We start from the raw sequence: 50,846 nt of genomic DNA, 5'->3' as shown, positions 1-50,846 counted from the left end.
TGGATAAAATGCCCATGGTGAAACATGAGGATCCGAGTTCAGATCTCCAGTGTCCATGTGAAGTGTCAGCTGTGGAGGTGCACACCTGTAACCACAGTGCTAGACAGAGCAGATAGACAGATCCTGGAGGCTTGGCCAGATAGCCTAGCCAAATGGCAAGCTCCAGGTTCAAATGAGACTTTGTCTTTTCTTTTCTTTCTCTTTTTCTTTTCTTTCCTTCTTTCCTTTCTTCCATTTGTGTCCTAGAGCTCAGTCTGTAGACCAAGCTGGCCTAGAACTCAAAGATCAAAGAAGATCCACCTGCCTCCACCCCGAGTGCTGGGAGTAAAGGTGTGCAGGACCACTGTCCTTCTGACACCTGGTCTTTAAAAACAAAGGGGGGAGGGCTGGAGAGATGACTCAGTGGTTAAGAGCACTGCTTGCTCTTCCAAAGGTCCTGAGTTCAATTCCCAGCAGCCACATGGTGGCTCACAACCATCTGTAATGAGATTTGGTGCCCTCTTCTGGCCTGCAGGAATACATGCAGAATACTAAGAATGCTGTATACATAATAAATAAATAAATCTTTAAAAACAAAGGGGGGGAACAATAGGGAGAACAATACAGGACACCCAACATCAATCTCTGGCCTCTACATATGAATGTATACACAGGCACAGGTACCTCCTCACAACATACACATGTACATACATACATATACCAGACACACACACTCACAAAGAAAAATACAACAAAATATGTCAAGGAGAGTATTTTATGCTGTGCAGATCATACCTTATCAGATCAGATTGGCACTTCGGTTTTTTGTTTTGTTTTTTTTTTTTTCTTTTTGGTTTTTCAAGACAGAGTTTCTCTGTTTAGCAGTCCTGGCTATCCTGGAACTCACTTTATAGACCAAGCTGGCCTTGAACTCACTGATATCCACCTGCCTTTTTCTCCCAAGTGCTGGAATTAAAGGTGTGTGCCAGTACCACCCAGCCACTTCCCTTCTTTTGGTAGTATATTTTTTAAAAGCACAGTGGCATTTTTTTAAATGCATTATGCTCACTTAAGATGGAACAGTTCAAAATTACACTCAATAAACTACTTTTCCTATAGAAAAGAATTGAGCCCTATTTCAACTGCAAATGTTGAAATAATGTGTATCTTAAATTTAAGTGACCCAAGATTTAAAGATTTTATTTTTTTCCAGGCAGTGGTAGCACACACCTTCAATCCCAGCACTCAGGAGGCAGAAGCAAGTGGGTCTCTGTGAGTTCGAGGCCAGCCTGGTCTTCAGAGTGAGTTCCAGGACAGGCTCCAAAGCTATAGAGAAACCCTGTCTCGAAGAAACAAAAATTAAAACAAAATTATTTTGTATTTGTGTATGTTTGGAGGCCACATTTGTGCAGGTGCTTGCAGAGCCCAGAAGAGGGCATCAGATACCACAGAGGTGGAGTCAGGTGACTGTGAATTTGAGAACCACAAACTCAGATCTTCTGGGAGAGAAGCAAAGGGCTGTTACCCACTAGTGGCTCTTAACCACTGAGCCCTCTCTCAAGTCCCACGCTTTTTTTTTTTTAAGATTTATTTATTTAGCTGAGTGGTAGTGGTAATCCCAGCACTGCAGAAGCAGAGGCAGGTGGATCTTTGAGTTCCAGGTCAGTCTGGTCTATAGGATTCTAGAATAGTCAGCCTACACAGAGAAATCCTGCCTCAAAAAAAAAAAAGAAGAAGAAGAAGAAGAAAGAAAAAGAAATATAAAAATCTAATTTATAAAAGTGGGCAAGACAGCTCAATGGGTAAAGGTGCTAGCTTCTAACATAAGGTCTTGAGTTGGATCCTCCAGTCCTAACATGGTGGAAGAAAACAGACTGGCGAAAGTTGTCCTCTGACCTCTACACATGCTCCATGGTGCCCTCCCCATCCCACATAACAAACTAATTTTCAAAATGATTTATCATTTATGTTTATGTCTGTGTGCTTGCGTAAGTTCATATACACCATGTGTGTGTAAGGGTCCAAAAAAGACAGGTGTCAGATCCCCCCAAACTAGAGTTATAGGTAGTTATGAACTGCTCTGGGAACCAAACCCAGGTTCTCTGCAAAGACAGCATTGAGCCATTTTTCCTGGCCCCTAGATTTAACTTTTTTCTTCTTCTTTTTGTTTTTGTTATTTATTTATTTATTTTGAGACAATGTTTCACTGTGTAGCTTTGGAGCTAGTCCTGGAACTCACTCAGTACACCAGTCTGGCCTTGAACTCACAGAGATTTGCTTGCCTCTACTTCCCCAAGTGCTGGGATTAAAGGTGTGCCACCACCAGCTGAATGAACATTTTTAAAGCAAGTTAGTGGGTGAGCTGAGTGGACATTAACAGTCACTGTCATGAGATGACACCATCTTAGCTGATAAACAGCAGATGTCCCGTAACCACCACTCTGTGTGTTTCAGAGCCATCCACCCTATCCCCAGAGGTCAGAAAGATAATCATGCCCTCTTCCTCTCATTCCTCATTCTTTTTGCATCTTCTGCATCTTCTTTGTTTCTGACTTACAGCCGCTGTTTAACTCACCTCCAAGGCCACTTACAGGAACATAGCTCTGCCATCCTCCGTGATACTGCTCCACAGGCAAACTCTCCCCAGTCTAAACAGCCCACATCCTTCCCATGAAAGGATCTCCAATCCAAGGGCCCTTGTTCCCTCAGCCTGGGTTGGATTCCTGCCACTTACCATGACACTGGCCTCCCAGACGCTCCCACTACCCTCAGAACAGGAGGCCTGCGGCTCACACTGCTCAGGCTTAGAGACAGGTTCGTTCGGTAGCAAAGACTCAGCTCAAACTGGTGCTTTGGAGTCGGTCAGTTAGGGAGTACACTGTGTACCCACAAAGGCCAGCATACAGCCAGTTGTATGCTCATGCCAGGAGGAGTCTTGGACTCTATACCATTCCTGGCACCACCACCCACTCCACACAGTGCTCAGTGCCTTTCCTGACTGACACCATGTCATCTCAGCCTAGATACGCCACAGGACAAGGTCCAGGCACAGACGTTTCCTTTCTTATTAAAATATTTAATAAAAGTAGCTTTCTCTGAAACAAGTTATAAAAGTAAAGTTACAAACTTAGAATTCCTGTCCACAAGACAGGAGAGGGAGGGTGAAGCAGGTTCTCAGAGGGGACCAGGGAAAGTAAAGCTGTAACCAGAACAAGGGGAAGGCTCTACTGCTGACAGTAGAGTTCCACTGCAGGGTAGACACACCACCTCAGTTTCCAGAGAAGATATGCCTTTGACTCTGAACATGATTTGGATAAAAATCATGCATTTTTTTAAATGTTGATTACTAATTAATCCTTCTCTCTTCCCAAAATCATAGTACAAGGCAGAATAAATTTTCAGCAAGAGCTGATTTTACACACTCCAAAATAAAAATAAGTGGAGCCATATGGTAGCAAAGGGATCTGTAAAAGGTGATGGTTAATCTTCGGTATCCTGACAGCTTACTGGGAAGTCAGGGGCAGGGCCTCACCATCAGGCCAGCTCACATATCCAGGAAATGAAGGATGAGAAAGGCACAGGACCTCTCAGCACTGGTCAGTCTAGCCACAGCCCAGGGTAGCTATGAAGATGGTAGGCTCAAGGCGCATCACAAGCACACCCACCAGATCTCCCAGAGTCCAAGCAGGGCTTGGCTCATCCTAGTACCCCAGTAGCCGCTTGGCTTCTTCACTCTGTGCCTGTAGGGTCTCACTTGCATATTTCTGTAGCAGTTCCATTTTCTTCCTCCGTACCAGCGCCTCCTCAATCTGTGAACACCCATAGTGAAGAAGTCAGCCCTCAGCAAGGCCTCCACCTCTCCCACAACCCAGGCAGGGAACACCTGCAGGGGCATACATAGTCAAGAAATCTGACTTTTACTGGACTCATTTCAAGACTGTCTGCAAGAACCAGCTATTTCCCTCTGGGAACATTCAACCAAAGCCCAGGCTGTCAGTCCCATCAAGTGGGGCCTGTACTTCACGGACCCCACAGTCCTCTGAGTACATGGTCAGGGCCAAAGGCTGCATATGGAAAGGAAGGACAAGAAACACCAGGAAGGTGAGCCTAGCTGGAGGAAAGCCCAACTGGGCGTAGCACCCATCCTACCTCCTGCTGCGACGGCACCGGAACGTGAGCAATGAACTTCTGCTGACCATCCTCCCCCGCCTTCTCCTGGCTGCCTTCCTCATCAGACTGGAGAAGACAGACACACAACCCATGAGCAGGTCACAGCGACATAAGCACTCACACTCTGCAGACAGTGTCACTCACTTGGACCTGGCAGCACAAGCCTGTAACTCTACACTTGGGAAGCTGAGGCAATAGGCCTGCTTCAAGTCCCAGTCAGCCTGGGCTGCAGAATGACCCTGTCTCCAAAATTAACAATAAAAACACAAGCACTGTGGGCCTTGAGAGTGATTTTTTTTTGGTGTTTTGGGGTTTTTTTTGTTTGATTGGTTGGTTTTTTGTTTTGTTTTGCTTTTTCGGGACAGGGTTTCTTTGTGTAACAGCCCTGGCTGTCCTGGAACTTGCTCTGTAGACTAGGCTGGCCTTAAACTCACAAAGATCCTCCTGCTTCTGCCTCTGCCTCCTGAGTTCAGGGATTAAAGGCATGCCACACTACCACCTGGTTTGGAGAATAATTTTTAAGGCTACCTGAACAACTTAGAGAAACCCTGCCTCAAAATAAAAAGAGACCTGGGGACAGTCTCAGTGGTATAGGACTTACCTCCCCAGTACCATAAAAACAAACAAACAAAACCTAAATTATTTAAAAGGAAAAAACTCCTTTCCATTGTTTTTACATAAAAGAAAGTTGGACTTGGGGGCACTACTCCACGGCTGTATGTATCACCCCGGCACTACATCTGTCTACACCCGACCCCTGGCCTGCCCTCGGTCCTCACTCGCAATGCGTCTCCCAGCACATGCTGCTTGCTTTGCTCCTGCTTGTGGCTGAGCATGGCTTACAGAGGCCACTAACTAAACACCTAAAGAATCAAGTAGTTATTTGTAACCCAGAGAAAGCCCAGGACATACTGCCATCCTGGTTTAAATGCTCTACTGATCTCTACGGCAGGTCAGCTGGACCCGGGCAGAAACCTCCACATGCTGTAGCTTTGGAGCCTGTCCTGGAACTAGCTCTTGTAGACCAGGTTGGCCTTGAACTCTCAAAGATGCTTGTCTCTGCCTCCCAGTGCTGGGATTAAAGGCGTGCACCACCAGCTCCTGCTTCTTTCCCAGAGATGAACAAGCAAGTTCCGTCAACTGCACAAGGAAAATACACCTCATCTCAGAACAGCAAATAGGATGTGTTCTGACTGGTCCAAGCAACAAGGCCATGCTGGACACCTGCCTGGAGCCCAAGGGCTCTGCATGGGAGGTGTAGACCACAGCCCCCTCTCTGGTCACAAGCCTCTGCAGAAGCCCAGGGGCCTGTTTCCATCTGTGAAACGGGTGTAGACTACTACAGACTACTCACTTCTGTGATCCAAGTGCTGATGTCCACATAAAGCTTATGTGACCTCAACTGGGTTTATAAACTGTCCCATCTGTTCAAAGGAAGCTAACGAGAGCTCCCTTAGCCCTTCCTGTCTGGAGCCCTCCCTGTGCTCCATCCTGCTCCATCCTGCAGGCGAGGGAGCTGGGCTGAACCAGGACCCAGTCTCCTCCCTGGTGCACTCTGTAGCTCAGAGGACCCCACAACCAGTACCTCCTCTTCAGTGACAGCATAGATGTTGATCTCCTCTTCCTCTTCCTCCTCCTCTTCCTTTTCTCCCCTAGCCAGCCGAGCATCTCTCTCCGCTTTCCATTTTCCCACCAGCTCAGCTCTGACTGAAGACAAAGCAGAACAAAGAGTATTTGAAAACATCCCACTGGGCTACAAGGCCAAGATACCCCCTCTGGAAAAGGACACCCTGATTCTGCCATAAAGGGTGAAAATGGCTGCAAAGGGCAGTCTGTCCTACAATGCCTCTAGCTTCAAGTACGTGCAACACGGTTTTTATAATAATATCTCCAAATCCTCTCCAGTGACTGACTGACAAGCACACATGAGAAAGGGTCCCTCCAAATTCCCATGGGAACAGATATGGACACACATCTCAGGCTGGCATGGAATGCTGTGCAAGGAGGAAGCACTCACTTGTAGACACCACCTCCCTCTCTGTCAGTAAGCTGTCAGTGGTAAGACGCAGATCTAAAAGCTACTAATAGAGGCACTATGAAACAAGCTCAAGAAAAGCTAGCTTATAAGGATCTAGACTGTGACCTGCCAGAAACAGGATCAGGACCGAGGAAGATCTGTGGCTTCACCTGCTGTTCTGAGCCTAGAAAGACCTGACTGCCTCACCTGCCACCTAGATGTCAGCTCACTAATAGTCCACTGAAGACCGTCAGCCACAATAAAAAGCAGCTTTTGGGATCATGCACTATTTTAAACCATTTTCAAGGGAGAGAAGAGAAGCCAGGTGCCAGCTACATACACGCCCACAGCGACCTACAGTGACACGCCCACAGCGACCTACGGTGACACGCCCACAGCGACCTACGGTGACACGCCCACAACTAACTACGGTGACACGCCCACAGCTATCTACAGTGATGGGCCCAGAGACATACGTTTCTTTTCATACTCTTGTTCCAAAGGCACAATAACTCCATCATCTTCATCCAGGTAACCATAGTATTCAAAGTCAATCGCCTTCATGAGCTCAGCACGTGTCTTTCTGGGAGGAGGGAGGGCTACAAGAAATGGCAATAACTTAGCTGGATTCCCATCAAGATCATCCTTGAGCCAAAGTATTTCTCCATACGGTGCTAGAGCCACACATGACACATGGCCATGGAAATGCCACAAAGTCAGCATTTCTCTGTATCATGTATGGGATCAAGAAAGTGGAATCACCTTCTCTAAAGCTAAGTGGACTCAAATTAAAGAAACCTACCCTTGGTTAAGGGGATAAGCCAGGGATTACAGCCTTGCTTCACAAGCTGCAGATCCTGGGTTCAACCTTCAACATTACAAAACCAGATAAATAACAAATAACAAGTAAATAAATGGAATCTTCATGATTTAAATTCGCAGAACTGGGGATTTAGATCAGCGATGAACTGTGCTAAGCAAGCACAAGGTCCCAGGTTCAGTCTGAAACACCTTCTAGCAACACTCTCAACCCTCAAGTCCAGAACAAAGCTTTTTAGGCAGAGACATACATCACAGAACTATTCATACAATAGTGAAAACTCTAGGGAAAAGCTAATACCATAAATATCAGCATGGGGTTTCCAGAACCCACTTCAATGCTCTTTCACACTGTGCTATCTTTCTTTCCTTTTTTTGTTTTGTTTTTTAGAAACAGGGTTCCTTTGTTTAACAGCACTCTTTGGAGGCAGAGGAAGGTGGATCTCTGAGTTCGAGGCCAGCCTGCTTTACAGAGTGAGTTCCATGACATCCAGGGTTACACAGAGAAACCGCTTCTCAAAAGAAAATCTTATAATTATGAAAACTTGAAGCCGGGCAGTGGTGGCATATGCTTTTAATCTCAGCACTCGGGAGGCAGGGACAGGCAGATCTCTGTGAGCTCGAGGCCAGCCTGGTCTACAAAGAGAGTTCCAGGACAGGCTTCAAAACTACAGAGAAACCCTGTCTTGAAAAAACAAAAGAGAGAGAGAGAGAAAAAACTTGAAAACTGGAAATAAAGATCTACCAATACTTCCAAAAGAATGGTTAAGTATGACTAATTCACACCACGGTGATCCTTTTATTTTCCTTTTGGTTCTACAGATCAAACCCAGGACGCATACATGCTCAGCAAGTGCTTCCCCATCAGCTTCTGCGTGGGACATACTTTAATTCTTCACAACCAACTATGCAGTCAGTAGCTGTAAGTGATCCATCAAGGAGTGTCCCGGCAGGTAGGGGACAGCCGTGTTTGGCAGACCTCCACTCACTGCCCATAGTTGGAAATGGCAACTTTATCTGCCATTTCAGTTCATGTCCTGTGACTGGGTGGTCATCACACTAGCTAAAGCAAAAGTACTGCCTTCCTCCTGACCACAGGGACTAGTTTTAAAGTCCAATCATGTGAAAGAAAAGAGAAAATGTATACTCTTAGTCAACTGGGACTGAATAATCTTTCACCTAGGCCTTGAGAAGGGCCTAGACGGAAACACCAAGATCATACTGCTTTCCAGTCATCTCTGCTGAAGACCTGCACTGGGTCAGCAAGGCGACTCTAAACTCTCTCTAGCTGGGCGACAGTGGCACCTGCCTTTAATCCCAGCACTTGGGAGGCAGAAACAGGCAGGTCTCCACGAATTCGAGGCCAGCCTGGTCTACAGAGAAAGTTCCAGGACAGGCTCCAAAGCAAACCCTGTCTGGGGCAAGAGGGGGGGTGGGGGTGGGGTCTGACGGACGGACACTCCTCTCTGTTTAATTATACTGAGTAAAAGTGACTTATGCACACCACTTCTGAGCCAGGCACGGTGGCCCAGGAGACTGAGACAGGCTGTCATCTGAGTCCTGGGCTCACAAGTTTACGACATGCCTAGGTAACACTGAAAGGGCTCTATGTCAACAACAAAACCTACAGCAGAAATGCAAATACACGGGCTGGAGAGATGGCTCAGTGGTTAAGAGCACGGCCTACTCTTCCAAAGGGCCTGAGTTCAATTCCCGGCAACCACATGGTGGCTCACAACCATCTGTAATGAGGTCTGGTGCCCTCTTCTGGCCTGCAGACATACACACAGACAGAATATTATATACATAATAAATAAATAATTAATTAAAAAAAAAAAAGAAATACAAAAATACACGTTGAGGGCCGAAGACATAAATCATTGATAGAGTGCTTGCCCGCATGTACAAGGTCTATGGTTCAATTAACACAGAAGAAAAATTAAATGAATTTAGAAAAAAGTAAATGGCGCAGTGAGATGCCTGAGTAAGTAAAGCCTTGATGACATGCATGGCCAAGCAGAGGACGCCTGTAAGCTGTCCTCTGTAACATGCAATGTTACGGTACACGTGAGCCCTCACACACACAGATACTCATACCGTAGAGAAATGTTAATTACAATAAAGAAAGATGAAAAGTAAATGCAAAAAAAAAATTAACAACAACAACAAAAAGAAACCCTAAATGGTAACAGGTCTGTAATTCCAAAACTCTGCAGGCAAGTCTGAGGCCAGATGGAACAAAGTCTTAAGAAAAAAAAAAGCTAGGCATCTATAATCCTAGCAGGTAGAGGCAGGAAGATCAGGAGTTCAAAGCCTGGGTTATATATAAATAAATGTAAATATGAGACCGCGATACAAATATATAAAATAAAATTAAGAATAAAATTTTAAAGCTTTTTTTTTGTGTGAGGGGGTTGTTTTGATTTTTTGGTTTTTGTTTTTTCGAGACAGGGTTTCTCTGCAGCATTGGAGCCTGTCCTGGAACTCACTCCACGGACCAGGCTGGTCTAGAACTCACGGAGATCTGCCTGTCTCTGCCTCCTGAGTGCTGGGATTAAAGGCATACGCACCATCACCTGGGTTTAAAGTTATTTTTAAAAATCTGGATATAGTAACTCCTACACTGCATAGTATATGGCATCCTTCTCTCATTCACTAGCAATAATTAAAGCCAAGGCCTTCTCAAATATGAGCTACTTACGTTCTTTCTCAAACAGCTCTCTGACACCAGGCAAATCTTTTGCTGCCCCAAAGTACTTGTAGCCACGGTTTCCTGGGACTTCTTTACCTTCATGATCCAGCATTTTAGGGCCAACTTTCTTATTGGGGAAGAAAAAGGAAAAATGGATCTGATACATAAACCTACTTTCCTGTGTTTACAGATACATTGAGATAATAATGTCATATGAGGAAAACACCCCACACGGAAAAATAGTGGTGGATTGTTTTTAAAACCTCTTAAAAATTAACCTAGGCCTGGAGACATAGACCAGGAGTAGAGTGCTAATCATGCAAATAGCCTTGGTTCAGTTCCCAAACCACAAAAAAAAAAAAAAAAGTTAAAAAAAAACACAGCCTGACATGGTAACACATCTCTAACTTTAGCACTGAGAGGGCAAAGGAAGGAGGCCTGATGAGCCATGTTCAATTTCACAGGACCCACATGGTAGAAGAGAAAAGGGACTTCTACAAATTGTCCTCTGACCACCAAGTTTGCATTGTGACATGTACATACACACACACACACACACACACACACACACACACACACAAATAAATGTAAATAAATATATGTCATTAAGAAACATTAAAAGCCAAAAGGAAAAATCAACACAGATGTGAATACGGCTCAGCACAGTGCTTGCCTAACCCCAATAAAGCTGGGTGTGGTGGTGCATCCTTATAATCCCAGCACTTGACAGCCTGAGACAGGAAGACTGCCAAAGCTCCAAGGCTAGGTTAGACTACATATACCCTGGCTACACAGTGAGATTTAGTCTCAAAAACTTAAAGCAAAAACAGAAAAAGAAAAAACATACCAAGGAGCTTAGGGATATAGCTCAATCAGTAGAGGCCTTGCCTAGCTTGCACAAGGTCCTGGGGTCAATCCCAGCACCACACAAAACCAGGTGTGATGGTACATGCCAGAAACCCAGCACGCAGGAGGCTGAGGCGGGAAGGAGCAGTTCAAGGCTAACCTTGGTTACTGTGAGGCCAACCAGGACTACATGATGGCCTGTCTCAAAAGAAAAGCAAGCAAAAACAATAATACATACCAAAATAAAAACAGAATGGAAATGTCAAAGTATATCACAGAATTTTCTCAGCATACTTTTGTATGCGGAGATTGCAGTATAAAGTGTATATGCTGAGGCTAGAGATATGGCTCAGACCTAAGAAACAGGTACTGCTCTTACAGAAGATCTGAGTTCGATCACCAGCACGCACATCAGGTAGCTGACAACTGCCTGAAACTCAGACTCCAGGGAGCTCAGAGTCCTCTGACCTCCGTGGGCACCAACACTCAACACCTGTGTCTTCATTCTCTCTCTCTCTCTCTCTCTCTCTCTCTCTCTCTCTTTCACACACACACACACACACACACACACACACACACACACACACACACACACTTATGCAAAACTAAATCTAAATTTAAAACAAAGTATATGCCAAGATTGGTAGTGCAAGACTTTAATCCCGGAAAGGCAGCTGGATATCTGTGAGCTCGAGGCCAGTCTTATCTACATAGTGAGTTCCAGTACAGCCAGAGCTATGCAATAGAGACCTTGTTCAAAAACGTAAAGTGTGGACGTGTGTGTGTTACCATAATCATGATATTAAGGGGGAAAAGCCCACAACAGACAGGAATGTCTCTGGGGAGCACAAAAAAAGAATGTAAGGTGGCCATGGCTATTTTAAACAGGTACTTTGCCTAGGCTAAGGCCTGAGCCATGCAGTATTTCAGGATTATGCCACCACCCTTTTCACAGGTATCCTGTCAACAGGTAACAGCTGCTCTTCGACCCTCTGTCACTATCAGCTGGCTCCCCCTAAACCTTGAATAGGCAAGGACTGAACCTAAAAACAATGCACAGCTAGACACGCCCTTCAGCAAGCTCAGGTAGTGCTGGTCTCCACAGGACCACCCAGCTCCTTGAGAACCAAGCTATAGTTTACTTACTCCATAGTCAGGACCGCCGAGCTCCTTGATTCGGACCTCCCAGTGTCCTTTCTCCCTTAGCAGCTTGTTAATTTCATCATTCAGGTCTCGAATTCGGAATTCCCCTAAGCCAGCTAGAAAACAAAACTGCTAATATCAGTTCAAGACAACACACCCTAAAACAATGAATGTCAATATTCCCAATACATGTACTCAATGTCATAGCTTTACAATGGCTGGCAACAACACTGCAACAGTCTATTACATAAAACTGTTCATTTAAATTGATAAGAGAGGGCTTGGTGTGGTAGTGCACACCTTTAATCCCAGCATTCAGGAGGCAGAGGCAGGCAGATTGCTGTGAGTTCCAGGTCAGCCTGGTATACACAGCAAGTTCCAACCTAGCCAGGGATACACAGTAAGACCATCTCAAAAACAAATAAATTTTAAAATAAGTAAGTTAAGTTAGGAAAGTCATCAACATGCAAATAAAGGAAGACCAAGACTATAAACAGAGATTCACAATGGTGTAGGATTAAAAAATTATTTTAAAAACTTTTACAGTAGCAACCAAAAAAAAAAAAATGGAAATGCTTCTGTACTATTTACACCACTACTAAAATGAACCAGTTTAGGTGGTAGGCAACTGTCAGTCTCCCAGGCAAAGATCTGGCGAGTCTGGCTTAAGCATCAACGGCCAGCACCATCCTACGCACTCCAGACCTTTCAGAAAAGCAGTGTGCTGCTATGGGACTTGGGGCAAGACTATGGGCTTTATAGGTCGCCTGGGCCCGCTGGAAAGGAAGCGCACGAAGTGCACACTCGAGTGCTGACTGCGGTGGCTAAGGGCACCCAGCAAAGAGGAGGACAGCTGGTGACCACACGGTCGAGAACCAGCGCGGTCTTCCTTAGGCAGAGGGGAATGGAAAGCTGCAAACAGGCATGTGGAACACTGCAGGGAGGCATGACCTCCATCTGTCTGTGCTGACAGCTGATGCGGATACGCCAATCAGTCCAAAGTCAGCCCACTTATGTTGGAAATGGCATGCTTCATCTTGAATAAGTCCACTAAAAAAGGAAGAAAAAATAAGGATCAAGAGACAGCTCTGTAGTTAAGACCGTTTGTGGCTCTTGCAGAGGACCAGTTTGGCTCCCAGCATCCACACCAGGTGGCTCACAACTGCCTGTGACTCCGGCTGCAGAGGGTCTGACGTGCTCTTTTAGTCTCAGAAGGCGCATGCATCCACATGCACACATACACACACATGCATACACATAATTGAAAATAAAACAAATTAAAAAAAGAAAAGGATCAGCCAGGCTGGTTGTGCACACCTTTAAACCCAGCACTCGACAGACAGAGGGCACTTGAGAGACAGAGGCAGATGTATCTTCATGAGTTCAAGCCAGGATGGTCTACAAAGAGTTTCAGGACACCCATGGTTGTTACACAGAGAAACCTTGTCTAGAAAACCTGTCCCCCCTCCCATAAAAAAATGTGCATAGCCATCACACTATTCTGGAGACTGAGACAAAAGGAACCAAAACACTCACGGCTTGCCTGGACTAGAGTTCAAAAGTCAGCCTAAACAACTTAACAAGATCTTGTCTCAAAATAACTATAACTAATGCCAAGTAGAGCAAATATGAAAATAAATTTACAAACTTCCATTCCCATATAATAGCCTCTTAAGCAACAAAAGGGCCCATTACTCCCATTTTGAGGATGTGCAACCCTACAGTCAGAAAGAAACTCAAAGCAACCAGTCTTCCCAAAGCAAAGCTAATGCTTACCTTAAAGAAAAAGGGAAAAAAAAAATATGTTTTAATACCTTCTTGTTGACATTTTGAAAATCTAAGTAGAAGCTAGATATGCTTGAGTGGGTAGGGAAGGAGAAAGGATCTGGAAGGACTTGGGGAGTGGGAGAATACGAACAAAATACATTTAAATACGAAAAATGTTTTTAAAAACACAAAATTTAATTAAAAAAACTAAGTTAAGCAGAAGCCAGGTGGTGGTGGCACACATCTTTAATCCTGGCATTCAGGAGGCAGAAGCAGGTGGATCTGAGTTCCAGGCCAGCCTAGTCTACAGAGCTAGTACCAGGACAGCCAGGACTACACAGAGAAACCCTGTTTAAAAAAACCAAAAGAAAAAAAAGTGAAGTGTAAAGTTATCAGGTGCATTATTCTATGAAAGTAATCTAGGTCAAACTGACTGACAATCTGTGTGCGTGTTCTGTTTTAGCCTCCTGTGTACCGTGTAGCTGTGAGGACGGCTTTCTGCTCCCCCACACTGGGACTGCAGGCATGCACCACACTTGGGCCAGTGTTCACATCTCAATGGCCCTGCTAATTCCCTACGGACTTGCCTTACTGGTCATTAGGAAAGGCGGGCTGAGGTCCTCATGTCTAACTGTGTATTCTAGAGCACTTTACAGGCTTAGCCATCTTACCATTCTGAATCTGAGCAACTTTTTTCGAGATCTCTCCAATGATCTGTGGGGAAACAAATAGCAACAGGTACATTTTCATGGTGTTTGAACAGATCTGGAAGCACAGGAAAACTGTAATTCACAACTAACAAAAATACTCTACAGGTGCAGTAGAGCACACCTTTCACCTCACCACTGGGGAGGCAGAGGCAGGCGGGCCTCTGTGCTCTCAAGGTCTGCTTATACAGTAAATCCCAGCCAGCCAGCGAGGACTACGTGAGACCCTGTCTCTCAAATTAAAAATAGCACTGGGCAGTGCGAGGGCCCACCTTAATCCCAATACTTGGAGGCAGAGATTGTGGGTTAGAGGACAGCCTAGTCTATATACTAGTTACTAATCATTGAGACAAAAAGAAGCAAGTAAAAGCATATTACTTCTTTTGAGGTCAGGTTTACCCAGAACATACCTGTCGTCTCCATTTCTCAGCTTTGGGCAACTCAGTACATTCGGAAGCAAGAAATGGTCTTCGTTCCTAAGGAGAATGAGAAAACACATATTGCCACTAAGCTCTGTGCACACGAAAGTAACATCCACAGATGGTTCAGGCTTGAAACCTGACAAATCTAATGCTCTAAATACACTTGAAGTCACAGTGCTAGAGGATACTCAATTCCTACCCCTTACTCTACAATCTTTTCTTAGGAAAACTATAGAATTAGGAAACACAATTACTAAAGGAACTATAGCTAAAATAGATGCATGCAAGTATGTAATCTCTCCAGGCCCACCTCTACCTTCTTCTTTTTTTTTTTTGGTTTTTCGAGACAGGGTTTCTCTGTGGCTTTGGAACCTGTCCTGGAACTAGCTCTTGTAGACCAGGCTGGCCTCGAATTCACAGAGATCTGCCTGCCTCTGCCTCCTGAGTGCTGGGATTAAAGGCGTGCGCCACCACCGCCCGGCTCACCTCTACCTTCTTATAGTCGCTATTAGAGCTAGAATGATAAGGGAACCCAGACATCACTTTAGATCTTTAGATTCAGAAAGAAAAGAGAGAGAGAGAGAGAGAGAGAGAGAGAGAGAGAGAGAGAGAGAGAGAGAGACTGAGAGAGAGGGCGTGTGCAGGGGCCAGATAATCACGTGCCCCCCAGAAGAAAGGAACACCAGAAGTTCAAGTGTACAAACGCTTCAGCAAGTACAGGCAGGACAGATGGAGTCTGAAGCCTGTCCAGGGAGTTCCAATCCGCGGCCTCTTGACACATCCCAGAGAATGCAACTTCACTCACCTTGACTTTCCCCTCTTCCAGCTGAGCTTGACGAAATCTTGCCAGGGCGGTCCTGCCAGTGACACAAAAGACTCCGTTAGATTTCTCACCACTCAAGTTCCTGGATGGAACAGGTCTGCTCATGACCACATCTAAAGTCTAGTGCGAACAATAAGAAAGAAACCACAGCAGCCAAGGGTTTACAAGTTCTAAGGGATAGGCCTCCAACACTATGTGTGTTTCTGAGCACTCAGGTATCTAACAATACCGCATGTACAGACTGGGGAAACTCTATCAGACTACTGTGATAAGCAACATACAGAAACGTTAAGATTGATTAACATCATGGATGCTCTTGCTGTCGTTCCCAACCTATCCACAGGTGGGGAAACGTTTATCCAGCATATGTTCTGGAAGATGTCAGAAAACATTAATGGGAAAAACAAACATGAGCAAACACAGGAATACTATTTTAGCACAAGGAGAAAAGAAACCGCTTCTAGAAAGATTCCTGTTAAAGGGATCATGTAAAAGTTCTATGCTGGTCATCATATCTTAAAATTTTCAGCCCCAAGTAAGTTGATACTCACATAGCCTTTTCTGCATTTCGGGCCTAGATGGAGACAAAGGAAGAAAACATTGAGTTTAGAATATCTGTTTTTTTTCTTGTAGTTGACTTTAAATGATAATTTTTAAAGGGTTAAAAAATTATTTTTTTTCTTTCAAATTCCTGCTTGCCTGTAGGCGCACCATGCATGAACAGTAGCCAGAGGAGAGACGGGGACGTCAGTTCCTCAGAACTAGAGTATAGGCAATTGTAAGTCACCTGACATGGATGCTGGGAACCAAACCTGGGTCCTCTGCATGAACAGTTGTAACTGGCAGTTTCTCTCGCACCTGCCAGTTTCCGAAGAAGCACTCTGAGGCTTAATTCTTACTACTCTGTCAACTGCTAGCATTTCCCTCCATCTGTTTGGATTTCCCGCCTAGCTATATTCTGACCTGTCATAGGCCAAAGCAGCTTTTTTATTAACCAATGGTAATAAAAACATATTTACAGCATACAGATGGGCATCCCACATCAGACAGTAAGTGCTTTTAACCACTAAGCCAACTCCTCAGCCCCTAGAATACCTTTTATCACTTCTAATGTTTCCTATTTTTGTCATTCTTTAAGCTATTTACTTTTTATGATCATACACATTTGTAGAATGTATTGTTAATCCATTTACTCATACATGTGTGTAAAATGTACTGTGTTAATCCATTAACCTCTCTGAGCCCTCTCCCACTCCTACTGGGATTACATCTGCACCACCAGGCACAGCTGGCTGTGAACACAGGAAAGTACCAGACTGGCTTCTGCAAAGCAATTTCTGCGCGAGGGCTGTCACATCAGTGCTAAGTCAACGATCCCTGAACCACAGGGTCAGGAAGACAACACATTTTCTTCAGTTGAGTTGTAGACTACTTGCTAAATTTGGAACTTGGACTTTGCTACGAGCTCTTCCTCTCAGTATCACTGAGACATGGTCTCACTAAAACCTAAGTTTCCCTTTGCACCACACACAATGTCGTGATGACGTCTTCAGATAAATGTGGGAAACTAATCAGATACATCGTTGACAGGAGGCAAACTGAGCTTCATCAACTACCTCTGGAAGCAACTTCGCAGGGGGTGGGTGGATAAATGAACAGGACAGCAGTGCGGGACACGCCCTCCTCCAGACTCAGCTGAACAGGACAGCAGTGCGGGACACGCCCTCCTCCAGACACAGCTGCTTCATGACCAGCTTTCTCTCCTTGTTAGGATTCTGTGCTAAGTCTCTAGTGGCTTCCAAAACATCCTCTGTAATCACTCCATGGAATCATGTGCTTCCTAAATTTTTGTTTATCTATTTTTATTTAATAAGAATATGTATCTGTTTGAACCTACATATATATATAAAACATTCCCCCCAAAAAATGAACTGGTTTTTTTTTCTATTTGGTATTGTAAAACACCCCAGACTGACAAGAAGACCTATATATTTGAATAAATGCCCATATTTTGCATATATATTACATGGTTATGCATAAACTTAGACCTGTTTTATAAACATGCTTTAGTATGTGCATATGGGCAAATATCTACCAAAATGTGGCTAAGACTATCTCAACACTAGACCTCAAAGATATCAACCAAACTCAGATGTGTTAAAGCAACTCTATATGCTTTTAAGGGGATTTCTACTTTTAATGCACATAGATAAATATAGATTCTTTTGTATGTATATAAATATTTTGCCTATATACATGTGTGTGCACCACGTGACTGCTTAGTGCACACTAACTTCAGAAGTGGGTACTGGATCCCCTAAAACTGAAGTTACAGATGATCATGAACCACCATGTCGGTGCCGGAAACTGAAGTGAAGTAAGTGGTCATCTTTCCAGCCGCCACGGGGTCTTCACTTTGAAAACACTACAGTAACCACACCTCTTTGTACCAATTCTCGCAATGATCTCATATTTACATACTAGACACTAATTGAGCGAATGAAACCGAGGGTCACAACTTCTCAACACTTCAGCCCAGGTTAGTGAACTTCATTCACTCACTCCGTCTCGAGCATTAAGCAACCAAAAATGTGAAGACCCTGCTCTTGAGAAATTTTTATCTGTGAAAACTGAGAACACCTGGGCAGATCCTCTGCCCATTCAGTCCCATCAATATGCTTCATCCGGACTGAACCACATGAATGTAATTCAGCTCCCCAACTCGGTTTTCTCCTGCAATTTCTAACACCCACGCCAGGCAGGAAAAGAACCCCTGACCAGGCCTGGGACCCCGAGGCTGCCCACTGACAAGGGCTCTCGCGCCCAAGTGCCCGATGCCCTCCCCACAGCACTCACCATGGTGCCGGCCGGCGAGGGCGCCCAGGCGCCGCGCCGAACAGCGAGCCTTGCAGTCCGGGACCAGCCGGGCCGGCGCAGGAACGGAAAACTCTAGCAGCCAACAGGTTGCTCTCTTTTTGTCGGAAGAATAATGAAAAGGACCGGAAGTTAAGGACCGGAAGCGGATAAAAGAGCGGAGGAGGGGCGGGAGACGCAGTTACGCTCTGTGGGCGGCTTTCCGTTGACGTCTGTCTAGTGCGTCGTCTCGCGCAACGTGGGCGAGACTATGCTTGCGCCGCGGCGATGAGGCTGTCAGCGTTTGAGTTTGTTGTCGTGTTAGCCGCGGTCAGAGAGTTTGCCTGTTTCTGTCCTTCCTATCCTTCTAGGACCGCGCTTGACCATTTTGAAGATGACTCCTCTACCTCTGTGAATGCACTGAGTGTTCACAGCCACTCGGGGCCCTGTAGGAGTACTGTCGCCTGCGTGGACCCGGGTCCCTGACACGCTGGCTGGGGAGCCAGTGCCTTCCTGGGGGCTTCTTCACGGTTGCCTGTCATTCGCTTGGAGCTGAACAGTGCCTGAGACCACGATCCTCCTCCCTCCTCCTTTTAGGAAACATGTATAGCTATTATAATTTCTAAAAGTGACTGTTCCCAAGAAACTGACAGGGTGAATGTGATCGTGAAAGAAAGGTGTGAGCCAACGAATCAGGTCTTTCTCCACACATTCCCAGAAGTCAGAGACCGCCGTTTTAAATACAAATTTAAGGCTAGGCTTGCTAGCCCATGCCTTTAATCCTAGCATTCAGGTTTTTTGTAAGAGGAAGGACAGGTTGGTCGATATAGAGAGTTCCAGGCCTGCCAGGGGTGCATAGTGAGACCCTGCCTCGGAAACTAAAGCTGGGCACCTTTGATCCCACCGCTCAGAAGACCATCGGTCCACAAAGTGAGTCCAGGACAGCCAGGGCTACATAAAGAAACAATGACTCGAAATAAACAAAACAAAAAAAGTAATGAGAAGAAAATAAAATACAGAGGTAAGGTCCAGAGAAGAAAGGGCTACCTGGAGTACTTGGAGGTTAGAGACTGCATGAGACACTTGCCAGAGATTTGGGCACTAGAAACGGTGGTGGGCTCTCTCATTGAGTTGGTATTAAGAACACCCATGTCACAATTCAGGCAAGAATATTAACAGACCACCATGCATATAAGGCAAAATTAGAGTCCTTTATTAGCCAGCAGCAGATGGCAGACTCCTGTCCCAAAGCACTCTCTGCACCAAAGCTCAGGGATACAGCATTTATGAAGGTAAAAACCACAATGGCATCACCGTAAGGTGTAGTGTGGGGAACCTGCTACCATTTGCTTTGGTTATACATTCAGCAGTCGTTTTGGTTATACATCTGGGCCATGGTCAGCCCACTATATTAACTTTCCCTGCTCCTGGTCATTCTACCATTAGACTCAACCATTGGTACACAGATTCTCAAGGAAAGTGGTGCACTGGGAGTTAAGGATCAAACGTGATTGGACAGATACTTAAGGAGTATCTTTGTAAGTGGGCAAATGGCCGCCCGGATAGAACCTGTCTTCCCACTTCTTGCAACTAGGTATGGGAATATCACCAAATAATGGCTTTGGGCCAGGAGCCCCAAAATTTTTTCTTACCCCTTCATGTATGCATAACTAAAGCTAGGCTTGTCCCAGTTGCCTTTTATTTTTCTTTTTTTGAGACAGGGTTTCTCTGTAGCTTTGGAGCCTGTCCTGGAACTAGGGTAGATAAGGCTGGCCTCAGACTCATTGAGAGCTGCCTACATCTGCCTCCCGAGTGCTGGGATTAAAGGCGTGCACCACCACCGCCCGGCCCCCACCATGCCTTCTACACATTACTGTTTATTTTACAACTATTTCAGTCCAAGACATTTCTGTCATTGTTGACCTGATTTTAAAACTTAGTTAAGGGACTGGAGAGATGTCTCAGCAGTGACTAAGAACACTGGTTACTCTTCCACATAAGGTTTGGATCCACCTGTCAGAGGCCAAAGGTGAAACTTCCAAATATTAGGTTTTTCTTTAAATTCCTGAATTTTAACTTCTGACTTCCACTTTGCTGACAGACACTATTCAGAAAGCACATGCAAATTGTAAGCTGCAGAGTTCTAGACTTTCTGAAAGCTGAGGTGACGGCTGTTCCTTCACCTGAATCAGCTAACCAGATACATCTGATAAATGTCCCATTGCCTTGTCATTGACTAGCCTTTCAACTTTCCTGGGCCCTGACAACCAATGCCCCAGTTTCAGCCGGAAGTAATTAAAGAGAGTACACAATCCCTGCTCCCCTTAACAGGCTGGAAATGCTGAGACAAAAGGAAATTCCCTGACTTAGGGGACAAATTGGCTATCTATGCCAATCGATATATTAGAAAAATGGGCTCAGGTTTATCAACAGGCCTGTTCACTAACAAATAGGTCTACAATACTATACAATTCAGCATCCTTTATGCAGAACAAAGCTATTATCCATCACAGGGTCTTTGACCCTTCTGCTTCTGATAAATTACTGTTGGCTCTTACACCATTGATACAATAAATAATTCCTGTTTGGGTACCATTAGGCTAATGGTTATTAAATCTAAATGTAAATTCATACCAGAGTCAAGGATTTGACGCAAGATACAACTTCAGGTGGGAATGTTATGCCTTAAATTTACCTCTAAGCCCCACCTGCCCAAGGACCAGGTAACTTCCTTGAATCCTGGGAGTTGTAGTTCTTGAAAATAACAAAGCTTCATGGAAAAGTACAATGGCCTATGGGTTTTGGACATACAAGCCCCAACTTGTGCCTCAGGTCAACTCACCAGTAAAGTTTCTATGGAGTGGTCCTGACCAAATTTCATCTTGGTCAGTATATAAAACTCTAATTAAAAGCTTGCTTTAATTCCCACCTTCCACCAAAAGACCAAAGGACCTGTATTCTGTGTTCAGCTCCTAGTACCTACATGGCTCCAGTTCTTGATCCAATGCCCTCTTCTGACATCCATGGGCACCAGGCACACACATGGTGCACAGACATACCAATATGTAGGTAGGCAAACACCAATACACATATAAAGAAAATTTAGCAAAACGTCAGCAGCTAAGAGTATGTTCTACTCTTCCAGAAAACCTCCAAGTTCAGTTTCTAGTACGAATGCTGGGCAGTTTCCAACCACCTATAAGTCCAGCACCATGGTATCCAACATCCTCTTGTGGCCTCAGCAGCTATACACATGGCAATCACTCATAGACATATACAAAGTAATAAAATCTCTGCTGGACATGGTGGAACGGATCAGCACCCAGGAAGCAGGGTCAAGCAGCCAGTGCTCTCAACTGCTGAGCCATCTCTTCAGACCCTGTATATCTAATTTTACATTGGCGTACTATACAAAATATTTAATATATCCTCAAATAGGACTGTCCCTAAATCAGCCAGAAATATCTAGTATTGAACATCAAACTCTAATCAATTCTTGACTAGAAAAGTTCCCCCAAGAGTTCCAGTGATCACATGTGGCTGACTTGTAAGTGGTACATCAATATGCCTCATTCATAAATCTCTTCTTTCTGAGCCAATTAGTATAAACATAGGCTGAAAGACTGAAGTACTATACCATGGACTTTACCATCAGATAGTTATTTTACTAATTATGAACAACTTTGTAGTTGGGCCAATTCTTTAAAAGACATGCAAAATAAAAAACCTGAAACCACAGTAATTAAGAGAATTTGCAATGTAGCTGCTCTGGAATTCCTATTCTGACAGTGATACCTGTCTGTAGTCATCTAACCTAGTAGTTTTCAGTCTGGTGGCATATTAGAACCATCTGGAAACCTGTATATGTATTGATGGCTCAAAACCTACTTTTGAACATTTTAATCCAAGTGTTTGAATTCCCAACTTCAATCAAGTGGTTCATACTAGCAACTACTCATGATAGGATCTTTGCTTTGAACTAAAAGCACAGCACTTGGAAGATTGGGCTGATTTGTAGAACTAGTATTTATGAGTAACAGCAGTTGGGACCACTTCTATATGTACACTGTCCACCTGACTAAGACATTACAAAAGCAGTGTATTCAAAATGATATAGAAAATCATACTTGTAACTTAAAAACCATAGAAATTTAGACCTACCCAATCTTCTAGCCAACCACTCTGTCAAAATACTGGAAAACTAGAAACAGAATGTTGTCATATAGCTACTTCCTTATTGAAAACATTCCCTCCTAAAGGGAGGCTCCTAGAACTCAAACAAGGCTGAAAAAGTCAGCAAGTTACAATCTTCTCAAGGCCTCTTGTTTCCCAAAGCCGTAAAAATTGCTGGAGTGGACACCCAAGCCAGGCTATCTGTTAAGTTGTACAGGGAGCTACTTGATGTGTTTGTCGTAACACATGCTAGGGTGGACTTTTCAGTGACGCAGCTGTTGAACCACCTAAGTGCCTGTAATAAATCCATGGTTCACCAAGCTAGACTTATGTGCAGTTATTTCTTGACATGTCCCTGGTGCCATACCCAGTATGAAGCTATCTCCCTAAGAAATGACTTAACACATGTATTTAGCTCTTCTTCAGTACATCAGGTTTTACTTCTAAAACCTTAACCAACATTGCAAATAGATCATTCATGAGCATTCAATGTTTCCCAAACCGAAATTTATAGCTTAAGTAATGTTTGTTTTGAGAAAGGGTTTCTCTGTGTGACAGCCTGTAGACCAGACTGGCCTCAGAGATCCCAACTACCTCTGGCCTCCTGAGTGCTGGGTTTAAAAGCATGCACCATCACCTTGGCTGCATGAGTAACTCTCTTACCTGGTGTTTGGGATCACGAAATACTTTGGTCTTTGAAATGTATGGATATACTATCTAAGGACATGGATCACAAGTCTAATCATGACATTGAAATGGTTCATATATCCCTTATACACATACCCCAAGGTGATTTTATACTTTTCTAGTACCACAGCATTTTATGTAATTTCTCACTTCTAAAACTTTTAACCTCAAATTTCTGATGTTCACCTTGTAGCCAAATGCTCCAACAACCTGGTCAACAATACTGGTCAAAAATAATCTCTTGCAATGCTGCACTGTACATCAGAAAATGAAGTGTTTTATGCTTTGTATGGAACCAATGTTATGAACTCTCGTTACTGCAACCAATGAAGCATGTAGGTAGCATCAGAGGGACAATTTACAGCCACTCTTTTGGGAATCAAACTCAGATCATAAGCCTTTCCTTCCTCAGTCATCTCACCTTTTTCATCTTTAAGACACGTCATTTCAATGTAGGCCAAGCTAACCATAAACTCCTGCCTCCCAAATGCTGGGGTAGGCAGTCATCAGGCTGTGTAGCATGTACGTACAAAAACACCAGTGTGTGCCCAGTGCCAAGCCAGCCAAAATAGTGCATTAGGATCCTCTGGAATTGAAATTACAGGTGATTGACATGTTGGTGCTGGAAGCAGAACTCCAAATGCTGGTCAGTCCTCGATGATCAAGCGCTGTTAAACAGCTTAGTTGCCTCCCTCCTCCCCTTTGAGTAAGCGTTTTACTATGTAACCCTGGTCGTTCCTGAAGCTCACTTAGACAATAGCCTCAAACCCATCTCACCTCCTCTGCTTCCTGAGTTCTGGAATTAAATGCACACAGTACACATCCAGATTGTTTTATGGGTGGGTGTTTTGCCTGAATGGATGTGCAACATGTACAGTGCCTTTGGAGGACAGAAGGGCATCAGATTCCCTGGAACCTGGTGTTACAGATGGTTGTAAGATGCCATGTGAGTGCTGGGAACCATACTAGGTCCTCTGGGAGAGCAGTCTGTGTTCTCATCTGTGGAGTAACCTCTTCAACCACCCTTCCCCACATAGGGTATTTATTCCTCACAGGGAAAGAACTTTTAAAGTATTATAAGGATGCACAACCCAAACAACATTTTCTAAAATCCTTTTCTAGAGTAAGATGCAGGTGGACAGTGATAGGACGCACACAAGAGGCAGAGGCAAGTGGATCTCTTGAGTTCAGGGCAAGGCTGGTCTACAAAGCAAGTTTCAGGACAGCCAGAATTGTTATATAGAGAATTCCTGACTTGAAGACCCCCCTCCCCCACGCACACCCAAAAAGCAAGCCAACATACTTTTCATTATTTGTAAAGGCCAAAGAATCAAAACCTACATTCTAGCATGTATTGGAACTTTAGATCAGAGGCTAAAAAGAAATGAGAGATGGCTCAGTGGTTAAGAGGACTGGCTGACCTCAATTCCCAGCAACCATCCACAATGAGATCTGGTGCCCTCTTCTTGCCTGCAGGCACATATGGAAGAAATGTTGTATACATAATAATAATAATAATAAAAACCCACACAACCGATTTGCCAGGCAGTTGCAGTGCATGCCTTAATCCCAGCACTGGGGAGGAAGAGGTAGGCAGATCTCTGTGAGTTTGAGGCCTGAACTACAGAGCAACTTCCAGGACAAGCACCAAAGCTACAGATAAACACTGTCTCAAAAACCGGGAGGGGAGAGGGGGAGTCACACACACAAAAAAAACCAGTGTGAATAATCACAAGGAGAGGGTACCGACTAACTACTAAATGGGAAAAATAGCAATTATGTATCAGAGAGCAGGGGTAGGTAGAGTGCTTAGGGTTAGCCTTCAACTACATACTGCTAGCTTGCTTTAATTATTATAAGGGAACTAAATTCTGGGGGTGGGGATGGGAGATCAGATCATCAGAAGCACAGAAAAAATTTAAAAATGCTAAAAGCAGTGAGGTCAATTGAGTAAACACAGACCTAAGAGCAAATCAAGAGAATTTTCTTTTTGCAAATATGGAAGTCAAAACAACTCAGGAGTCAGTTCTCTTTCCACCTTTACATGGATCCTGGAACCAAAGTGAGGCCACCAAGCTTATGTGGCAACTGCCTTTTCCCATGAGACCAGAGCATTGAGCGGATCCACAGAGAATTTTCTACCGCTCTGCAAGGACCATTGTGTTCTTCTGCCACCAGCTTCTCCTTACTGAAGACATTACTTAGCACAGAAAGAAAAGTCCAAACTGTCACCTTTCAGTCCTCCACATTCCCCTCTTTAATATGGTATTTTGTTCTATATACATTGATGAAAATTTAAAACAAACAAAAGGAACTTTAGTCAAACTCCCCTTCCTCCTCCAGCTTTATTGGAATATTTTAAAATTACATTTTCTATTTTCTAAGACTTCAGTTGCTTTTTCCATTCGACTTTTAAAAACTGATTACAGCAAATGAAACACAGTTTTCTAAGTGATATAGTATACAAAAATAACATCTTGATTTCTGTGAAAATGCATTTCTCTGCAATTCCTGAATAGCTCCAAATTATGCTAACTCTGAGCGATGTTTACTCTGGGTTTTAGATTTAGTCTTTGAAAAAATGTGTTCTACACCTTTGCCATCACCATCTGTATGGGATGAAGCTGCTCCTGTGTTGGGCTTTTATCCCGATTTCCCTGGCATAGCCATCAACACGTTGTGTCTTCAGTTTACTCCCACTCAACTGTATGTTCTATGAGGGCCTGATACAGATGTTACTGATGTTATTTAATAGCTACTGAGGTCAGACATTCCAAGGCCATCATTATACTAAAAATTAATGTTATTTATGGAAGTTCAGATGCTTCCAGAATTGCTTTACCTCCTACATGGGAACACACTCAAACCCAGAAGGGCTTACTGGTCTGACTGAACTCTTCCCATTCATTAATCCCTATTCACCAGTGGCACGGAAAGGGGGTTCTTTAACAAAGCATTATACATAACACCTCTACCAAACTAAACATAAACTTTTTTTTTGTAGTTAAATGCAGAAATTCGGTTTTTTCCACCCCTTTCCTCCTTTTACACTGCAAGTTAAAGCTCACTGGCCTGGGAACAGCCTCTATCTGCCAACCTTTGGCCAGTGAAGAGGATTCAGAGAAAATAATACAACCATCAATCAGAAAAAGGAGGGGCGACAAAGGAAAATAATTAGGCTGTAGCCTCAATTGTGCATTCCCGTGCAAGATGCCCTGACTCGCCACAGCGGTAACAGTTGACTTCACTTGTCTTGCTGCAATTGATGGCTACATGACCAGTTTCACCACACCTAAAAAGTAAATAAACAACAGTCAATTCAGAACAAAAAGCTATTAACACGAGAACATTTTTAAGACTATAAACATTTTGGGAGATATTATGGCCCAAGATTTTTTTTTAAAAATCCCTTGTAGTCATGTTAATGCAGAGGTCAGAAGTTTGCTTCCTCTTTCCACTGTAGTATGTAGGACAGAACACAGACATGCACAAGTACTTTTAATCCAACAAGCCCTTGCTGGCCCAAACTGCACACTTTATCTAGGTTTTCCCCCCCTTTTGTTTTTCAAGACAGGGTTTCTCTATAGCTTTGAAGCCTGTTCTGAACTAGCTCTTGTAGACTAGGCTGGCCTCAAACTCAGAGATCAGTTTATCTCTGCCTCTGGAATGCTGGGATTAAAGGTGTGCACCACCCAGCTTTATCTAGGTTTGGTTTGAAGCCTCACGTCCTACATCCAGTACCACAAAGAGGAAAACGGGGGGGGGGGGGGGGGGGGCGGCATGAGATGGGATAGATATGCAGTCTTCCTTTGCCAGGAGTGGTAGCTAAGGAATAAGAATGCCTTCAGTTGAAAAGCCATCTGGACTACATAGTAAAATAATCTTCCAAATGAACCGATAAAGCTCTCCCTTTAACAGACAACAGCCACACACACACACACACACACACACACACACACACACACACAAAATGGAGTTTTTTGTTTGTTTTTAGGCAACAACTTTTCTTAATTTATTAAAAATTTCCACCTCCTCCCCGCCTCCCTTTTCCTTCCCACTCCCCACCTCCGCTTCCCTCTCTAGTCCTAAGAGCAGTCAGGGTTCCCTGCCCTGTGGGAAGTCCAAGATCCTCTCCCCCCTCCATCCAGGTATATAAAGGTGAGCATCCAAACAAACCAGGCTCCCACAAAGTCAGTCCATGCAGTAGAATCAAAACCCAGTTAGGCAACAACTTATTGACTCACCTATAGCACTTCACCTTGGTGCAGTCTTTTTGAATATGTCCAAATTCACCACAAGAGTAGCACTTCTGCTCATCCGCATGGTCACAGTCACGGGCCAGATGGCCTGGCTTGCCACAGTTGTAGCAGCATTGCTCTCGCTCTCTCTTGGGCTCCTTGCAGTCCTTGGCAATGTGGCCACCTCTACCGCAGTTATAGCAGGCTTCAACAATAAGGAAAAGAAGCAGACCAAGACTATAAAACCTTTACAAAGTAAAGCTATACTTTAAACCACATGCTACAAACCCTCTAAGCTAGAAACATAAAGCCATGTGTAGGCACACACCTCTCCCTAGAGTATGAAGTGTTAAATACTTACCATCCTCCTGGAGATCACAATCCTTGGCAAGATGACCAGACTCACCACAGCGGTAACAGATATCAGGAAGAGATGAGGAAACAAACTGGAACCCTATTTTGAGCAAAAATAAAAAGATTTGGGATAATCAGGCCAGTCTTGGTATTAACGAATTCTGCAGCACCTCAAATTTTTTATTCGACAAAAATACCTCTATCCGAGGTAAAACCACCTCTGCCACGGCTTCTCATTCCACGACCCCGACCTCCACCAGTAGGGCACTCCCTGGCCCAGTGGCCAGATCGTCCACACTTGAAGCATTCGTTGCTGCTCATAGCTGCAGTTTGAGCTTTGGAATAATAAAAATAACATTAATCACCTGGAATTACTTTATAGTGGTTAGAATAACACCCATCTATTTATTCTTGATTTATATACCCAATATCATACGCAAATGAAAAATTCTAAAATTGTATCTTACAATAATGAGGCATATGGATTAACATATGCTTGTGTTAATAATCCCAGTAATAACTCAACATTTCAGTTCCATTTTTTACCTGAGCATTTTGCCAGCTTAAATGTTGTGTGTGCCTAGTGCCGAAGGACGCTTAATCACAAAAAGAAAAACAGAGGCTTACTTTTGTCAAGAAATACTAATTTAAATTCAAGCTAAGAACAGTGGCTGAGAATCCTGAGCTGTAAGCCAGCCTCGGACGGATACACACACACACACACACACACACACACACACACTCAGATCCTTTCCCAAAACTTGAAACCAAAAGTTAATCCACAGCCAGTGAACTCAGCAGTCTTAACAGTCTTAGATACTGTGCACACAAACTGTCTTCTCAATTTGGCCAGGCAACTCACAAAGTACGTCATATGCACACACATAGTTATGTCTTTATAGAGATTTTGTCTATTACTCATAAAAACACAGCTGAGAATCATGACTTTCATACCTGTTACCTATTAGGCTTCTCTGCAGTCCCCTCTCACTTGTCACATTCTTTACTAACATTTTTTTAAAAGAGTTTATTTTTGTTGTGTCCATTGGTGTTTTGTATTGGGTGTCAGGTCCCCCAGAATGTAATTACAGTTATGAGCTGAAATGTGGGTGCTGGGAATTGAACCTGGGTCCTCTGGAAGAGTAGTTAGTGCTCTTAACCACTAAGCCATCTCTCCAATCCCCTAACTTTTTTTAAAAAAAGATTTTATTATGTATACAACATTCTGCCTCTATGTATACCCACACGCCAGAAAGAGAGCGCCAGATCTCATTACAGATGGTTGTCAGCCACCATGTGGTTGTTGGGAATTGAACTCAGGACCTCTGGAAGAGCAGCCAGTGCTCTTAAACACTGAGCCATCTCTCCAGCCCCGGTCCCCTAACATTTAAAGCATTACTTCAATGCTAAGTTTATAAGAAAATCTGAACACATCTCCTAAACTGGAATTTGTATTAAAATCCAGAATATTTTGTTAATAGCTGCCAGATCACACTAACACAATGCTTTTATCATATTCCTAAAGAGCTGAGGCCGAGTAATTCACCTTTGAATCACTACAACACATCATATAGTGATCCTTTAAATAGCAGTTATATAGCAGGTCTTTTAGGGACTGCAGGAAAGTCCTAAGTACTTTCTGCTTTGTGCAACTGTTTATCTCATATAGACCCAATCCAATCTAATCAAATACCAACAGTAAAGCACTAAATAAGTTCATTATCATTTACTACGATGGTACTTTTCAATTATGTACTCATTAAAGGTTCAGTCTTTTTTTTAAAAAAATATTTATTTATTTATTTATTATGTATACAATATTCTGTCTGTGTGTATATCTACAGGCCAGAAGAGGGCACCAGACTTCATTACAGATGGTTGTGAGACACCATGTGGTTGCTGGATTTTGAACTCAGGACCTTTGGAAGAGCAGGCAATGCTCTTAACCACTGAGCCATCTCTCCAGCCCTAAAGGTTCAGTCTTACTCCAAGTCAAATCACAGGTATAATTCTATGCAAGCAGATTTTTAGGAGCCAGGCTTTTGCTTCCAATAGGGCTCAAGGCTCACTCTATAAGAGCATTTCCAATTAAAAAACAAAGACACAGGGCTGGAGAGATGGCTCAGGTTAAAAGCATTGGCTGCTCTTCCAAAGGTCCTGAGTTCAATTCCCAGCAACCACATGGTGGCTCACAACCATCTGTAATAGGGTTTGGTGTCCTCTTCTGGTCTGCAGGCACACAGACAGAATATTGTATACATACATACATACATACATACATATTTTAAAAAATGATTAAATTCTTGTTTCTGCTTAAAAAAAGACAACCAATCAATCAATAAATAAAAAGCCTAACTTCAGGCTGGCAAGATGACTCAGCACTTGATGTCAGGAAGGTCTGGAGTTCTGCTCCTAGCACTAACAACAAAGACCCAGTACCAGAATACTGGTCACCCTCTTCTGGCCTCCACTTGCACTAGGTATGCACATGGCACACTCATGCTAATATAGAGTAAACCAAGCAAGTTCTAGGTGGAAAAAGTTACTATCTAACAACCCTGAAGTTGAGAAATTTCTACCAGGGATAACTAAAACAAGCCAGCAGTCAAGTCTCTATCTTACTTTAAGTTGCCACACAAATTCTTTTCTAAGAACTCAGACCTCTCAAAGTGCTACACAAAATGTCAATATGAAATAACAATACTGGCTAGGATTGTAGTATAGCACTTGCCTAGCATTCTTTCTTGAAGCCCTGGGTCCTATCTTCAGGACTACACACACACACACAAAATTATAAAAACTTAAAAAAAGAGAGAGGCTGGGCGGTGGTGGCACACGCCTTTACTCCCAGCACTCGGGAGGCAGAGGCAGGCAGATCTCTGAGTTTGAGGCCAGCCTGGTCTACAAGAACTAGTTCCAGGAAAAAACAAAACAAAACAAAGAGAGAGCGCGAGAGAAAGAAACAGACAGACAGAAAGAGTGTACAAGCCAGGAGGTGGCAGCGCACACCTTTAATCCTAGCACTCGGGAGGCAGAGTTCGAGAACAGGCTCCAAAGCTACAGAGAAACTGTCTTGAAAAATCATAGAGCGAGCAAGCAAGCAGAATTAACAGTCAGTGGCAGGATGGTCTTAGATGTTTAGAACAATCTAAGTTACATGGTGAGGTCCCAACAAAAAACAACTCAGGACTGGAGAGATGGCTCAGAAGTTAAGAGCCCCGACTGTTTTTCCAGAGGCCCCAAGTTCAACTCCCAGCAACCACATACATTGTGGCTCACAACTATCTGTAATGAAGATCTGGTGCCCTCTTCTGGCATCCAGACACACATGGAGGCAGAACACTGTATACATAATAAATATCCTTAAAGAAAAAAAAAACCTAAAAACAAGAACACTGCTGTTATGAGATCTGTTTGTTTTATTCCTTTTGCTAAAAAAAAAAGGCTAGTAATCAACTATGCTGAACAGAACAGATGTATCTTAGCAGCAGCATGATGATTCTAGAACCATGGTTAAGTCTCACTTATCTAGTTAACTAGGTTAAGCACTTGTTATGTTACCCAAAGACACGACTAGCTTGGGTGTAATGCCACTAAAAGAGAATCTGGAATTGAATTTGAAGGCAAAATGGGCTATTCCAAGCAAATGACTCTTCACCCCCTCCCCACCCCTAACCGTGGCTGTTCCAGTTCTTTTGTAAAAGGGGAATGATAAAACTCATCTGTGGTAAGAACCACTACAAGATTCCTTTACTTTATAGTGGCTCAGTTTTTCTTTTTTTTAAAAAAAATATTTATTTATTATGTATACAATATTCTGTCTGTGTGTATGTCTGCAGGCCAGAAGAGGCATCAGACCCCATTACAGATGGTTGTGAGCCACCATGTAGTTGCCAGGAATTGAACTCAGGACCTTTGGAAGAGCAGCCAATGCTCCTAACCACTGAGCATCTCTCCAGCCCAGCGGCTCAGTTTCAAACTTATGTTAAAGCTTTATGAGTCCCGTACAATCAAGTTATCCTAAGTCTTCAAGTCAGGCTATTTACAGATATACTGAACTCGGGAGTAGTGCAGATTAGTGTGGCACTAACTACACAAACTCAAGTTTCTTACTTTGAAATCAAGTTCCTAAATGAAAGGGACAAAGTTTCCCAGAAATGCAGGTTGAATTCCAACTACTAGAAACCACGTATCTTTTTCAAAATTATAATTATAGAGGGCTGGAGAGATAGTTAAGAGCACTGACTGTTCTTCCAGAGGTCCTGAGTTCAAAATCCAGCAACCACATGGTGGCTCACAACCATCCGCAATGAAATCTGGTGTCCTCTTCTGACCTGCAGGCATACATGCAGACAGAATACTCTACACATAATAAATAAGTCTTATAAAAAATTTTTTTTTAAAAAAAACCCCCTAGAATTATAGAAAAATAAAGCCAGATATGGTAGTACTGGCTTGCAATCTCAGTACTTGGGAGGCAGAGGCAGGAGGATCAGTTCAAGGCCAGCCTTGGCTACATGAAACATTGTCTAAAAAAAGGGGGAGAGATAGGGAGACAGATGCCTTACACAGATGGACTGGAGATGACTCAGTGGTTAAGATCACTTATTCCTCTAGCCGAGCGTCTGATACTTTCTATCCTCTAGATAGAAAGTGAATACATGGCACACATGAACTCATGTTGGCATACACAAAAAAATGTATGGGGGGGGGGCAGGGCAGGACACATCCTGCAGTCAGAAGACCACTTCCATGTCATTTCTCTCAACCTTCACACGGATTCCAGGAATCAAACTCAGGTAACTGATTTGTGCCATAAATACCTTTACCTGCTGAGCTGATTTTTGTGCCACTCTATGCCTCAAGTCTAAGTATCAGTGTCATGGCACAAACTACAGCTAAAGATATGGTAAGACTTGCCACTCAAAAAATAGTGAACAACTGTCAGATTAAGTTTGGAAAAGATTCACTTAAAAGGCCAGTATGCAAAACTAAAAGGCTTTATTGGTGGTTTTACAGATTGACAGACTTTATAGCTATTTATCTTTATTTTCAATAACACATTTTTATATCAAAACCAGCAAACTAAACCGGGCAGTGGTGGCACACGCCTTGGATCCCAGCATTCAGGAGGCAGAGAGGTAGACAGATCTCTGTGAATTTGAGGCCAGCCAGGTCTATAAGAGCTAGTTCCAGAACAGGCTTCCAAAGCACAACAAACAGAAAAACCAAAAAAAAAAAAAAATCACCCAGCAAATGCATTATTTAACTGTATACACAGTCAAAGCTAACAGGAATTCTAATAAAACAGTCTCTAGGCTGAAGATGTAGCTCAATGGTAGAGTGCCAACCTCAACACAGGAAAAAAAATAACCCTAACTACCTCTTAGGAAATGCATTCATATTATGTAACAAGAATACCGAAGAGAAACATGGTACTCACCAAGAATGGTGTATATTGAGCTATCTTTACTATTTCATCTGGCTTTCCTGGCACAATGGTTTACATTCGCTTGTATGCTTTAGATCAATTTTTCCCAAGCATGGGGTTATCCCTGCCTAATCAGGGATACTATACTGAGACCATAGCGCAGTTCTTGATCTCTGAATATGCCCGCTTAGTATTATGCTCCAGTAAATTGGCTTGGTACCACATACCACACACTCTGTTGTTGTAATAAACTAGATATAATAAAAGGAAAACAAGATACAATCTTGTGTTACCTGATTCTGGCAACCAGGATAACAATTCACTACCTGACCTTGGTTAATTACATCCACTCTTGTCTGTCCTGGCTACCTGTACAAAGTCTTGATTAATAGTCTGTCACCCATAAATATTATCTATTATGTTAATAACTCTCCAAGTTAATGTATCCTTGCTCCCCTTTAATAAGGGAACAGGGTGGCCAGGCATGGTGACACACGCCTTTAATCCCAGCACTTGGGAGGCAGAGGCAGGCATTATCTGAGCTGGATGCCAGCCTGGTTTGCAGTGAGTTCCAGGACAGTGAGGGACACACAGAGAACCAGTCTCATTAAAATTAAACAAAAGACAAAAAATAAATAAAAAATAAAATTTTAAAAAAATCAGAAAACAAGTGACTTACTTAAGTCAAACAGGTAAACCCTAGTACTAACAAGATGTCAGCAGTCAGCCTCTAAGTCTCTGCAGAATTAAGCTAATTGATAAAGTGGTGAGAAGGATGCACATACATGTTTCTTATATATTATCTGAATTCCAATGCACAAAGTATTCACTCTTTTAGAATAAAAACTACAGTTTAGACTGTTACAACTCCTTTAATCCCAGCACTTGGGAGGCAGAGATAGGCCAATCTCTTTGAGTTCGAGGCCAGCCTGATCTACAAGAGCCAGGACAGGCTTCAAAACTACAGAGAAACCCTGTCTCAAAAAACCAAAAGGACTGCTATGACTCCAAATAGTTATTTGAAATTTATTCACAAGAGATGTCTTGATTTTTAAGCCAAAATTCTTTTTTCTCCTTAAACCTGAGTGTCAACACAAACACTAGCAACTTAATTTCACTAATACACTCATTTCTAACTACGGAGTCAACTCCAGATGATTATTGTAATTTTTGTATTCCTTCCACTCCCCACCCCTTGTGGCAATAGGGTCTCAGGCAGCCTTTGCTAGTCTGAAATTTATTAGATATAGGAGGCTGTCCTCAAATTGAGAGACAGACCTCAGCCTCCTGAGTTCCCTGCCCTATGAGACAACTTTACTCTGTTGCCTAGGCAGGCCTCAAATTTATTTACAATCCTGTATCACCACCCCTGGTTTGTATTTCTAATATACAGAGCCCTATTTGTAATCTACCTTAGAGGCCTAAGTTCACTTTATTATCCCATGTCTTTAACAACCTGAAATTAGACACTGCCAGAATAAGAGCCCTTATTAAGTGAGGCAGTATGGAAAAGAGCATTCTCCACATAGCTGGCCACGATGCCTCGGTATTAGTCTTCTGGCTCTCAACTTACTGTTAGGAGGCTATGATGAGAAATGCAAACTCTCAGGGTAAGTATTTACCTTATGGAGCATTCCAGCAGTGATTTATTTACTAGATAATTTTTATCAGGTTCTAAAAGTCCAAAAGAATCGCATAAATAATTACAAAGTTTTTAATACTTTAAAAGTTACTATTTTACTCATTGCAGTTGTTTAATTGTCAGAATATAAAAGCCCTTGGTCTTCCATTCATTTGATTTAAAATTTTACAGATTGCACACTGTTTAAAATAAAATAAATTATCTCTTGCTATCAGTATGAAACGAAATAATTCAAATACAAGATTTTTTTTTAATACGAAGGAGGCAAGTACAAAGATAGAGCACTGTTAGGTTTTTATAAACTGTTTGCCAGGAGCTGTAATTTGGGGGTAAAATTAAGCCCTTAATTTAGCCCTTGGGATTCCAATAACCTATTCCCTTTATAGTAGTACAGCATACACAGAGTTCCTTGTAGACAAGAAGTAAGGTTAACAAGCTGAAAAAAAAAAGCAGATAGAACTACGGGGGTTACAGCTTAATAAGCTTGCACTTTAACCAGTTGATTCTTTAAAATTGTTTTTCAGAACTAAAAAATTGGGGGGGGGGCGGTAAGAACCACAGTTCATGCATCTTTTTAAAACTGAACAACCTTACACTCAATATATAGGCGCAAATGGCTAACAAACTTGAGAAAAATTCAATCCAACGATTAAATCATTGGCGTAAATCTCTCCAAAATAGGAATGGGGATTTTTATCTCCTTAAACTTAGAAACAAAATGGAGCTAACTTAACTGCCTTTTACAGTAATGCAGACAAGCTCAGTGTCTTGCCTGTTTTGTGTCCTCGATAATATTGCAAAAACTTGAAATCGGACGATTGCTGTGCGGGGTTTCCTTTCCAGGACCCCCGCCCCCACCTACAGGCCGTCTGTAGTCACTTCCTCTGGAAGTGCCTGATAGTTGAGGCCATGTGCTTGACATGTGGCAACAGGCTAAAGATTTACCTACAAAATCAGCACCCAAACCCAAGTGGGGGCGATTAGACCGTTCTAAAGTAGGTTTCCACGCTAATGAGAATCTAGATTCACCTCTGCCAATTCTACTTCCGAGGCCCGCTGTAATTTATATCCGTTTAATCCGAGAAACACTGGCAACGACTTCTGCCGCCGGGATGGCCTTAGGGCCTGACAAACTGGGAACCCTTCCCACCTCCGGCCACCCCATCAGAGTCCAAGGACCTAAAACTTGAATCTTATCGATTCAGGAGAAAGCGGCTTGAGCACCGGCGTAGAGTAAGCCGTTTATAATGAAAACTACAAGAAATCAAGAGGAATAAAGGTTGGCAATCTAGAGAACCGAATCCCGACTCCGGAGTCTTTACAGGGGCGTGCGCGGGCTTCGTCACGGGCCGGCTCCTGAGGCCCCGCAGCCGCTGGCACATGGCCCACCAGGCCTCCACCCGGCGGTCGGCCTACAGACCTCCCCCGCGCCCGGACGCCCTTCCCTGCACACCGCCTCGTTCCAGGACTTCCCGCCACATTGGCCCCGGGCGCTAGGCCCGCGCGCGACCCTCTCCGCCTCAGTCCCAAGGGCGCCGGGCCTCGTCGCCGCTCGCCTGCGGCCTGCGCGAACGTGGGCGCCGAGCGAGGCCCCCCACGCACCGGTTCTCAGTTCCCGCGCCGCTGAGCAGCCAGGACGGTCGCCCGACCGCGGCCGGCCGGAAACCAAGGCCCAGGAGGCAGACAGGCCGAGCCCCGCGCCTGACGCAGCAGGGAGCAGGCCAAGGTGCGGCCGCCATCGCGCCTCGCAGCTCCGGCCCCCCTGTCGGTCTCGGCCACGCCAACTCCGCGACCTCCGCGGCGCGGTTTACATCCCCAACCCTCACCTTCGGCGTCTGAGCTGCCCACAGCGGTGGAGACTCGGACGCAGGCCCTGGAACACGACTCGCAAAGCAGCGGCTGTTTATTTTCAGAGTCCTTGCCTGCGCCACACGCGGGTCTGCACACGGCCCCACACACGCCGCTGCGCACGGCTCGCCTCCGCCTCGCCCACGCGTCCAATCAGCGCAGGGAACGGGGCCGGCCAATCAGAAGCGCCCGCGGGGAGCGCGGTCTAGCGCGAGGGCGGTGTGGGGCGGGGCAGGCTCCGCCTCCGCGCTCCGCCTCTTCCGGCTGCCCCGCGCGTGGCTTCCCGCCTGGAGCTGGGTTCCGGAGCTCTAGGGCTTGCCCGCTGCTCTCTTTAGGGCGGTTCGTCCCTCCAAGTTTGGTGGCTTTCCCCAGCCCGGAGTGACCGCTCCTGCCAGCCGTATTCAAGGGGACTGTCCTGGGCAGTGGTCGCGGCTTGCGGGAGCCGGCATCCCCTAAACCGGTGGCCCCCAGGAGGCCAAGTTTCCAGAACACACACTTAAGTTTGGGGGAAGGTCGTACGTAGTAGCCTGGTCATAGAAGTGGCTGTGGCCACCATTATGGCCCATGAGATGCGTTTGATTTTGTGCCTTCTGAGTATAACTCGACATCGCGCTGCTAGTGCCCCTGGCAGTCCTCCTAAATGAAAATGCCTAATGAGGGTGAAGATGGTGGTAGGGTACTACTACTGAGATCTGTGTCACAGCATTCCTTATGACACGTCTTGAGTGACATCCCTAGGATTTCTGGGTTAGAGAGGAGGCCAGGAAAGTCACTGGCCTGGGCTGTCCCTTTCAGGAATGACCTTTAGTTTTAATTTGGTGGTGTCTCCAATAGAGATTCTGTGTGTAATCAGTCAAAAGGCCTTCAAACCAGAAGACTTTCATGTAAGTTTTCATTTTAGGTCCTGGATTTGCTCCCCAGTACTGTCACCCCACCCCCAAAAAGTTGTTCTATGTAAACTAAAACATTCTAGAACTCTATCCGATTTTTGAATGAGTTTCTAATACAAACAAGGAAAAAACGTGGAACATTCTCAAGTCTCATGAGTTCTAAAAGGAACTAAATTTGTGTAAATATTAATACACTTACCAGGGTTAGCCATATTGTGACTGCTGTGTCCCAGAGTGGACTCTGTTCCCACTAATGACTTACTCTTTAAACTTAACTATGGGCCTGCAGAAATGACTTAATAGTTAAGAGCACTTGCAGGCCAGGCATGGTAGCACACACTTTTAATCTCTTGCACTTGGGCAGTAGAGGCATTAGAATCTCTGTCAGTTCAAGTTTATACTTGAACACAGCAAGATCCAGACCAGCATGACTACATGACAAGACTCTTGGGGTGAAAATTCAATTTAGTAGTTGAGCATTTACCTTGCTTGCACAAAGCTCTGGATTTCATCTCCAGCTTCACCAAACAAAACCTTCAACCATAGTGAGACCTTATCTCAAAAACAAAACAAAGTCAGGGGGTGGTGGTGTGCACCTTAATCCCAGCACTCAGGAGGCAGAGGAGAGCGAATCTGTGAGTTCCAGGCCATCCTGGTCTGCTAGTCTACAGAGTGAGTTCCAGGACAGCCCTGAAGCCCTGGCTACACAGAGAAACCCTGTCTTGGAAAATAAAAAAGAAAAGAAAAAGAAAATCCATATAATGCTCTTGCAGAGGCCCAGAATTTAGTTCATACAACTAACTACTAACTACCTGTAACTCCAGTCCTAGAGAAGGCTAATGTCCTCTGTCTTAGAAGGTGCACATAAATACACTCAGACACATAGATCTTTGTTGTTTTTGTTGGAGGCAGAGTCTCTCTACATAGCCCTGGTTGTCCTGGAATTCACTATATAGACCAGGCTGGCCTTGAACTCACTGAGATCCACCTGCATCTACCTTCAGAGTTCTGGGATTATAAACTTGCACCACCATGCCCGGCTTCATAAATCTTTTTTTTTTTTAAGCTGAATGCAGAAATCTATGGAAGTTGAATGCCAGGCTGGGGATATGGTCTCAATGGTAGAGTGGTTGATATGTGTGAGATCCTGGTTTCCAATACCCAGTACCAAAACAAAGGGTCTGAAGAGACAGCTCAGCTATAAAGAACACTGGCTGGTCTTCCAGAGGACCCAGACTCAACTCCCAGCACCCACATGGCATGCCATAATCATCTATAACTCCAATTCCAAATGATCCAAAACTTTCTTTTTGCCTCCACAGACACTGTACCAATTTGTTACACAGACATGAATGTAACAAAACGTCCATACACATAAAATTAAAATAAGTCTAAAAAATGTAAAAGGTAAAACAGATAAAGATCCCATGCTAGTACTCTTCATTCTTTTGATAGCTAGGAAGGCTTGAGCTACTGCTTTTGTTTGTTTGTTTGTTTGTTTTATTTTTATTTATTCATTTTTTTTCTTTGGTTTTTTTGAGACAGGGCTTCTCCGTGTAGGCCTGGCTATGCTGGAACATGTCTCTGTAGTCCAGGCTGGCCTTGAATTTAGAGATTTGCCTTCCCCTGCCTCCCAAGTGCTGGGATCAAAGACATGCACCACTACCTGGCTTGAACTACAGTTTTTGCCTAGGATACCTTCTCAGTTATCTTTTCAATTCCAAGGCTATGAATGATCGAGAGACATGAAACCTAGATTCAAATCACCACTACTCATCATTGCAAAGCATTTAGCAGTTCGTGTTTAATACAGTGTTAATAAAAAACGGTGACAATTATCAACACATGAATGCATGATTTTAAGAACCAGTGCTATTTTTAAGCTTTTAAACAAAAATGATGAAGCATAAAAATGTTTTCGTAGTCAGCATAAAAAGATCACATTTCCAGCCATGTTGATTAAATCCTTAGCAGTTGAGTAAGCTGTAACATCAGACCTACCAGTAGTAAAGTGGCAGGTTTTATTTCGATCTTTACTTTCCTCCTATCTTTGTGTCTTCTTGTCTGTTTGAGACCAGGTCTCCAAGCACAGGATGGTTTCAAACTCCCTAGGTAGCCAAAGATGACTTTGAATTCTTGGTCCTCCTGCTTCCATTGCCCAAGTGCTGGGGTTACAGGCACACACCACCGCATCCAGCCTTGAGATAAAGCAATTGCAGACAAGCATCACCTTCTTAAGTTTAAGCAGTGATCATGTATAAGTCAAAGTTATATCCAAGTCCAGACTGGGTGCACCTCATTTCCCAGCATAGGAGAACCATAACTGTTTTTGCTTTTGAGACAGTGTCTCATTATGTAGTCTTGGTTGGCCTCAAATTCACACAGATCTGTTTGCCTTTGCCTCTTTCTTTCTGATATTAAAAGTGTGCAACACTGTATCAGGCTAAATTATAACTTTATGGCTTTTTTTAAACTTACCATTCTAAATACAATCGCACATAGAATGTTTGATCTTATTCTTAGGCCCAGAGAGGGACTGTTCCTTATAAGAAAAACTGATTTCAGCTGGGTGTGTCAGTGTGACAGCTGATGACTCTACACTTGGCATCCAACTTTCTGTAATTCTCACTATTCATGACACCAGACTGGTCATGAGGCATTAGGATATTGGCAAATAGATCTGTAATGGAGCTAACTTGTATTTCCTGAATATGACCACCTGTTTCACTAGAAATGTTTAAAAATAAGGAAGGAAAAAAAAAACCAGCTTTATCAAAAGCTAAGCTGTAGATCACCAAGACAGTTCAGCAAGTAACAGTGTTTGCTGCCTGCCTTGATTTCTGGAGACCACATGTTAGAAGAAAAGAATGAACTCCGAACATGTTCTTTAACCTCCACTCATGTACTAGAGTATCCCAAACATGCACAAGTATATACATACAAAAATATATAAATAAAATGTAATTAAACCATTAAGCTATCGGTACTGGAAGAAAGGACTCCTATCACAGTCTCTCTGGCCTTGGGAATATGTTTGACCTTTTCCTCCTTCCCTGTTCATGTTAGTCAGACTTTGTGTCCAGTGTTACGCAGGTAACAAAGGTAATTAGTTATCATCTAGACCTTGCTCTTGAAGACCTGACGTATTAACAAGGGCCGTAAGAGAGTATTGAGTGTTTGAGAGATGACCCGCTGAAATGCTGACTCAGCAGGGGTGAGTTCTTAAACTGGGTCACAGTTAACAGTTGTACTTGCTAACTCTTCCTTTCCACTTCAGTGCCCACCTGCATAACACAAGCCTCATATTCTGCTGTCAGACTGAGCTGATACATAGGACTTCCTCCTTTGTGCTTTCTGAGAAACTGCTAGAACTTTATTTGGAAAGCACATGGCTAAGGATGAGGAGAATAAATTGATGTTTCTGACTCAAGTACATCTCCAAAGCAGAAACACAAGGCCTAAACTAAAACCTGGAAAAGAAATCAGAGTTGGGTGTGGTAGAGCACACCTAAGCTCCCACAGTCGAGAAGCCGAGGACAGAAGTTTACCAGGAATTCAAGGCCAGCCGGACCTTCAGGAGGAGTTCCAAGTAGGTCAACAAGGTGAGAACCTGCCTCAGAAAAACAGAACGAACTCAGGGCTAGAGAGGCGGCAGGAGGACTAGACAGGGTGTGCACTGCTCTTGCAGAGGACCAGTTCAGTTCCCAGATCACAGCTGCTGGACTCCAACAGCAAGGATCCCAGGCCCTTCTCACTAGTGCAGACTCACATACACATACTCCCATGAAGACACACGCACGTAATTCATTTTTAAACATCTCCAAAACTCATAGAGCTCTGTCTTTTCCTCCGTCAGTCCTGGCAAAGGTGTAGCCCAGGCAGGCCTTGAACTCATGATCCTCTCACCTCCATCTCTTCAGGTTAACCTGCCAGCATGTGTCACCATTACCAGTTGTCCGAGGTTTCGATATAAGTTGTTTTAGATTCAGGATCTCACTATGTAACACTGGCTAGCCTGGAACTCACTGTATAGATCAGACTGGTTTAGGACCTACCCCAGCTTCCTAGTTCTGGGATTAGAGGCTTATGCTCTCACACCCAGCCCATTTATTTGTTTGTTTGTTTCTCTTTTTTTCAAGACAGGGTATCTCTGTGTACCCTTGGCTCTCCTGGAACTCTCTCTGTAGACTAGGGTGGCCTCGAACTCACAGAGATCCACCTGGCATGAACCACCATCACTTGGCCCTCTTTTGTTTTTAAGACAAGGTTTCCTATAGCCTTATGGTGGACTCAAACTTGCTACAGAGCCAAGATAAGTTAGGACGCCTGATCTTCCGGTCTCTACCTCCCCAATTACTGGGGTCACAGATATGCACCACCGTGCCCAGCTGTGCCAGGCATTTTAAAAACTTTTTGATAAATTCTCACAAAACTGCCGGGTGGTGGAGGAGCACACCTTTAATCCCAGTACTCAGGAGGCAGAGGCAGGCAGATCTCTATGAGTTCAAGGCCAGCCTGGTCTACAAGAGCTAGTTTCAGGACAGGCTCCAAAGCTACAGAGAAACCCTGTCTCACAAAACCAAAAAAAAAAAAAAAAAAGTTCTCACAAAACTTTTGTAAATTCTCATTATCCCCAGAAGGAAAATGTTCAGAGATCTTAAATAATCTGTCAAGGTCAGAATGAGAGGGAACCAGCTTCAAACACATCCTGAATGTTCACAAAACCACAGTTTATTCACTAGGCCATCAACTCAGCTCCACTCCTAAAAAATGTATCCTTTAAAATGTGATTCAAGCCGAGCATGGTGGTAATCTTAGCACTCGGGAGGCAGAGGCAGAAGTGTTCAGGCGTCTGTATTGACCTGCTTTCAGGGTCCTGACAGGATACGTCCTCAGCTGCAGCCGCTAAGGGCAGCCCCTGTGCTCGTTCGTTAAGTTCCCTTTTAAAAGGTGGGCCTTGTCCACCTCCCATCTCTCTCTCCTTCTCTCTCTTTAAACACTCTTGCCCTTCTTTCTGATCCCTTCTCTGTCCCCTTTTCTGCCCCTTGTCTCTCCTCTTCCAATAAACTCCTATGTGAGCCCTGTTGTATGGTGTGACTCCTTCCCAGCCATTTTTTAAATTATGAGAAGGAGGATCTCTGTTACTAAGGGCCAGCCTGGAACTCACAGAGATCCTCCTATATCTTTCTCCCAATGAGGGGATTAAAAGCATGATCCATTACACTGGGCTCCAAGATGTATTACATACATATTCTGAATCACCAGTCCTCTGGCAGGGTATTGGTTACTTTTCTCACCGCCAAGAAAAAAAGCAGCTTGGGAAAGAAGAGTTTCCGTTGATTCAGAGTGTGAGGGTATGGTCCATCCAATCAAGGAAGTCGTGAGAACACAAGCCTATGCATTCACAGTCCCGCGAGGGGTGGGGGGTAAGACAGAAATGGATGCTGGTGCTCAGCTCACTTTCTCCTTTGGATTCAGTCCAGAACCCTTGCCCACAGGATGGTGCCTCCCATACTTCAGGGTCGGCATTCCATCTCAGAGAAACCTCTCCAGAAGCACCTCACAAATACCCCTGGAGAGGACTCTCGAGGCAATTCTAAACACGATCAGCCATCACAATCACATAAGATTATACGTTTCTGTCTTAATGAATACTATTTTCCAAAGTGTTACAAAGTTTAGGAATTGCTCAAGAATCGCTGGAATGTGAGTGTGTGCAACTGGTAAAGTGAGGGCGTCCGTTACTTTGAACTTGCGGACGTCACTGTAGCCAGCACACTTGGCAGCTGTCATCTATTCTGCATCACTTTGTGCCTGCAGGATATTTTATTTCGGTCAGAAAGGAGTCAAACCATTTTATTTAGAGGTTTAAGGGTCAAAAGGGACTGACCAGAACCACAGAACCACTCTTCAGTAGGGCAGGTCTTTCTGGCTTCCCACCACACTGCAGTATACCTTAACTGGAGATGTCAAAGCTCCTACCTGCTTGAGGGCAGATGTCAAAAGCTCATAGATTTGTCTTAGTAAAGCTTTCCCCTGATAATTTTAAGCATTTAAATGCATCTGTTTTCCTGCAAACCCAGCCCATGCTCTCCAGCATTTTGATCAGCCCTGGGAAGCTGGTGACATCACAGTCTCCCTTCCCTGGCGTTCCCATTTCCCCAGCTCTGCAGCTAGAATTTAGAATCCTGACTCATCCTTCAGCCAGCCACAGGGAATGCTGATTATTCCAGTACAGTCAGTGCTCACAAAGTGACTTTGAAAAAGAGAAAGAGCTTTGGAGGAGCCAAAGCCAGTGTGCTTTTAGGTAGCAGGCAGCCTCTTTTTAGTTCTCTGCTCAGAGGCCGCCACTTCCTCCTTGGCAGAAACAAGAGCCATGATTCTGCATGCCTGGCCATCAAAGCTGTGGACTATCCCAACTGGTGCAACCAATTCTGTCTTCTTGAGTGCCATAACAGCACAGCGGCCTCCTAGCCCACCTTGATCTGCACTGATGGAGCCAGCCTAGCGACAATATGAGGCTCAGGATAAGAATCTGCACAGCCCACTGGGCAGTGATGGCGCATACCTTTAATCCAGCACTCAGGATGAAGAGAGACGCAAATCTCTATAAGTTCAAGGCCCGCCTGGTCTACAGAGCAAGTTCCAGGACAGGCACCAAAGCTACAGAGAAACCCCGTCTTGAAAAAAACAAAAAAAGGTGATTTTGCACAACCCAGCAGTTCACCCCTGAGCCAGAGAGCTCAGAGCTGCAGCTGAAGGATGTGATGTATCTTAGCACCCAGGAGGCTCAGGCCATAGGATTACAAATTCCAGGCCAGTTTAGGCTACGTGAAATCTTGTTTTGAAGATGTTTTTTTTTAAAGATGTTATCAATTGCCTTGATTCCCCACCAACGCTTTGGTTTTTCCAGACAAGGTTTCTCTGTGGAGTCTTGGCTGTCCTGGAACGCTCTGTTATTGAGGCTGGCCTTGAACTCACATAGATCCACCTTCCTCTGCCTCTTGAGTGTTGGGATTGAAGGCATGTGACACCACCGCCTGCCATGTGTGACTCTTATAATTTCTGCTTAAGCAAAAACAAGAACATAAAGACAGGCGTTGGCCTGGGATGTCAAAGAGTATGAGAATTTATGTTTGTGCTATACAAATAATGTCAAGAAAAAGGCTTTGGATATTACCAGAGGGCTGAGTTAAGTAAATGTGAATAGTGTGAGTTAAGTAAGTATGAAACAAAGGTGAATCTCTAGAGATCGTTTGAGTAACACTCTTCCTTCCCTCTTTTCTTCTTTCAGTACTGAAGATCGAATCTAGGGCCTCACACTCCCTAGACAATCTATCTCTAAAGCTACAAGGCTGACCTTGTCCTCACTCAGTAGCTGGGGTTGGCCTTGAACTTGCAGTCTTCCTGCCACCTACCTAACCTACTGGCCTCCTAAATCGGCTGTACTCAAGTGCACATAACCCCACAAAGGCAGATGTGTATACATACAATTAAAAATAAGACCAGTCACTGGGTGGTGGTGGCACACTCCTCTAATCTCAGCACTGGGTAAGCAGAGACAAATGGAGTTCTGTGAGTTCAAGGCTAGCCTGGTCTACTCAACAAGTTCCAGGACAGCCAGGGTTACATAGAGAGACTCTGTCCCCAAAACAAGCAGAATCTTAAGATAGTAAATGTATTTTTAGAGAGAAAACATAAGGGATGTAATGCTCACTGCTAGAGTGTGTCTTCCCTCTGCCCTGCAGTCTTTCCAGCATCCCCAGGCTCCAAGTTGAAAGGAGGTGATCACTGACTTCCCTTAGAAAGGTTCTTCGTCCTCTGGAGTTTTGCCCTTGGGTCTTAGCCCACTAAATCCCTGCAGTAGATTACATATAGGTGCTTATGAAGTACTGTCTTAAGTTTGTTCACATCATATATACAGGGCTTTAGTTGCTTTTTCCTTCTCTCTCTCTCTCTCTCTCTCTCTCTCTCTCTCTCTCTCTCTCTCTCTGTGTGTGTGTGTGTGTACATTAGGCAAGTACTTTATCATGTAGGTGCATCCCAGCCCACAACCTGCTTTTATAAGCCCCACTATGTATTACATGTCCCTGAATAATATATATCATAGAGGGGACTCAAGGATAAAACTTTGAAAATCCAGAGCAGTGCACATATGTAGGAGCACACGCCTATAATCTCAGCATGCAGAAAGCCAGGGCCGACATATTCAAGGTCAGTCTGGGCTGCGGGGGTGAGACCCAGTCTCAAAAACAGCATTAGCCAACACCAGATGATTCTGTATTGCAGATTACATAGGTGAAAGATAGGTTTTACTAATTTTTACAATCCTAGTGCCTGTTGAAGTAACTGAAACACAGGACTTCCATGAACTATTCTTTTTGATCTTTAAAACATCCTACAAATAATTTGAGGAAATGCTTTGCTTTCGCTCTCAACTTGAACCCCAAGTTGCACAACTCGCTCATTGCCGATGCTAAGAGCCAGCATTTCCTAAACTGCACTTGAAAGTTGCTAAGGCAAAGCATTTTCCTCAGGTTTTTCCTGTTTCCTAAATTGCCTTCCCACCTTGATTTGCTAGTAGCAGTCGGCGGTACCTTCTGCAGGTCTTTGTCATGACACAGTAGGCAGTCAGGAGCCTGCAGAAAAGGTCTTAGCACAAATACTTGCTGGGGTTTTCTGTTTGTTTTGTTGTTTGAGACAGGGTTTCTCTGTGTAGCTGTGTAGCTGTCCTGGAACTCACTCTGTAGACCTCCAACTCACAGAAATCCACCTGCCTCTGCCTCCCGAGTGCTGGATTTAAAGACGGGCGTTAAATGGGGCGTTAAAATACCCCATTAACTAGCTCCCACTAATTAGCATTTTGTGTTGTCATTGTTTGGTTTTGACCATTCTCTACCCTGTATCAGCACCACAGAATATGTCGCCTCTTTTCCTGCTGGAGAAAGAGGATTTCTTCACTCTTCTTCTCCTCCTCCTCCTCCTTCTCTTCTTCTTCTTCTTCTTCTTCTTCTTCTTCTTCTTCTTCTTCTTCTTCTTCTTCTTCTTCTTCTTCTTCTTTTCTATATATACACTTTAGTGCCACATCTCATTACAGATGGTTGTGAACCACCATGTGGGTGCTGGGAATTGAACTCATGACCTCTGGAAGAACAGTCAGTGCTCTTAACCTCTGCATCATCTCTCCAGCCCCACACACTTCTTTTAAAGAATGGAAGCTTGTACCCCATTCTTGGCCTGGCAGATAGGCGCAGGGTGTGGTTGTTTTGATGGGTGGGTGGTTGCTCCTTTCCTTTTGACTTGCCGGTCCCTAGTGGCATAGGACACTGAGCATGTTCTCAGCTGCTCAGCTGCCACATCTTTGGTCACCAGTCAGTTGGAGTCTTTTGCCCTTGTCTTCCTCCAAACACTGAGATAACAAACATGTACCGCCCTGCTGGCTGGCGTCGTTTACTCTTTTTTGCTTGTTTGCCTGCTTGTTTTTTGAGGCAGCATGTGACTGCGCAGCCCCGGCTGTCCTGAAACTCACTGTGCAGACTAGCAACTTCCAACTTGCAGAGACCCTCCTGGCTCTACCTCCTAATGCTGAGGTTGAAATGCACACCACTACACCTAGCTTCTTTTACTCATATTTTTTTAGTCCTTTTTATTTATTTTATCTCATGTGCTTTGGTGTTTTGTCTGCATGCATGGCTGTGTGAGCATGTTGGATCCCTTGGAACTGGAGTTACAGTCAGTTGTGAGTTGTCCAATGGTTACTGGAAATTGAACCTTGGTTCTCTGGAAGGGAGGCTGGCCTCAAGCTCCTGTTTCTCTGCCTCATGAGTGCTGGGATTAAAGGCACGTGTCACCAGCGCCGGATTCAGTTTAAGCAAATGTGCCAGAGAGAACTGAAAGAAGTTACTTACCTACACTCCTTAGAATAGTGCGGTGAGACCATAAAGAAATCCTATAATACCAGCATTCTAGAAACTGAGGTCAAGGTCAATTTGGGCTAAGTGTAAATCTCAGGCTAAATAGCAAGACACAATAAAAGTAAATTTAGCCCATTGTGGTGACCCAGCTGATAGGACTTGCTGAATGAGTCCAAGGCCGGAGGATCATGAGTTCAAGGCCAACCTGGGCTACACATTTTAGCCAGTCAGTGGTGGCACAGGCCTTTAATTTTAGTACTTGGGAGGCAGAGCTCTGTGAAATTGAGTCCATCCTGGTCTACAGAGCAAGTTCCTGGACAGAGAAACTCTGTCTCAGAAAAAAAAAATGAATGAATAAATAAATTTAGCCGGGTGGTGGTGGAGTATTCCTTTAATCCCAGCACTCAAGACTCAGAGCCAGGCAGATTTCTGCGAGTTTGAGGCCTGCCTGATCTACAGAGTAAGTTTCAGGAGAGCTACGACTGTTACCTAGAGAAACCTTGTCTCAGAAAACTAAAATAAATAAATAAATAAATAAATATAAATATAAATAAAAAATAAATAAATAAAACTTAGACTAGGCAAATGCACAGAAGCAAAGCAGGTTAGAGATTACCAGGAGGCAATGTCATAATTTGAAAGATGGCTGGAAGGAGTCACGCCATACACTAGGGCTCACATAGGTTTATCGGAAGAGAGACAGAAGGGACAGAGAGAGGGGGCAGAAACTTGTTACTGGCAGAAGAGAAAGAAAGAGAAACAGGGCGAGAGAGAAAGATGGGAGGTAGACAAGGCCCACCTTTTAAAAGGGGACATAAGGCCGGAAGGTGGTGGCACACACACTCCTTTAATCCTAGCACTCGGGAGGCAGAGGCAGGTGGATCACCGTGAGTTCAAGGCCAGCCTGGTCTACAAGAGCTAGTCTACAAGAGCTAGTTCCAGGACAGGCTCCAAAGCTACAGAGAAACCCTATCTCAAAAAACCAAAATAAATAAATAACAAATAAAAGAGAATATAAGGAATGTGCACAGGAGCTGCTTATTGGCTGCAGCTGAGGACGTATCTCGTCAGGACCCGAAGGGCAGACCAGTACAGATTCCTGAATACTAACAGAGGAAGAAGAGGGGAGCTAATTTCCTTTTAGAATGTTGGAAACAGTGATCATTGTATTGTAATTAAAGTAATCAGTGTTATTCAACTGAACATGTAAGAGTGGTTTAAGTAAGAAACACAAAAGAAGAGGAGGTGAAATGGTTGTATTTGACCACTGGGAAAATAGACCCACACTTCTCTAGCCCTATGGCTCCGCAAAGCTAAAACACAGCCTTGAGACTGGCCAGCCGCCCTGCTGACTCCCTCCTCCCTTTCAGACTCCTCTCTCAGGCGCTGCCTCCTCGGACCTTTCCTGTCCAGCTGCTGGGCTGGGCTGGACCTGAGCCCAGGCTCCTGGCCCGGTTCCACAAGCCTCTCTGGTTTCCTAAGTGAGTCATCCCCTTCTCTGAGTAGCCTAGCACTCTCTGCCACACACACCCCTGCCCTGCCCTGCCCTGCCCTGCCATCCTTTAGATCTGAGACATCTGGGCTCACCCAGGACTTTCTGCTCAGTAATCACGTAGACCAGGAGAAAGAGAAAGGACCACAGCAAAGCAAGAACAGCCCTCAAAATATGTGCCATCTTAACCGGAAGGCTTAAAGGGGCTAGCCTGGGGTTTGCCATCAGTCAGCAAGATATCTTGATGCCCCGCTCTGGACACGCTTCTGGGAGATACCTGCCCATTCTGAGATGTACACAGGAGTTTTCCATTATGGGATGTTATATACAAATGACAGGCCACTGATTTTGCTGCTTTGGTTCGGTTTGGTAGGTTTCGAACGAAGAGCTTCTCCAGTGCTAAGCACATGCTCTACCACTGAGCCACATTCCAGCCAAGGGTCCAGTTTTGGACAAAGGAGCTACAACAGGTCAGCCTAAAAATCAAAATGGAACAGGGAGGTGGTGGCGCATGCTTTTAGTCCCAGCACTTGGGAGGTAGAGACAGGTAGATCTCTGTGAGTTCGAGGCCAGTCAGGTTTACAGAGTGAGTTCCAGGACAGGTTCCAATGCTAGACAGAGAAGCCCTGTCTCGAAAAAAAAAAATTAATATGAGTCATCCACACTAAAGTTCCACAGTCACCAAGTGACACCCATAGGTTTATATGACTTTCCAAGAAATTAGAATTAGAAAGATGGCAGCTGATTTTCCAGACCAACAGGTTACAATCGGTGTGGTAAGGCAGTTCCCTCTGTCTTAATCCTCTCCCTGGAGTAGCTGAGACGGCCTGCTGTTGACTCAGCAGTTATTTCTCTGTTGCTGTCCCTGCCTTACAAGGAGAGGGGCTAAAATGACCAATCCATTTCTTGGTTTGTTTGTTTTCTCTGCTGTCTTCAGGCTTCTTCTGTTTACAAAACCAACTTCCTTTGCTTGGACCACACAAAACTTATACTGCGTTTTAGGGAATGAAGTCTTGTTTTGTTTGTTTGGTTGGTTGGTTGGTTTTGGTTCTGTTGTTGTTATTTTGAGACACTGTTTCCCAGTAGCTATGGAACCTGTCCTGAAACTCTGTAGACCAGGCTGGCCTCGAACTCACAGAAATCCTGCCTTTGCCTCCTGAGTGCTGGGATTAAAGGCATGCACCACCGTTGCCCAGCGGTTTGCTTGTTTTTATTTACTTTTTGATTTGTTTCAAGGCAGAGTCTTATATAGCACAGTCTGGTTCCTAACTAGTGGCCAAGGATGACGCTGAGTCCCTGATCCTCCAGTCTCCGTCTTCCACAGCCTGGGTTAAGAGGCGTGCACCACCGTGCCCTGCTGGCATCTGCTTTTGGTGGTGGTGGTGTTACTAGAGTGAACCCAGGGCTTTGTGAATACTGGAAGTGCTTTATGACTGAGCTTTTACCGGGTCCTCATTTTACTTTTTGTGACTCAGTTTCATCAAATTGCCTAACCTGGCCATGTAAGATGTAGTTTCAAAAGATTAAAAAAAAAAAAAAAGCCTGGGGGTAGCAGTGCACGTGTGAATTGCTGATAGCAGGGAAATGAGAAAAAAAACTTTCCCCAGTTCTGGATACAGGTTTTTATCAATATAAACACCAGGCCCTGCCCCCAGGCCCTGCAAGGGTAAACAAGTTTCTTCAGTTTATACCCAAGTTGCACACTTGCGTGCTCCTAACCCTGTGTGGTCAGAGCGCACAAATCATACCTATAACCAACACGCTAAGGTTACTAGATTGCAGGTGACTCCAGAATACTTAAGCCTACTGTGGGGTGGGGAGAGGCATACTATTCCCTGCAACTCTCCTAGTCCTTGAAGGCTGCCAGTCTCTGACTAAGGGTTCTGGATCTTCCCCTGCTGGTTCCAGTCCACAGGGAGCCAACTGCTAGGAGACTGCA

General features: G+C 44.2%; 2 protein-coding genes across 7 annotated transcripts; both read right to left on the bottom strand.

Moving 5' to 3' along the window:
• Positions 1-3,034: 3,034 nt before the first annotated feature.
• Isy1 (ISY1 spliceosome associated protein) lies at positions 3,035-18,376 on the bottom strand. Its single transcript, XM_048416644.3, has 11 exons — positions 18,242-18,376; positions 15,937-15,959; positions 15,368-15,419; positions 14,551-14,616; positions 14,105-14,147; positions 11,670-11,782; positions 9,687-9,804; positions 6,643-6,765; positions 5,735-5,856; positions 4,129-4,215; positions 3,035-3,788 (listed from the first exon to the last, which is right to left on the bottom strand). Exons 1-11 carry the CDS (start codon positions 18,242-18,244, stop codon positions 3,681-3,683), a joined length of 858 nt encoding a protein of 285 aa, XP_048272601.1. The 5' UTR covers positions 18,245-18,376; the 3' UTR covers positions 3,035-3,680.
• A 6,955-nt stretch (positions 18,377-25,331) lies between these two features.
• Cnbp (CCHC-type zinc finger nucleic acid binding protein) lies at positions 25,332-36,749 on the bottom strand. Of its 6 annotated transcripts, none has more exons than XM_085690606.2 (5): positions 36,590-36,749; positions 27,888-28,025; positions 27,698-27,790; positions 27,343-27,541; positions 25,332-26,390 (listed from the first exon to the last, which is right to left on the bottom strand). In XM_085690606.2, exons 2-5 carry the CDS (start codon positions 28,009-28,011, stop codon positions 26,273-26,275), a joined length of 534 nt encoding a protein of 177 aa, XP_085546732.1. In that variant the 5' UTR covers positions 28,012-28,025; positions 36,590-36,749; the 3' UTR covers positions 25,332-26,272. The 6 variants fall into 6 exon arrangements, with proteins under 6 accessions (XP_085546732.1, XP_087763182.1, XP_085546731.1 ...); XM_087907056.1 differs by having other exon boundaries at positions 27,343-27,549; positions 27,700-27,790; XM_085690605.2 differs by having other exon boundaries at positions 27,343-27,546; positions 27,700-27,790.
• Between the last annotated feature and the right edge of the window lie 14,097 nt (positions 36,750-50,846).

The sequence above is a fragment of the Myodes glareolus genome, chromosome 6 (assembly GCF_982192425.1).
Source record: "Myodes glareolus chromosome 6, mMyoGla1.1, whole genome shotgun sequence".
NCBI classification, from domain to species: domain Eukaryota; kingdom Metazoa; phylum Chordata; class Mammalia; order Rodentia; family Cricetidae; genus Myodes; species Myodes glareolus.
Note: the sequence above shows the minus strand (reverse complement) of the source record. Positions and strands in the feature narration are given on the sequence as shown.

Excerpts from the sequence above, each read along its gene's own strand:
- Isy1 (XM_048416644.3), bottom strand. Across the intron at positions 14,617-15,367 it reads TGGAAGAGGGGAAAGTCAAG|GAACGAAGACCATTTCTTGC; the intron begins GTGAGTGAAGTT and ends CATTCTCCTTAG. Across the intron at positions 3,789-4,128 it reads CGGTGCCGTCGCAGCAGGAG|ATTGAGGAGGCGCTGGTACG; the intron begins GTAGGATGGGTG and ends GGGTGTTCACAG.
- Cnbp (XM_087907056.1), bottom strand. The coding sequence starts at position 28,011 with ATGAGCAGCAACGAATGCTTCAAGTGTGGACGATCTGGCCACTGGGCC. Across the intron at positions 27,550-27,699 it reads GATTGTGATCTCCAGGAGGA|TGTTGAAGCCTGCTATAACT; the intron begins TGGTAAGTATTT and ends TCTTTTCCTTAT. Across the intron at positions 26,391-27,342 it reads ACCAAGGTGAAGTGCTATAG|GTGTGGTGAAACTGGTCATG; the intron begins GTGAGTCAATAA and ends TTTACTTTTTAG.